The sequence below is a fragment of the Sciurus carolinensis genome, chromosome 16 (genome assembly GCF_902686445.1).
Source record: "Sciurus carolinensis chromosome 16, mSciCar1.2, whole genome shotgun sequence".
Taxonomy (NCBI): domain Eukaryota; kingdom Metazoa; phylum Chordata; class Mammalia; order Rodentia; family Sciuridae; genus Sciurus; species Sciurus carolinensis.
The window spans coordinates 45,930,602-46,002,690 of record NC_062228.1 but is presented as its reverse complement, the minus strand read 5'-3'; the positions used below and the strand labels follow the sequence as shown (position 1 = coordinate 46,002,690).

At 44.9% G+C, this 72,089-nt stretch overlaps 1 protein-coding gene and 1 long non-coding RNA gene across 2 annotated transcripts; one reads left to right on the top strand and one right to left on the bottom strand.

The window, feature by feature from the left end:
- The first annotated feature begins 18,713 nt into the window (after positions 1 to 18,713).
- LOC124966438 (uncharacterized) lies at positions 18,714 to 26,194 on the top strand. The gene is made up of 4 exons (XR_007105341.1): positions 18,714 to 18,912; positions 22,140 to 22,205; positions 24,146 to 24,241; positions 25,883 to 26,194. It is a non-coding gene; the product is annotated as an uncharacterized LOC124966438 (long non-coding RNA).
- Positions 26,195 to 36,555: 10,361 nt separating this feature from the next.
- On the bottom strand, positions 36,556 to 69,269 carry LOC124966086 (zinc finger protein 567-like). The gene is given in 4 exon segments (XM_047527176.1): positions 36,556 to 37,363; positions 37,365 to 37,534; positions 68,307 to 68,438; positions 69,201 to 69,269. Coding segments are annotated over 4 exon segments (1,179 nt in total).
- Positions 69,270 to 72,089: the final 2,820 nt, after the last annotated feature.

Sequence of the window (72,089 nt, the reverse complement as noted above, 5' to 3'; positions counted from 1 at the left end):
GGAGAATGGCCCTGGAAGTGTCCCACGGGATTCTTTCTTTTTTTTTTTTTTCAGGAAGATTCTTACTAAGTTGCCCAGGCTAGCAGCAAACTTGCAATCCTCCTGCCTCAGCCTCCACAATCACTGGGAGTATAGGCCTCTGCTTTATTTTTTTTTGGCCTGTTTTTCTTTCATTCTTTAATTTTACTAACTTGCATCTGGAGCCTGAATTTTTCTTACATGACCTGTAACTACTGCTTTAGTAGAGTTGCAGTTTTTTATTTATTTTTATTTATTTTTTTCTTCAGTTGTAGATGAACAGAATGGCTTTTTAAAAAAAAAAAAATTTAGGTGGTGCTAAGGATGGAACCCAGTGCCTCACACATGTGAGGCAAGTGCTCTGCCACTGAGCTACAGCCGCAGCCCAAGTTGCAGCTTTTTTGATTTGTTTTTGTTGTTTGTTTGTTTCTGTGCTGTTGGGTATCTGTGCCTAACCTAGAGCCTCCTACAGGCCAGGCAAAGTCTCTACCACAGCTCTGGTGGGAAAGCTGCAGGTTTGTTAATAGGCATCTGCTCATTATTGCTACATGTTCATTGTGAACTGTAGGTTATGGTGTTGAGCATGTTCAAGGTCATGACCCCTGCTTTCTTTTGTTTATTTGCCTTGTATATATTCCTCCCCAGGTAAATTTTATTAGAGTTTATCCCACGTGCAGGGAAGTCTGTCCACGATAATGCAATCAAGCAACCAGTGCCATCAGAGTTGTATGACTTAAGTGAAGGACCACAGGGGAGCAACCGTGTAAGTACCCAGGTCCAGCCATACCTGCAACCTAGAAGCTCCTGTGGAACTTTTGTTCAACCAGCAGCTCCCCCACAGTAACCACCCTACATGAGTTTTGTTTCTTTGAACTGCTGTGTAGATGGAATCAGGCAGGGTGTGTACCATGTTGTGCTGGTTCTTTTGTGCAACATCATGTTTGTGAGAGCTATCCACATTGTGTATGTAGAAAGTTCATTTGGCCAGATGTAGGGACATATGCCTGTATTCCCAGTGGCTTAGAAGGCTGAGATAGGAGGACCTCAAGTTCAAAGTCAGCCTGCAAAATGGCAAGGCCCTAAGCAAATCAGTGAGACTCTGTCTCTAAAAAAATACAAAAGAGGCCTGGAAATATGGCTCAGTGGTTGAGTGCTCCTGAGTTCAATCCCCTGTACCAGAAAAAAGAGAAGAAAGACAGAAAAAGAAAAAAGAAAAAAAGAAAGCAAAGGAAAAAGAAAAATAAAGAAAGTTGATTTGTATTAAATAGTGTTCCAGTGCATGAATATACCACTTGATTGTGTCCAGTCCTTCTGTGTGCTCTCATGAGTAGTGATGCTTCGAGCCTTCTTGCCCTTGTCCCTTTGTGTTCATATGGGTGCGTTTCTCTTGGGTTTATTCCCAGGAGAGCAGCTGGTGGGTCACCCAGTATGTGAGTCCACAGAAGCAGTTACTGTGGGTTTTCTGCAATGGCTGAGGCAGTTTTGAAACTCAGCACACGTTTCTGCAAGTTCCAGTTGCTCCACCTTCTTCTTAATACATGGTTTTGTCAGACTGTAAGAAGTGGTGGGTATGTAGTGGTAAGGCCATGTGGTTTTCCTGACTGATGACCAGTGAAGTTGAGTGTCTTTGTTTTGATGTCTAAATGACCATTTAGACATCTTTGATATTTTTAGCCTGGTTTTTTTTTTTCTTTTGAGCTTGTCTGTCTTTTTATTGTTGGTTTTTAGGAGTTCTTTCTGTAATCTGAATGTGAGTCCTTTGTCAACTATGTGTATGCAGATACTCCTAGTCCCTGGCTTATACTTGCACTCTCTTCTTGCAAACAAATCACCTTTAAAAATCTCAATTATTGTTTATACTTTTCCCCCTATGGTTTTTACTCTTGACGTATATGTGTCTTTATGTTAGAAGAGTTACCTCACTATTTGGGATACTGAATTTAGCAGTGCAGAAACTTACTGGCAACTGAATTTCCTTTTTCATGAAGGTGATTGGGTGTTTTTACCTTGATTCTTCATGGATTTTAGTCTGAGGTTTATTAGGCAGTCTTTTGGTCCTGATGATTGGGATGATTTCTTCCTACAATATGTTGTCTTTTCATTATCATTATTTATGTTTTATTGCTAGGACTCATTCTTAGATGTTAAAAACAGTTTTAGATATTTTATCTGAAGTTGGATTTCAGCTTTAGGGACTCTGCTTTTTGTGTATTGGATCACCTCTCACTTTCCTTTTTTCTTCCAATAATTTCCATCAGTTTTTTCCAGTTTGTTCTATTCACTATGTTCCATATTCTCTTTTTCCACACTATAATTTCTGTAGTATTAGTTGTATTTTGTGCTTTTTGTAGTTGATTCTTCTTTCTAAAGTGGTTTTGCTCATTTTTCTTTCATTTTTGAACTCTACTAACTCTCATCTCTAGTGTTGTCATCACTTTGTCCCTTTTCCTGCAATCATGTACTTGTGCAGGGGGTCTGACTTTAGAGCACTGAACAAATTGCAAATTATTTTTTATTCCTATTGGAATCGTGTGACAATATTCCTCTTCTCTGGTGTTTTTCAGTGAGTCTTCTTTGTACATATGGGAATTTGGCACAGTTTTCAAAACTTGAAGTAGCTTCAGACACAGTGTTTCTTATTTATTTATTTATTTAGTATTTATTTATTTGGCATATAGAAGAGTTTCTTGGAATAATGTCACTGGTAGTTTCCTGTGAAATTGGCTTTGCCTGGGCAAAGGTACATTTTTTTTTGCTTTTCTGCTCAAATTGTGAAGATCATTTTTTGTAACTCGGTCCCTTTGAATTGCCAGGCCTCTGCATTTAGAACCTAAGCAGGTTCAGGAGAACTGCTCTCAGCTGTGAGTCACCCAGTGTCTCTCTGCTGCAATTGATGAATACAGCCAAGCTCTCTGCTTATTTTATAGGTCAGTGCTACCTAGATACCAGGACCAGTCCAAGTATATCTTATAAGAAAAGGGTGCAAAAATCCTCCTATGTAAAACATTTTAAAGAATCAACACCAAACCAAACCAAACCAAACAAAACAAAACAAACCTCCAAAAACTTAGGATCAGGGCTGGGTATATATAGGTCAGTTTATAGAGTGCTTGCCTCTCATGCACAAGGTCATGGGTTCAATCCCCATCGCTAAAGGAAAAAAAAAAAAAAAGGATCAAATGCAGTAACACTCCTGCCTAGAAGATCAATATATATATCAGTTGTACATTTGTAAACTTGCATTAAACAATTTCAAATTGAAATGAAGAGGGCAGTTCCATTCATCAAAAAGAAGAAAGTACTTAAGAATCAAATTTAAAAAATAAATTATACTCTGAAAATTACAAAATACTTACTCAGTCAAAAACTTGTACATGAAATTCATAGCAACATCTTTTACAGTAGCTAAATTGTGGAACCTGCCATCACTGGAGAATGGGTAAACAAGGTGGCCTGTCTACATGCAGAATATTATTCATCCTTAGGAAGGAATGAACACATGGATGAACCTTAAAAACATTCTGAGAAATGAAAGAAGCCAGTCGTGAGTCTTCATATGAATGATCCCATACATATGAAAATCACAATAGGATAATTTATAGAGACCAGAGAACGACATCCCCAGTTCTTTTTTGAATTTGACTTAGAGACAGGGTCTCACTGAGTTGCTTAAGGTCTTGATAATTTTCTGCGGCTGGCTTTGAACTCGACATCCTACTGCCTCAGCCTCCCACACTGCTGGGATCACAGGCGTGCACCAGCATGCAGCCCTGGATCACTCTTTATTTAAATCTGGAGACATGCAATGTGTGGAGGGTGGGGAGCAGCGAAAAGTACACATTATTCAATTGACTTGAATGGTCACATATATTAATAAACACACCAATAACCATCGAATTGTTCACTTTCATTTTTTTTTTTATCGCCTTGAATGACCCACATGTTTCCATGCCTCCTTTTACTACTATCTCTTTTCATATCCTTCTTTTTCATATAAATGGCAGCTCTTCAGGGCAATGAACATTTCTTGTTTTCTTTGTAACATCACCATGACATCCATACAGGTTTTTTCTCAAGTCATTTCTGCTTCCCAGATAGAGGTGTATTTCAGTCCTCAGCTTGTGCCCAGTGCCGCACTTTCTTGCAAAGTAGAAGTCCTCTTTTGACACTGAAATCTGGGTCGTTGGCCCAATTCATGCCACTTGCTTTACATGAAAATTTCACTGACCCTTGAAATTGGGTATAATCTCTTTCCTCTTACACCAATTTTGTTATATCTCCAAGCTCCATAGTCTATTTTCTTGTGACTTTTCATGGTCCCTGGTCCCTGTTTTATACATCTTGTTTTCTTGTGATGTTACAAAGAAAACAAGAAATGTTCATTGCCCTGAAGAGCTGCCATTTATATGAAAAGGAAGGATATGAAAAGAGATAGTAGTAAAAGGAGGCATGGAAACATGTGGGTCTTTTTTCTCCCACTTTATATTCCTTAAATACACAGAGATTTGTTTATTATTATCATTATCATCATCATCATCATCATCATGAACATTAACTCATGATAATGTTCAAAGTAGTGGTTTTCCCTGTGACATTTCTGTGCACATATATATTGTGTTTTAATTGTATACACCCTCCACTCAACCTTCTCTTGCCTTCTGTTTGGTCCCCTAAGCTAATAGTCCCTCTTGCACTTTCAGGTGTTTTTTTTTTTTCCCTTTTAGTCACCATACATGAAAGAAAACATGCTACATTTGGTTTCTTCACTGACTTACTTTGCTAACATGATTACCTTCAGTTCCGTTAATTTTCCTGCAATTAACATTGTGTATATATACATAATTTCTTCACTAATTCATGTGTTGACAGACATGTAGGCTGATTCTGTAACTTGGCTACAGTGAATATCACCACAATAAAGATAGATATGCAGGTATCTCTTTTGTATGCTGACTTTCTTTCCTTTAGTTTTATACCTGATTTTGCTGGTCCATGATCATGGGAGTTCTGTCCATCTTTTAATACCTTTCTTTTTTTTCTTCAGTGTTTTTATCCTTCAATGTATTCTTTAGTTGTAGGTGGACACAGTTGCTTTTTTAAATTTATTTTTATGTGATGCTGAGCCTAGTGCCTCACACATGCTAGGCAAGCACTCTACCACTGAGCTACAACCCCAGCCCACTTTGAAAATGATTTTAAGAATTACTCAAATCATTTGCATTCATTGGAAAGCAAAAATGATAACCAGAATTTCAGATTTTCTTTTCTTTTGAAGCGCACACATGGGTATTTGATCCAATTAAATGCAAAGCTGAGTCTCTTAGTGATTTAAGTGTAAGGAAGAATGTAAATAGAAACCCGAAAATGTGAAATGGTTGAACAGTGGGGATCAAAACCAACTAAACTTTAACCCAAAATGTGGTCTAAAATGGCAAAAATGATTGTTTGCCAATGTCTCATCTCTTAGATTTATTTCTAGAATCATACAGAACTGTGTCCTTCACATTTCTACTTCCCTATCAGAGAATCACAAAGTTAACATGTCCAAAACACTTCTTGATTTCACACCTCTTCCCAAATGCTTCTAAATGAGAAAACCAAGTACTCAGTAGCTCAGGCCAAAATTCTATTGGGTCATCATTGATAGTTACTTTTTTCTCATCCCCTACATTAGCAAGTCCTCTTTTACCCCAAAATGTATGTCAAACCTGTCCATTTTGCTTTATCCTGTGTCCCTGCTGTTTCTAGTGTAAAGACTGTCATTCCTATCTTTGATTACTACATAGCCCACCTGGTTTACTTGATTTCACTCATGCTCTACCCAATCTACTTTCCACAATTTGAAATTTGTGGTGTTAGACCCATCAGTAGGTTTCCGTGATACAGAAACATAGATCCCAAATCTTTTGCCTCTGTGGCCTGTAAACCTTATATGATTTGGGAAATGCCTTCTCTGGGTCCTAAATCCAAACCCATTTCCCCTTCACTGACTGAGCTCCAGTCACACTAGGTTCCTGTTCATGACACAGTCCACGTCTACCTTATTTCAAGGTCTTTAGGGTTACAACCCCTTCTGGTTACTCTTCCACCCTGCCGGTTCCTTACCCTCCAAGCTCTAATGTTACTCTCATCCCTTCCCTAGCAATTATGCCTCAGGGATTCCCCCCAACCCCAGTTACTGTTTATCAACTCTTTATCTTTTGTATTATTTATCACAATAAGAAATCACCTCATTCTTCCTCTTTTAGTTCTTTAGCCCTGTTTCTCTGACTGGAATGTAAACCTAGGCAATAGTCTATCAACTTACTGTTCATAAGCACCTTTAAAGGGGAGCAAAGCCAGGCAGTAGGAAACTTCAACTTCCAACTGTTAGTACCATCATCTCTGTGCCTCAGGAGTTTTCCAGAGCTGTGAAATAACTGCTGTGCCTATGAAGGACCAGCAGGTCACAGTGAAGAGGAATTATATGCACTGCCTGTTGGTATATAAATAACCTATGAGAGAGAGAGGAATAATTCTGAGACACGTGTTAGTCCAGAAAATCTTACCAGTGAGAATTATGGGGAAAAACCCTGCAAGGTAAGATTGAAGCTAGGATGAATGGGTTTGCATGTTACTCAGTGGTTTAATAGAAGACCTAGAAAGTAGAGTTTCTTTATTTAAAACACTGCAATAAAAACCTAAGTTTCTAAAGCCTTTACTATTGAAATTAAAATGAGGAAACCAGGAAACTAATACCTAAAGTCAGTCTCTCTAGTTGAATTCTCTCCACAAAGATGCTGCTTGTATCATTATTTAATGACAGGATAATTACAAATGTACGACCAACTAATCAGTTGGTAAACAATGCTAGAAATGAGAAATTAGATCTTGCAGACTATTACCAGTGCATGCTAAAACAGCAAATTAAAACTGTTTTATTATATTGCAATTTCATTTTTAATAAGTTAAATAATTTTTTTATAGTAAGCAGTTAGTAGTTTTCAGATGTATTTTCTTTCCTTTTATTTGTCATTGCTATTGTTTTTATTTGACACTATTTTGGTTTACATTTATTTATTTTTGTGATCTTTCATCTTTTTTTATTGTAAACAAATGCGATACATGTTGTTTCTTTTTTGTACATGGAGTCAAGGCATGCCATTTGTGTAATCAGAAATTTACATAGGGCAATGTTGTTTGATTCATTCTGTTATTTTTTTCTTCACCCCACCCCTCCCACCCCTCTTTTCCCTCTATACAGTTCTTCCTTCTTCCATTCTTGCCCCCCTCCTTAACCCTAACCCTAAACCTAACCCTAACCCTAACGCTAACCCCTCCCACCCCCCATTATATGTCATCATCCGATTATCAGCGAGATCACTTGTCCTTTAGTTTTTTGAGATTGGCTTATCTCACTTAGCACGATATTCTCCAATTTCATCCATTTTCCTGTAAATGCCATAATTTTATTATTCTTTATACCCGAGTAATATTACATTGTACATATATGCCACAGTTTCTTTATCCATTCATCAATTGAAGGACATCTAGGTTGGTTCCACAATCTGGCAATGGTGAATTGAGCAGCTATGAACATTGATGTGGCTGTATCTCTGTAGTATGCTGATTTTAAGTCCTTTGGGTATAGGCCAAGGAGTGGGATAGCTGGGTCAAATGGTGGTTCCATTCCAAGCTTTCAGATGTTTTTTTCTAATTAGGAAAAAAAATCTCAGTGTCTGGAAATGGAAATAACTGTTACATTTTTAAAAAATATAATGTAAATCCACCTTTTTTGTTAAAGCTATGGCAAGCTAACCCTACCACGTAAGCACATGTATTGCCACTGTCGGGAAGTACACCAATATTTTATGATTCTTTGTAGTTCTGAAATAACGTGAATATTTAGATGTGGAATCAAAATCTCCCCAGTCATCACCTATTTCATCCCATTCTTCCTCATCCACGCATGCAAGCACCCATCATGAATTTGTCCAACTTTTGCTACTTTTTATACATTTACATACATACCCGCATTCCTAACTTAGTATACAACATTAATGTTGTTTTTTATTCAAACTAAATACATCATTATATTATGTGCATCATCTTCTCCTTGATTTATTTTTGTTCAAGATCATGGTTTTAAGACCTTCCTCTATTAATGTAGATGTAATTCATTGCAGCAAATTGTTGCAGCATAGAAGAAATTTTATTCACCCTTAATGACAGCATTTCCTTAATGACAGGCATTTCTGGCTTCAAGAAATCATACTGCAGCCAGTCTGGGTGGAGCCGACGAGTAATCCTAGTGGCTCGGGTGGGCTGAGGCAGGAGGACTGTGAGTTCAAAGCCATCTTCAGCAAAAGTGAGGTGCTAAGCAACTCAGTGAGACCCCGTCTCTAAGTAAAATTCAAAGTAGGGCTGGGAATGTGTCTCAGTGGTGGAGTGCCCCTGAGTTCAATCCCTGGTCCCAACGCCCCACCCCCTCCAAACATGTCGCTCTCGCCAGCAAGAACGACCCGGAGACGTGATGGGTGGCAAGCTTCTTTATTAACTGCAGATTCTTCTTCTTTTTCTTAGGGAAGTTACTGTCACTTATATAGGTTATATCAACTAATCAGAATATTCATGATATGTGGGGAGAACATAGACGTATATGGGTATAACTTGGAGCACTTAAGAATCATGCAAGAATCATGCAGAGGCCCTGACCAATTACTGAGACTTCCTCAAAGTGATGTTAGTTGTTTGCGCACAGAATAGCAGTTTCCAACCACACTGGCAGCTTGCCAGGCGCCATCTTGGCCAGGCCCCACCTAGGGCCAGGGGCCCGTACGCAACCCTGACAGTTCCCCCTTTTTTCTTTTAAAAGAAAGGCTCGGGACCAAGCCTGTCTTAGGCGGAGTGGTCAACCACCGTCCTTACCCGTCATCGGATAACTGCAGAGCATGCTACAGCTCCTGTCTTAGGTTGGTACGGCGTTACCTACTACCTTACCCGTCTGGTCAATGGTCCAGCCTCGCGAGCCACACTTGTGGGGAGCTGCCGGCCTCTAGGGCAGCCATGGCCTGATGGAAGATGATACGATCTCGCTTGACTCTGGCGCACACGCATGATAGCGCGTGAGAGGAAGATAACAGTAATGATCATAAGCATGCATAATGCTCCCATACCAGCCCACTGCTTAACAAAATTGAAAGAGGAGGATAACCAATTTAGCACTTCAGACATTGGAGCTACATCAACTCTAGTAGCATTAAGGCTAACAATTTGAGATCTAAGAATAGCTGTAAGATTATCAAATTCGTAAGACCAGTTGGAACGTAGCTGAACAGACAAGATTCTAGACAAATTTGCTGCATAGCTGAAGTTATGATAAGCTATGGGTGTAACACAAAGTCCTCTTAGGTGATAAATGCATCCTACGCTTAACAGTTCCTGCAAAATGTCCATTTGTTCCTGGAGTAAGTCCACCCTCTGGTTCACCAAGAGAATTCCCGCTTTCATGTGTTGATCTACTGTCTGTTGAGTAGATAAGGCTGCTGCCGTTTGTTCAACGACGCTGTTAACCGCTTGAGCCGTTTGAACAGATGCCGATAAAGCAACAGCTGCCGCAGTGGCTGCGGCTGCTGATGCAACTACGACGGCAACAATTGCTGCGGTGATTCCAAAATCTCTCTTGTTTCTAGACAGCAATACTGGCAATTCATCATCTGTAACAGAGACTGGGACTGGTAGGAAGGTAGGAACACACATTAAGTCTGCCAGCAGGAACCTAGAAGCATTTTAACATTGAGAGATAGCACAAATCTGAAGTACAATTGAGAGAAGCAGTTGTTTTGTTACATAGTTGAATTGTTCCTCCCAAGAGACTAAAAAGAGGTTGTAAGTTAGTCTATTCCGTGGAAACACACAAACTGAGCCGCAGCTCCAGTAAAGCACTGGGTTACCCTTATTACCCAGAGTTAAAAAACCCCAAACAAAGAGACAAAGAGAAAGTTTATCTTTAGGGGACCTGAAGGTCTCCTCTATTCCCCCTTTTTGTTTATCATGGATAGAATCTTATATCCATTTGTCCATCCTGCCTCGGTTATCAGTTTGCTTAATCATTTGGTACTGTTGAGTAAGGACCATAGTTTGGATTGTTTAAAGGGAATAATACAGACTTCTCCCGGCAGGGAGAAAGGGGCCATGGCTGATATTTCAAAAGTCCCGAGAAGTGAGCGCACCCTACAAGGCAGATGGCTTCATGGCTTCATTTCCTCGAATTGACCCGATTCCCTATTTCTACACTAACTACCTGTCCTTAATTCTGGCTTCATTCCCCGCTTTAGCTATAGGAACTCCCAACTGCTTTAAGGAAAAGGGGGCGTCGGTCGTTCTGGCTGCTTCGAAGCTGAAAGGGGGCAGTGAGGGGCAAGCAGTTTGGAGTTCCTTTTTTTAAAAATCGGGTCAATCGAGGGGTCCAAGGTAGAAGTCTGGTTGGGGAGGAGCAGGTTGTAAAGTCATCTGGGGGTGGGTGCTTCTATGATAGAAGAACAAAAAGACATGAGTACTGAAATGAAATTAGTACAAAGTAAATGTTGCAGCATCTGGAACATGCCACTGAGTATCATGAAAATGACAGAAGTCAATCTTTTACCAGGAGGTGGAAGAACTGAGAAATTGTTCCCATAACTAGACCTAGCAAAGGCTGGAAAGGACAAGGCCTTTATTTGGGAACTTTAACATTGTCCAGGTTATCAGGAATGTAAACACAACATTTAACTCTTAATGTCATAGATATCCCAAAAAATATAGTTAAGCTACTTTATGTCATCTGATTTTTGTAAAATATCCCTTTATTGGTATAACCTGTGTTTAGTAGAGAGCTCTATACTTCTGTTACTTAGGGCTAGGTAATCATACGAGCAAACATAGACCAAGTCTACCTGTATAGCTTAGGAAGGTCTGTAGGCCTTAAACTGACTAAAAACTTCTGACTCTGGCAGTTTCTCTTGATAGTTATCAGGCACATATGCTGAAGAATCTTTCTTTCATTTGTAGCTTCCAGTCTTTATTCTAGTGGACTAACACAAGTGTACATCTTAAGTTACATTTAACTGTTATTTCTCTTAAATGCCCAAGAATGGTTATATTTTGGTTTTAACTGTTTTGCTGGGTGTCTACGATCAAGCTGGTCAAACTGACCTGGTTCCTGTCTTGTTAAAGAGTCAGCTGAGTTCCCACAGGGGCCACTTGTAGAGAACTGAAGAGCAGTTTCTTAGCTCCTCCAGTACCATTGGTTAGGCAGGGTCTCCTTGATGAGGTGACTTTCTTAGGAAGCATTAAGGGATGTCTCCCTTTTTTTATGACCCTCCTCTGCAGTAGATGCACTGAGTGATTCTCATCCTCTAGTCTCAACAATCTCCTTGATCAGGAGGTTGTGTGACCCAGAGTTGAAGCACTCCTTAGAGAAGTCCTCTTATTCCCTGGGTTCAGGCTGACTGAGGGCAAAAGATCCAAATACTGGCCTATCTTGCCTTCTGTATTTAATTCCAATCTCTAAGTTTGATCTTAATCATCCAGCAAGCCAGTTTCACCAGTCATAAAGTGAGAGTACTGGGCTTTAACTTTAATGTTCATAACTTTACAGTTATTTACCCTTTTATCTAACTGGAGTCTGCATTAGTTCTGGAAGTTACCACTATCTGTTCTATAGGTGATGGCTTATTATCATAAGTTACCTAGGTTGTGTGTTTTTGAAGCAACTACTTTTGTAAAACATTACCAGGTAACAATTTTACAAAATGAAATTAGCAAGAGTAAAAATATATTCTGCTTGTATAATAGCTATCTTGAATTTTGACTGAGAACCACATTATATTTCCTATTTGAGATCATAGTAATTTTACAACAAAAACCAATCTTTTGATTATAACTTTAAATAAGCTGAAGTCTGACTTATTTTGGAGTCACTCTAACATGTAGTAAGGTGAGAGGCAGAGCCTTATCTCAGGTAAGGCGTGACTCTTTATAGATCTTAAGTGTTCTAATTCTGATGTTGATCTTTGCTTCTTCCTTAAATATCATTAAGTAGTTTACATATACTGTTTCCTGAGTCTATACAAACTTTATAATTAACACAATTTAGCATTGTATCTAAAACATGAATCAAAGAAAGGCTGAGAGAGCTTTTAACTTTCCTTTTGTGTGTCAAAGTGGCAAAATATTTTCATGTTTCACAAAATTAACCTTTAAACAAGTCAGGCTCTAATGTTTAGAAATACATTTACATTTGAAATTTTTTATCTCAATGTAAAATATAACCAATTTTACATATATCCTATTGATAACAGGTCCTCTAATAGAACACTAAATGATAGAAATTAATCCCCAATGAAATTTACTCTTTATAAGCTTAAAATTACCATTACAGACAAATTTATCTGGAGAATAGCAGCTTAATAAATTTCCTGCTTTAAAACTTGTATACCTGAAAAATATGAACACATTTAATATACAACTAGAAACCATTTCACAATTACCTTGACACTTTTTTTCTTACCAAATTTAGTTTTTAAAGAAAAATTTAGACTCTGTAACACAGTACAATACTTTAACAGTTGTTTAACCATAATTGTATACACCCCAATTTTTAAGACTAATTGTTCTAAAGAATAAAACTTAAGAGACACAAAGTTAAGAGTAAATTAGTGTTTCTAAGAAATCCTTGCCATGTTACCATGTCATTTTACCATATAGATTAAACTTTGGCTTATATTAGAACATTAGTATTTTACCTTAGGAAAAACCTTAAATAGCTTTAGCTGTTTTACATACATACAACCAACTTAGTTATATACAGACTTGTTGAAACTTGCCCTTTACTTACACACAGACTTTCTTACCCAGAAACATTTTCTTTTCTTTTTTATTAAGTACATTTTAAACCCAGAACCTTTTATTTTGTCTTTTCTATCTGTTGACCCCTTTTTGTTTATCTTCTGAAACAACTCTTATGAAATTTTTGAATTTAGATAAATCACTCTATTTTAATAAGATTAAATATTTTGTTGTTTATAGTACTCTTAATTGAAACACAGGTGAAACTTTTGGGACCCTTTATATATAGAATTCCACTTGTTAGGACATAACTTCTAATAACCTTGTTTTTAGTTTAGTGATGACACAAAGCAAGTTTAAACCCTTTTTATTTACCAACCTATGAAAACACCAATAATGTTTAAGTATGATACCCCATGGAATTTGAGGGGTTAAGAGTACTTGATGTTATTTAACAATTAGCATTTTAACTTTGTAAATTAACCAGACGTCTCTACAAACACATTTGAGTAATCCCATACATGTTAACTCCAATTTATTTATTTTATAAAAACCAAGATATCAGACAAGTGTCCTGAACAGGATCCGTTGCCTCTTTCCTGCTGAAGAAAAGTCCTAGAAGCAATTGATATTAGACATTGTTTAACATTAACATTTCATTAGTTTGACCACCTGGAGACTTGCAAGTTATTTTCAAAGATATTTTACTTTTATTAGTTTACCCAATTTAAATTGAACCTTTTTAAATCACGTGAATAAAAGTATTTGGATCTATTTTTAAATTTTAATTTTAAGAGCGCTCAGTTTTGACGCAGACAAAACATGACATTAGACAGCACAACATAACACATAACACAAAATCAAAGGCCTTGTAACTTTATAGGTAAATGTTCATTGCAATGAAACAGATGTTCAAAAACTTCAGTTGAATAAAAAATAGAACTGATCAAAAAGAAAAAAATCATTAACCTAGGTATGTAGGATCAAAATTATGAGCTCAAAAATACAGCATTAAAGAAAAACAAAACAAACAAAGAATCCTAGAAAATAAGTTAGTCGCAAAGTTTTCCAGGCTCTAGTAGCGGCTGTGGCTATTTGTTGGTAAATTGCACCAGGGAAATGAGCTTGTTGTTGATTACCACTGAATGGCCCAGTACCAGTCAGCATCTCTAGATTCCATTGTGGATTACCGGCAGCGGCATTTCTGCGTGCTGTCTCCTGGTAAAAGTCTTGGTTTTGAACTTTCCATTCTATATATTGTCCTCCACTCAAAACTGCTCTTGCCAAATTGCTCCAATCATCAGGAGTAAGAAAGAGGGTAGACATAGACTCTACAATGGATACTGTAAACGCTGCTTGTGGTCCATAAGTACTAACTGCTTCCTTAAGCTGCTCTACCAACTTAAAGTCTAAAGGCTGGTAAAACCTTTGTTGATTTTGATCTTCCATAACAGGGTAAAACCCTCTTTCAATCCCATAGATTTCTTTCCATTTTTTTGTTTTACACTCTGAACAAGAACATTCCTTACTATGACTTGAGTTAAAGGGCGGAGGCCATCCATAAGGTGGCGCTGAAGGAGCACAAGTCACTTTCTGAGTTACTTCCTCATTTATTTTAAAGTGCGCCACAGGCTTTACTTCCTCTTTGTGTCCTGTCTGTGGTTTCGTTAGTACTTCCTCCTTCTTTTTCCACTGCGCCACTGCATATTTTTGTAAGCTCAACTCTTGTAAAGCCTTTTGTAATGCCTTTTCTTTGTCTTCTAGCTGTTGCCCTATGCCCTCCAATTCCCTTAATGCCTGTTGACTAATTGAACCTGTTTGAGAACACTTTGTTTTCTCACTAATTTTATTTAACTCCATTTCTGAGAGTCCCTCTTCGCTCTCATCAGAGTCTGACTGAGCGCTAACAGAGTCCTTTTGTGACTCTTCTTTCACTTTTTCTAGTACTTCCTCTCCCTGTGCTACTGCCTTCTGTAGAGCCTCCCGAGGGGAACATAAACAAGTTTTAACCAGGGACCAAACTGCTAACGTCCCTGGGAGCGTTACCGGACAGCGCTTTAGATCCTCTCCTAGATGTTCCCACTGAGGTATGTTTAATAATCCTTCCTCTAGAAACCAAGGTGAAATCTCCTCTACCTGTTTCAGAAACGCCCTAGCAGTTTTTGTCTTTAAGGGAGTGCCGTTAGCTTTAAGAATTTCTTTCAAGGGACCTTCCATTCGACATCTAGCAACCTCGTTCCCCATTTTTTGAGGAAACTTTAACTTCTCGTTCCTAGGAACTTTATCACAATCACAATATTCTCGTCTCTAGGAAACTTCCCTGTCCACTGACAGATCTAGGTGCACACTTTCACGGATCGTTGCTCACCTCACTCACCTCTCCGCGGCATGTGAAATTCCCGGGTTTCGGCACCACTTGTCGCTCTCGCCAGCAAGAACGACCCGGAGATGTGATGGGTGGCAAGCTTCTTTATTAACTGCAGATTCTTCTTCTTTTTCTTAGGGAAGTTACTGTCACTTATATAGGTTATATCAACTAATCAGAATATTCATGATATGTGGGGAGAACATAGACGTATATGGGTATAACTTGGAGCACTTAAGAATCATGCAAGAATCATGCAGAGGCCCTGACCAATTACTGAGACTTCCTCAAAGTGATGTTAGTTGTTTGCGCACAGAATAGCAGTTTCCAACCACACTGGCAGCTTGCCAGGCGCCATCTTGGCCAGGCCCCACCTAGGGCCAGGGGCCCGTACGCAACCCCGACACAAACACTCATACTGCAAAGAATATCTGGTTATATTTCTAACCATATAAATGTATAAATATATTATATACATAGATTAATCACCTTTTTAGTGCATCATAAATAAAATAAACATACAGCTACTAATCAACAAATATTTAGGGGAAACTATAATATGAAAGACAGTTTAGAACCTATGAAGATATGGATATCAGGTATGGAACAGACATCAAGAACCAAAACAAAACACTCAACAATAGCACAGACCTAAGTATTATGTCAAGGAAGCAACAGGTATTATAAAAACTCTTTTGAAAATGAATAATAAGAGATCTCTTTAAGGAAATATTTTTGGAGGCCCAGGGTCCTGCTGTTGTCTAGGCTGGTCTTGAATTCTTGGGCTCAAGCATCCTCCTACCTCAGCCTCCTCAATAGCTGAGACTACAGGGCATGCTGGTATCTGGCTGAATTTAAAAGTTAAGGCCTGGCATGGTGTGCGTGCCTGCATTATGAGCTGCCTGGGAGGCTCAGGCAGGAGGATCACAAGTTAGAGAACAACCGGGGCAATTTAGCAAAACCCTATCTGGGGGTAAAAAGGCATATATAAAAACCAATGAAAAAAAAGTGATAATAGATGAGGAAACTAGCAGATAAAATGAGGAAAGTTAACATCCAGCTGAAGAGTTCCAGAAAAAAAAAGGGGAGAAAAGCGAATGGGAGAAAATTCAGTGGACAAATATGAGATTTCAAGAGAAATACAATTCATGATTCTTCAAAATAAAGAGATCCACTGAGTACCCTGTACAAAAGTGATTAAAAAGACTCACACCAATACACACCTCTGTCACATTTAATGAAGAGGTATGAAGAGATGATCCTATATGCTTCCATGGAGAAAGAACAAGAAAATATTAAACTGTCATGGTATTTTAAGAATACAAGGCAAGCTTGAAGACAATAACAGAGAATTCTCTTAGAATTCTAATGGAACACTATTTAAAGTAAAATTCTAAATCTAGATAAATAGCCACCCAAAAGAGTTAGAATAAAGACACTTTTACAGTTGTAAATGTCCCTAAATTTTACCTCAAATTAACCTATCTTTTGCATTTGTTTTTTGTGATGTTAGGAGTTCAACCCAGGACTTGATGCATGCTAGGCAGGTGCTCTATCACCGAGTCACTTTCCCACTCCCTAAAACCTATCTTAAGGTGATAGAGGAGGATTCACACACCCCACCCCACCCCCCCAAAATCAGGGACTAAACAAAGGGGAAAAAAGCTACAGGAAACCAATGACCCAAGGAAAGATCTGAAGGAAATTCCCAAGATGATCAGGTGCTGGTTATGTATTTATCATCTTTCAATCCCTCTAAAACTCACTTTATGCTGGAATTCTGTAATGCTAGGACTCAGAGTCTACAAACATCATTTCTCAGGCTCTTATTTACTGATGAATTTAACATACTCATTTATTAACTCCATAGTGGAGAAGTCTCATAGAGGCCTTATTTTAACTAAGAAAAATTAACATCACTAGTAATGGAACACGTTGATATGTATCTCCTGAGTGTATAAAGAACATTATTTATGTGATATTTCTCCCAAAATGTATGAACTCAAGTTGAAGAATATTGTACAAAATGAATGTACTTTGAACATGCCAGAATTATGAACAGGTAAAGCCGGCAGTGGTGGCTCAGACCTGTAATCCCTGCTACTAGGGCAGCTGAGGCAGGAGGATAGCAAGTTCAAGGCAGGCCTCAGCAACTTGGCCAGACCCTAAGGAACATAATGACACTCTGTATCAAAAAAACAAAACAAAACAAAACAAAACAAAACAAAACAAAAAAACTAAAAAGGACTGGAGATGTTGCTCAGTGGTACAGAAAACAAATAATAAGGTGGTAGACTTAAACCTACATTATTTAGTAATTCAGAGAATATACAGGGAAGAGTATGTGCCTATACTTGCATTTTTTAAAATTGTGGGTGGACACAATACCTTTATTTTATTTTTTATGTGGTGCTGATGATCAAACCCAGCGCCTCATGCACACTAGGTGAGTGCACTACCACTGAGCCACAACCCTAGCCCTACTTGGACAAAAGCAGCATCTCATGACAATAACTTATTCTGAAATGTTATTTCTTGCTTTAAAAGACATGTTTCTTCTCCATTCTAATCCAGAAATACACCTATTTTTAACAGAAAAGTCAGTTCATGATGTTTACCATATCATTTTTTTTTTTTTGTTTGTTTGTGGTGGTGTTGGAGGATAAACCCACAGGTGATCTACCACGGAGCTACATCCCTTTCCCTGTTTTAAGATTTGCTTTAAGAGTAGGTCTGTGCAAAATTACCCAGCCAAGCCTCGAGTTTGGGATCCTCCTGCCTGAATCTCCCCAGTAGGTAGGCTGAGAGATAGGCACTACCGCGCCCGGCTTAATTCATAATAAAATATGTATTTTAATATAAAATTAGTTACGTTGTCTCTCTCCTCCCCCGGTCAACCTTCAAATAAAATTGATGCTTTAGAAAGGTGCCCTTTTATTATCAATTTACAAATGCCTGACATGAGGTTTAAAGATTAGAAAAGATGCAATCCCAGTGACCCACATTCACACCCAGTCACAAATGGGATCAACAACTCACTCTCTTTGGACTCTCCTCAACCCTGCCTGGGGGTTCGCTGGTACACACAAGCACCCCAAAATCTGGGCTCTTCCCCATCGCTTCGTAAGTCCATCAGGGCTTCACCCTCACCCTCTGCGCTGTGCGAAGTGAGGTCTGGGCTCGGACCTCATCCCTTCTGCAGTGTGAGGGCGAGCCAGCAACTCCAGAAGTGTCTTACAACCACTATTTTTTGGGTGTGTGTGGTGCTGGGGAATGAACCCCGGGCCTTGTGCATGCACGGCAAGCACTCTACTACTCAACTGTATTCCCAGCCCGCCAGACGTCTCTTGGGCGCAGTCAGTGACTACATGGGCCAAGCCCGGGCTGCAAGCGCAGAGGGATCATTCCCTTGGCGCTGGCTGTGTCTTCGGCCTGGGACTACATTTCCCATAGGCCCTGAGATTCGAAGTTACATGCGCCGCGAACCGGCGTTACGTCGTCCTTCGGTCGTCCTATGGCAACGCAGCTGCCTGGGGTGAGTAGCACCGGTAGTGGCGGGCGTGCTCCTACTCTGATTCGCTTGTCGCTGGGCTCTGCGGACAGCGGTAAATGGGAGCAAGCCCAGCTTTCGTCCTGAGAGGACTAGGAAGGCCTGCGCTAGGGCTCTGGACTACATTTCCCTGAGACCCCGAAGGTCGACCCCACGTGCTGCGGGATTTCAGGTTCCTCTATGGTTTGGCGGGACAGTTGGCTTAGCGGTCAGCTGCTGAACGGCATTTGGAATCCAGTGAACTTGGCCAGTTTGTACCCGATGGGAAGTAGGGAAAGGCTCGAGTGAGGAGTCTGGCTCCCGTCCTTTTGTGTTTGGAGCGAGCGGAAGAGAAAGAGAGGGAGAGATTATGATGGTTACTGTGTGTCTTCGTGGTGCGTGATTGTGACCTTGTGTGGTGATGACTCTGGGTTCCCAGAATGGGTATGTGATAGTGCTTCCTGACCGAGTTACACTGCGCATGAGAATGTGCAGAACCGGTGACTGTGGTTGGGACTCTGTAACTTTGTGTATGTTTCAACCCGGTATGTGCAGAAGTTGAAGGTCTGAGACTGGTGTGGGGCGCCTATGGCTTAACTGTTGCGACTGCGACTTGTGTGACCCCTCGGTATGTTTGTGTGAGAGAGAAACAGAGAGACGCCCTGAGTGGGATCCAAGTGGGTTGGAGTCACTAGGGTGAGTCAAGTAGATGCTATCCATTAACGAGTTGGTTACCAGGTGGTGCTTGTATAAGGCATATAATCAGGATCGTCTGTATTGAGGAAGTGGAAGGAAGTGGAGAACTAGTCAAGGGGACTAAGCCCTTCTTTTCGGTAAGAGAAAGTTACATCTATGTTAAAAATGAGGCTGGGGCTGTAGCTCAACGACAGAGCGCTTGCCTCACATATGTGAGGCACTAGGTTCGACTCTTAGCACCTCATAAAAATAAATAAAATAAAGGCATGTTGTCCATCTACAACTACAAAATTTTTGAAAAAATGGATGGGGGAACAAAAATTATAATAATTCACTACAACAAACAAGTATTAATTGTCTATCATGAATTAAAAATATAGAAAATGCAAGATTGTGACTTCAGGCAAAGGAGGCAGGAACTAATTAAAACTATGTGAATGCTCAAAGTACCTTTTTATTTATTTATTTTTTGTGGTGTTGGGGATTGAACCAAGGACCTTGTGCATGCAAAGCAAACACTCTACCAACTGAGCTGTATATCCCTAGTCCCAGAGTACTTTTGAAAATAGGGCTGTTTTCTGTTCAGTGTTAAGTTGGAGAGATGTGGTATAGCTGACTCTTGATTACTCTCCTAAACCTTGACTAGAATTATACTGATAAAAAATTGAAGGAAATAGTCTTCAGTAAATACAGAAAAATAAAATTACAGCCCTGTGGAAACTTGGGCTTACTCCTTTTCCAGACTCTTTCGATCTGTATTTTTTTAAAATAGTTTTTTTTTTCTTTTTGTATTTAGTTTTGTAAGAACCTTATTGTATTTATTGGTACATGGTGCCGAGAATTGAACCCAGTGCCTCACACGTACTAGGCAAGTGCTCTATCACTGAGCCACAACCCCAGCCCCTATCTGTATTTTTTTGTATAACATAATTGAGACCATATCATGTTGGATGTTCTTTAATTACCTACTTTTTTTCCCCCATAGTATTAGCTATTATTTGCCACTGGATTTTTGAATACGTATAATTCCAAGCTGGAATAGTTTATAATCTACATGTGGTTTGAAACAGTATGTTGAACATTGCCTAAGCAGTTCTGGTATTTGCTGTCCACCTGCTATGACTGATCATCTTATCTTTCCTCTCCTGTGACTGCGTATAGTTCATTTTCTTGTACGCTGGATTTTACATCAGTGAACTACACTACATTTCTTTTAAGAGCAAGCGGGGAAGCTCCAGAGAATGGGGAGAAAGGTGATGTGCTTGTGCACAGTGAGTAAGGGGAACTTGGAAGCGGGAAGACTTGCGTGTAAAAGTTCAGCTACTCCACGTCCAGGCCTCAGTCATCTCATGTGATTGTTCTAATAGCCTCCTTACTCATCCCCCTTGTTCCTATGTTGCACAACTATAGTTTCTTAGGGGTTCAGGGTGTAGCTCAGTGGTAGAACACTTACTTGGCATATGTGAAGCTCTGGGTTCTGTCCCCAGCACTGCAGGGGCCAGAGGGGAAGAAGTTTCTTCTTAACACAGCAGCCATGCTGATCCTTCCAAAATATGTCAGTTTATGCCACTCCTTCACTTAAAACTTTCCATGGCTTCCCTCCTCCTTCAGAATAAAAACCAATCTCTACAGTGGTCTGAGTCTCTGTTACCACTCTGCTCTGATCCAGCATTTTTTCTTAATTCTGCCTCTCTCTCTATTTGAGATTGCTGGTTCCCCTGCATGGAATTTTCTCACTCCTGCTATCTACATGGTTTAGTCCTTTGCTTCCTTCAAGGCTTTCTTCACATGATACCAAACTGGAAAAGCCTTCCCTGAGAACATCTCAACAAACGCACAGTCCCTGTCCCCCTTACCATATATTTTTTTCTCCATAGTTTTTATCACCAATTTATATATTTATATCTGTTTCCCCCATTTACACCAAAATCGAAATTATATTTCAATGATATTCCACTGTGGTCCCTAACGGACAGGAAATTTGGCTTTGTTCATTATTGTATCAGTAGCATGACGAGCTAGGCCTTGGTGTGTTAACAATGACCAAATATCAGTATTTTAACACAGAAAGTTTTCATTCCTATTATATATCGGTCACAGAGCTTTGTACTTGTCTTCCAACTGGTTGGGTAGCTAGATATTCAAGGCCTTGGAGTCTTTGTTATGGATTGGGTGACCGCTTAGATTTAGTTGTTTAAAATAGAGACCAAAGAAACCAAGAGAGGTTTAATGTTATCAACTTGGTGCATGCATCTGGACGTCTGTGTGTAGATTCTGGATGTGTATAGGCATTCAAACTTGAGGTGTTCATTTTGAATTTAGGTTGTAAGCAGAGTAATGCTGCTTTAGGAAGCTCTTGGGGTTTCAAAGGGAGAAGTATGTGGAGTGCTGTTATTATACCCACCTGTAGTCCAGATTAACATTTTGAGATTAGGATAACAATATGTCTGAATTCCTCCTGCTGAGGTTTCTAGGCCCCTCTCAGTATTGGAGCTAATCTACCCAGAATGCATTCCATCTTGCTCTTCTTAGGTTCCCACATACTTGGGGAAGGCTAGGATTTGTTATCAGTGTGTGTGTGTGTGTGTGTGTGTGTGTGTGTGTGTGTGTGTGTTGGAAGAGGGAAAAGTAGGGGTAGGCGGCATAGAAAGGATATTGGAAGGACAACACAGAGTCATTTGAGTATATCTGGGTGCTTTTTAAGTTTTCCTGTTTCCCCCACAGTTGCTTTTTGGGGATGCTGTACTTTTCCAAGAGAGGAATCCAGGGAAACACAACTCAGGTTCTGAGGTATGTGTTCACAGTCAAGTCCAGGTGAATTGATAGATCTTCCTTGAAATATAGTTTTTTCCCTTATTTGTATGAACATTTGTTTTCTTTATCTAAAAACTTTCTCACTCAGCTTGCCCATGAACCCATCTCAGATCTTCTCATTCTGTTAGGATTGTGCCCAGCAGCACAGTCTTGTCCCTTACTGTCCCACTCTTTGAAAGTGTGTTGGTATGTGCGGTGCTTTATAATGGAGCCTGAGTGTATTCCCTTCAGCGAAATGGTTCAGATCCTAGATTAGACTTGGGGTTTAAGTAGCAGGGATTGTTGAGTGGGGTAAGCAGTCCGCACAAACATGTTTATTTTTCTTAATTTTTGATTTCCCTTTTTAAGAAAGCATTTTATACTCTAAAAGAATAATAGAACATTTATGTATGTAATACTGGAATACTAAGCACTGTAGAAGTCCCTTTCGTGCCCTGCCATCCCCCTCAAAGAATAACATCCAAAGAAAGTGTTTTTTTTTTAACATTTAGAAATTTTTTTGTAGTTGTAGATGGACAGCATGCCTTCATTTTATTTATTTTTATGTGGTGCTAAGGATTGAACCCAGTGCCTCACACACACTAGGCAAGTGCTGTGCCACTGAGCTACTGCCCCAGTCCCAAAGAAAGTTTTATATTCATCATTCTGTTGCTCTTATAGTTGTTTTATGACATAGCTTTAAGAGTACATCATTAGGTTTCTATATTTGGAACTTTTAAACAGGATTAGCATATATGCATTTTTAAGCACTGTAGACTCTTAAAGTTGTAAAGGAACTCAGATTTTGTTCAATCTAAGTATCCAAGATAATGGAATAGTTATGTCTTGTATTACTAAGATGAAATACATAATCAGTTTTCAAAAGGTTTTTCAGTAACTTGCTTTGTAAAGAAAAATGCATATGATTTCATCAAATAATGAAGATCCTTAGTATTTAGTATATTTTTAAATTATGCCAAACTCCTTTTATGTGCAATAGAAGTTTTGTTTTAATTTTTGTAGCTTATGTCTTCCTTTAATAGGAAAAAAGGGAAGAAAAGAGCACATAAATATTGAAAGTCCATGATAAATCATAAATTGTATGTTGGATGTGTCCATTGTAAAATTTTTTCAGCTTTGCCGTATGTTTGAAATTTTCTATAATAAAAATGGAAAGTCATGGATGAATGGTTAACAAAAAGACAGAGTAATTTGCCACACTAGAACTTGCTGTGTGTTTTTCTGCCCTAGAAAAAAAATTTATTCATAAAAAATAAATGTTTTATTCGTTCCTAACCCTAGCCATGGGATAGAGAGTGTCCCATTGTATAAAGGAGATTTGTCTTCAGCCTCAGGATTATTCCTGAGCATGGAGGTTCTTTGTTCTAGTCATGCTCATTTTACTCTGCTTACCTCTGTATCCACTCTGCTCTTGCCCATTTGACCAATGTATCTTCTCCATCCCTCAGCGTCCTTCTCTATCTCTTTCATATTAAAAACGTTTGTTTGGATCTCATCAGTATCACATGGGTTTGTCATTTCAGGAATTGGTAATGTTCAGGGACCTGGCTGTAGACTTCTCTCAGGAAAAGTAGGAGTGCTTGGCCCCTGCTCAGAGGGATTTATGTCGAGATTTGATGATAGACAACTACAGCAACCCAGTCTTACTCACTAAGGATATCGATTCCCAAATGACTTATGAATTTCGGGTGTGTCTTTCAATTGTCTGGGTGGGTGTCTACCTTCCTAGGGAATAGTTTTGTGCTTTGTAGACAAGGAAACAGGCAGGCTGCCCATTGTGGTCCCTTTATCTTCTCCATACTTTAGACCTTCATACCCTCTTGTCTTTCCTGTAGTTGCCTGTTTCCTTGAGGACTAAGGACTAGGTTTGATTCAGAAACAGCAGGAGTATATCTTTTTTTTTTTCTTGTAAACAGGACTCTCTACTCCTAAACCTGATGTGATTTCCCTATTGGATCAAGGCAAAGAACCATGGATGGTTTCGAGGGACATTATGGAAGGATGGTGCCCAGGTAAGTAAGAATTTTGAACAGGTGGGCAGGCAGTGCCTTTAAGAATCAGCTGGTCAGGGAGGCAAAACCTCAGTGGTGTCTACGGAGGCATCTTCCTCAGTGGCCCATTCAGTGGTGTGGGGAAGCATGCTGCTCATTTGTTATTCTTCATACCTTTTGTATATATGTGTAAGTATGTATGTATGTATAGGTATATGCACACAAAAACACTCTTGTTTGAAATATTTTGTAATAAAAACTACCTTCTTGCCCAGCTTATGTGAGGCAACCCCCAGTACCATAAAAATAAAATGAGACAAAACAACTTCAGACTATTAGTGAAAGTAATATAGAAATAGGTTGGCCAGTTAGGATGCTGTGTTAGAAATTTACATACAAGAATAGGTTAGACCAGGATCAGCAAACTATGTATGGCCTATGGGCCAGTCATGTGTTATGGTAAATAAAGTTTTATAGGAACATAGCTACACTCTCACTTAAATATTGTCTGTGACTGCTTTTGGGCTACAGTGGCCAAACTGAGTAGTTGCAATGAAGCCTGTATGGTTTACAAACCTAAAATATTTTCTATTTACTATCTGGCCCTCTAAGAAAAATTTGCCAGACTGGGCATGTAGCTTGTCTAGCACATATGAGGTCCTGGGTTTGATCCCGAGCACCATAAAAAAACAAAAAACAAAAAAAAAAAAACAAAAAAAAAAAAAGAAAAAAAAGTTTGCCAATACCTATTTATTAACAGAAGAAATGATGAAAATAATTAATTCAGGATATTTTAAAAATGTTGAACCAATAGGATTGGCTATTGGATATGTTAGCCTGCAATACGATGGACAGGGTAGAGCTAGGGATCATTAGCACACAGTTTATAAAGCTGTAAGATTGGTGAGTAATTTGGTAAATAAGTGCAATACTGAGAGGAGAAGAGGCCCAAGGACTGTGTTCTGAGGTACACTTCCAGTTAGATGTACATTGGATTGATCAACAACCTTGTTTGCCCAAGAGTGTAGTTTTTTGGACACAAGACTTTTCAGCACTAAAACTAGAATACTCTCAGGCAAACCAAGGTACTTGGTCACCCCAGATGGTACCTTTTCTTTTTTTGATACTGGGGATTGAATCCAAGGACCCTTAACCCCTGAGCCACATGCCCAGTCCCATTTTAAATTTTGAGATAGGGTCTCACTAAGTTGCTTAGGTCCATGCTTAGGCTGGATTTGAACTTGCAATCCTCTTGCCTTGACCTCCGGAGTCACTGGGATTATAGGCGTGTGCCACCTTGCCCAGCCCCAGATAGTATTTAAAAGGCAACTGAGAAGGACCGGTGAGTAAGGCTGGCAAGTCAACTATCACATGCTGCTAGCAGAATGATAACTGGCCACTAGATTTAACAAAAGAGGGTTTGGGCCATATTAGAATGAATGATTTTTTTCAGTGGAGTTATGGTCGGAAGCCCGAGTGTAATGCCTTTTAAGGAAAGTGGAAGAGAGTCTGAGAAATTTTACTCTTTTGGAATCTTCCTGCTCCCCCACCAAACAATGCAGACAAACCAAATAGGAGAGCAACTAAGAGGACAAAATATAAATCCACAGAGAACTTCTATATCAAAACTATGTGACTAATTATCCCTCTTTGTCCTGTAAGAAGAATAATTGGAAATATACTGCCAGCCCAAGACCCTTTTGTTGTCTGGAACTTTGTGATGAAGTGGAAGCAGAGCAAGAGAGTATGTAACAGCTCTGAGAAGAAGATCACAAACTTACTCTCTGGAAAATTCAATAGTCCATTTCGAGGGCAACAACTGAAAGTAGAGGAATTTTGTATCTTTTTATAGGCAGGTGAGTACAGGATAAATGCCACCATGTAAAAGTATCTTAGCAGTCTGGGCTCCATAACCTCTTTTTTTGGCCGGGGGAAGGGCAGTGCTAGGGATTGAACCCCGGGTGCTGTACTATGCACTACATTCCCAGGCCACCAAAGCCTTTTTCAAAATTTAAGCTAAGTTCTCACAGGGGCACAGTGGTACATGCCTGAAATCCCAGAGGCATGGGAGGATGAGACAGCAGGACCTCAAGTTCCAGACCAGCTTCAGCAATTTAGTGAGACCCTAAGCAACTTAGTGAGACTGCCTCAAAATAAAAATATAAAAGAAGGACTGAGGATGTAGCTCAGTGGCTAAGTCCCCCTGGGTTCACTCCCCAGTACCAAAAAAATAAAATTTTATTTTAGATAAGGTCTCAAGTCTGGCCTTGAACTTGTGATCTTTCTGCTTCAGTCTCCTAAGTCACTGGGGTTGCATGCATATGCCACTGTGCTTGATTTGGGCCCCATAAACTCTTGAAATTAAACTATAGTTGCCTTTCAGAACACCTACCAAGAGGATACACTTCTGGGAGTAGAATCCAGATTGAACACGACACGAACAACAGGGGCAAAAAGAAGAAGAACTAGATAAACGTTCAGGAGGGGAAGTAGAAGAATCGCCACTCTTTAGGATATGTTAGAGACTATACTTAGGTTTACTTCATAGAAAGTCACAGAGAGGGAGCTCTAATGCCATGAAGCTACGGAAGCTATCCTGGCCTAACCCATCCTTCTAAAAGTAGCACAATGCTCCATTTCAATAAAAATTGAGTAAGAGAATTAAGATAGATTACAACCTGGGGGTCTGGTGATGCATGCCTGTAATCCCAGTGGCTCAGGAGACTGAGGCAAGAGGATCGCAAATTCAAAGCCAGCCTCAGCAATTTAGGAAGGCCCTAAGCAACTTAGTGAGCCCTTACCTTAAAATTAAAAAAGGCTTAGGGATATAGCTCAGTAGTAAAGCACCTCTGTGTTTAATCCCCAGTATCCCTCCTGCCACGCTGTTTTTTTTAAAATGGATTACAAAAATGTATTTAGTTACCATATGACCCAGCAGTATCATTTCTGGATGTATATCTTAAAGAATTGGAAAACTGTGTCTCAAAGAAATATCCATACATTAATAGAATTATTCACAGTAACTAAAAGGTGGAAGCAACCCAAATGTTTAGCAATGGATGAACAGATAAACAAAATGTTGTAGATACATATAATAGAATATTAGCCTTAAAAAAGAATAAAATTCTAATTCATGCTACAACAGGGATGAAGCTTAAGGATACAATGTTAAACAAAAGAAGACAGTCTCAAAAGACAAATAGGTATGATCTCACTTAGATGAGCATTATCTGGAATAGTTAAGCTCATAGAAACTGCAGACAGAATGATACCAGAGGCTGGTTGGAGGTGGAAATGGAAAGTTGTTCAATGAATACAGAGTTTCAGTTTTGCCAAATGAAAGAGTTGTGGAAATTGCACAACAACGTGAATGTACTTAACACCATTGCATCATACTTTTAAAAAATGATTTAAGACGGTAAATTTTGTGACATTTGAAAAAAGAAAAAAGAAAGCTGGGGCAGAAAAAGCCGTTAATGCAAATGAAGACAGGAAAGTGGACCTCAATCCAAACATATCAATAATTACAATAAATGCAAATGGTGTAAACATACCAAATCAAAGATTTTCCAAATGGATAAATATACAAGATCAAATTATATGCTGTCTATAAGAAACCCACCTCAAATATTGGTCAATTAAAAGTACAAGAATAGAAAGAGGTATAGCATGCAGACACTATAAAAAAGATGGGCAAAGTTGTTATATTAACATCAAACATATTTCAAAGAAAGATGATCACCATGATAAAGTCGGACATTACACACCCTGAAGAGTCAGTTCATTGAAAAGACATAGCATTCCTACACCTTTATGTACCTAATAACAGTTTCAAGGCCAGGAAACAAAAGTGACAGAAAGGAAAGGAGAAACAGATAAACCCCACCATGTTAACTGAAGACTTCAACATGCTTCTCTCAGTAATTGAAAAATCAGCAAGTAAATGGAAGAACTGAGCAACACCATTATGTGACTGAATGTAATTGACACTTACAGTACAATTTGCCCAACAATATTAGAGTCCTAACTCTTCTCAAGTGTATATTGAATGTTCTTCAAAGTATCATGAAGCAAATCTTTAATATGTAAGGACCTGGGGCTCGGGTTATAGCTAAGTTGGTAGAGTGCCTGCCTTGCATGCACAAGGCCCTGGGTTCAATCTCCAGCACCACAAAAAAAAAAAAAAAAAAAAAAAAAAAAAAAATGTGAAGAACTGAAATAATACATTGTATGTTCTCTGACCATAATGGTATTAAATTAGAAATCAGTTAACAGAAGGATAAGGTTAAACCCTCCAATCATATAGACAGTAAACAATACATTTCTGAGTAATGCATGAGTCGTATATTACTTCCTTCGAGGAAGAAGATTTGACAGTAAAAGACTTGGATACTTCATCAGAGAATGACAAATAAACACAAAAAAAATGTGTTCAGCATCATTAGCTATTAGAGAAATATAAGTTAAAACCATGATAAAATGCCATTAAAAATAACAAGTAACTCTAGAATGGCTAAAATAAAATACTGCCAGTACCAAGTGATGACAAGGATATCGAGCTACTGGAATGCACACATTGCAAAATAGTACAACCACTTTGGCAGAGTTTGGAAATTTCTTTTGAACTTAAATATTGTATAACCCAGGGAAATGAAAAACATTCTCAGAACAACCTGTACATGGACATCTGTAGCAGTTCTGTTCATGATTGCCCCAAACTGAAAACAACCCAGATGTCCTTGAACAAGTGCATGGCACATCCATTCAATGGGATGTCATTCATCATTAAAAAGGAATAAGCCATCAACACCTGCACACAAGCAAGCCATAGCCACAGATGGATCTCAAGAGCATTATACTGAAGGGGAATAAATCTCTGAAGATTATATACTATATGATTCCACTTATATTACAATCTAGAAATGAAAAAAATTATAGTAATGGAGAAAAGATCAGTTGTTTACCAGAGGTTAGGAACAAGGAAAGAGAGTGACTGTAAAGGGATGACATGAAGCAGTTTATTGGTTGATGGAACTATTCTGAGTAATGGTGGTTACATGAATCTCTACATGTATCAAAATTCATACCATGACACTGGAAAGCTTTGTGTGTGTGTGTGTGTGTGTGTGTGTGTGTGTGGTATTGGGGATTGAACCAAGGGCAGTCTACAGTGAGCTACATCCTTTGCCTCTATTTTTTTTTTTTTTTTTTTTTAATTTTGAGACAAAGTCTCACTCAAGTTTCTCAGGCTGGGAACTGAAGATATAGCTCAGTTGGTAGAGTGCTTTCCTTGCAAGCACAAGGCCCTGGGTTCAATCCCCAGTACCGCCAGAAAAAAAAAAAAAAAGTTTCTCGAGCTAACCTTGAACTTGGGTCTTTCTGCCACAGGCTTCCATTGGCTGTGATTACTTGCATGTCCCAACGTACCTGGCAGATTCCTGTTAATTTTAAAAAATTAAAGCAATAGAAAAATATCATGGTTGAACTTTGTACAAAAGTATAAGGTTAAAGAGAATGAAGAACAAAATGACATTCCTATAGGTAATGAACAGCACATAGCAAGTCATAATGTTTCAAAGTAGCTCAAGACCAGGCACAGGGGCAAATAGGAAGAAAAGACCAAGAGGACAACAGGTATTAGCAAATATATTAGGGTAGAGAAGATTATTAGATAAAAAATTCTGAACTTGACTAAATATGAAAAGATACATTCCAAAATAGAGAATGAGTAAGATACATAAGATTGTGTGTATATAATTATATATATATTATATATAAATTGTATATATATTTATATAAATTTTATATATCTATAAAAGATATGGGCTGGGATTGTGGCTCAGTGGTAGAGCAATTGCCTAGCATGTGTGAGGCACTGGGTTCGACTGTGAGCACCACATATAAATAAATGAATAAAATGAAGGTCTATCAACAGCTAAAAAAATTAAAAGATATGTATGTGTGCACATTCAAGTGTTTATGTGTTCTTAAATATAAATGAGAAAACTGAGGCCAAACACTGATTATTGTCAAAATATACTGACTGCTATGTATCTGTAACAAATGATGTTGTATTTTTTTTAAGCCTCAAAAATTAAACTGTGGGTGATAGAAAGGAAGAGACTTTCCTTTGGCTATATTTTGTAGATTTGAGATGAACTATGTAAATATCTTATGCAATTACAAAACAAAATTAAATTTAGGAAAATCCCTAAAATCAAAATAGAAATGCAGTGATTCAATCTAAATATGTATCCATTGGTTATATATCCTTAAATTTGTAAGAAGCCACAAATAAAAACCTTACACTATTTTATCATATTAAGTGGTAGCAGTGCTATATTGTTCTGAGAATGTTATGTGTTCCTGGGGGATAAAAAGAAATGAGCAATTTAGTTGGAATCTTTTGGTACCTGAGGCTCAGTACATACAGACAAAGGAAATACAGATCAATAACATTTTAAGTAAAAATTCTGTAGTCCTTAATATGAATTGGAAGTATATTATTTTGAACTCAAGCTCTATTTTATCTTTCACTATATATTATACAGGTTAAGAGATTTAGAGATATTATTTAGTCTTATGTATAGACCTCATCTATATCCTAATTTAGACAAACAGAAAAATACACATATATAATTATGCATTTGGGGAAACAGGAAGACCAATTGGTATTTGATTTTAAGTAGTCTGTGAATTTTTTTTTTTTTTTTTTTTTGCGGTGCTGGGGATTGAACCCAGGGCCCTGTGCTTGTAAGGCAAGCACTTTACCAACTGAGCTATCTCCCCAGCCCCGTCTGTGAATATTTAGATATGATTATTATTATACTTTTGCAAAAAGTTCTTGTCTTAGAGATTCATGCTGAAATATTTACAGATGAAATATGATGCCTGGAATTTGCTTCAGTATAATCTGTGGAGTTGGCTATGATGAGTGGATGGATAAGATTGTCCTCAACTGGGTGCGGTGGCGCAAGCCTATAATGCCAGCAGCTCTGGAGACTGAGGCAGGATGCTCGAGAGTTCAAAGCCAGCCTCAGCAAAAGCAAGGCACTAGACAACTCGGTAAGACCTTGTCTTTAAATAAAATACAAAATAGGGCTGGGGATGTGGCTCAGTTGTCAAGTGCTTGTGAGTTCAATCCCCGATTACCCCCCCACACAAAAAAAATAAAGATTGTCCTTAAGTTGATAATTGTTGAAGCTCAGTGAGTGTTACATTAGTTTTTCCTCCTTTCTTTTGTGTAGTGAACAATTTTAAATCTGAAAAAAAAAAACCTAGGAACTCAGTGAGGCAACGTGTGAATGGTGAGGAGAGATAACTGGTGTTAACTTTACATAGCCCCTCTAATCTGTAATAATGCTCTGTGGGGAACGGGCATGTAGTTTTCTAGGAAGTCCACATATAGTGGTCTTAGAAAGGAGGGAAAAGGAGACTTTGAGAATGGGCATGAGAAACTACAGAAGGAAGACTGAATAATACTACACATTCATGAAAAGGCACCTCACTACAGTGGTTTTAATGAGGGTGAAAAGATAATTATGACTTTATATAAGTGGCAGTGATAGAGGTATATGGATGGATGGTTAGGTATATATATCATATTTTCATTTGCATCATTTAGTAATTTAGCTTTAGTTTAATCTACGATTAGTTTTGATTTTTTTTTAGTCTGCAAGAGATGAAGTAAAGAGCACGTATCTTGTGAGTGATATGGGAGAAATTAAACAGGAACACATGGTCAGAACTATTCTGTAATTGTGAGCAGAAATGATTACAATAAATTTATATATTTCATTTTATTTTATGGTACTGGTGATTGAAACCGGGTGTGCTTAACCACTGAGTCATACCCCCAGCCCTTTTTTTTGGGGGGGGGGGCAGGGTACCTGAAATTGAACTCAAGGGCACTCAACCACTGAGCCACATCCTCAGCCCTATTTTGTACTTTATTTAGAGACAGGGTCTCACTGAGTTACTTAGTGCATCGCTGTTGCTGAGGCTGGCTTTGAACTTGAGATCCTCCTGCCTCAGTCTACGGAACTGCTGGGATTACAGGCATGCACCACTGTACTTGATCTTTTTTAAAGTTTGAGACAGTGTCTCACTGAGTTGCTTAGGTCCTTGCTTAGTTGCTGAGGCTGGCTTTGAACTTGCGATTGTTCTTTATAAGCAAGGTGTTAGTAATTCTGTGTCTAGTGAAACAACCATTTTCCCTCTTTTTTTTTTTTTTTTTTTTTTGAGTGGGGACGGGAATTAAACCCAGGGACTCATGAATGCTAGGCAAGCACTTTATGACTGATCTACATCCCCAGCTGTAGCCGTTGATCTTGCTCTTTAAGATAAATAAAAGGTTACATATCAATAAATTAATGATTGTATGATTTTCATTTGTATTATTTTTTTGAACCCAGAGGTGATTCACCACTAAGCTACATTTCCAGCCCTTTTAATTTTATTTTGAGACAGTAGTTTCACTGAATTGCTGAGGGTCTTGCTGAGTTGCTGAGGCTGGCATTGAACTTGTGATTCTCATGCCTTAGCCTCTCAAGTTGCGGGGACTGCAGGGATTGCAGTTGTGTGCCACTATTCCTGGAGATTGTGTGATTTTTAAATCCAGAAAATTGCAATAAGAGAGAAGATACTTAGATTAGATAGAGAATAAAGTGATGAACTTAGTTAGGGCTGTCTAGCCTAGACTTTCTAAGGAAATAACTTTTTATCTGAGACATGATGCGAAACCAGCCAGGCAAAGAACTCGGTTTAGAGAATTTCTAGCAAATTGAACAGTTGATGGAAAACTTTGGAAAGGTAAAAGACTTGGCTTATTTCAGATGTTTGAAGAATACTATTTGGTCTATAATGAACAGTGGGGAAAGCAAGTCAAGAAATGTTGGATAAGATTTTGACTGAGATATGCTGAAAGGAAAGGTTATGGACAATATCATGAATTATGGTAGTGTTTGGATTTTATTCTAAGTGCACAGAGTACCTAAATAGTCTGGCTATTGCACACAGCCTCTGCCAGCAAAACCTTACTTGAGTCCAGCTGTCCCTATGTATCTAGATATAGGACTATACTGATGACTTTCTTAGGTTAGGAGACTCACTAGATACTGACATAGGACAGATTACTTATCACTGCACTTATTTCTGCAGTAGTCTTTGAGAACCTCAACTTTTATTGTTGAGTCCACCCTTGGGTGGCTTCTCACCACTCCTTATAGCAGCAGATAGGGTGAACTGTTTATCCATTGTCCCCTCACTCATCCTTCCTTACTGAGCGATCCAATTTTAATTGAGATGTCCATGTTCCCGACTAGAGTATATTTCCTTACCTCTCTTGAAGCTACTCAAGTATACGTACATGACAGTCTGGCCAGTGAGAGGGAAACCAACATGCTATGTGCAACTTCCAGAAAGGTCCCTCAAAGTGAACACTTTGCCCTGATCACCACCTGCTGCCTTTGTGAAATAAGGAAACGAAAGCCTGAACTCCACCTTGGGCCATGAGGTGACCTTGGGAACACAAGCCTCACAATAAGTGTGGCAAATAGGAGTGGAGGCCCTGATGCTCAGCAAGAAAAAGCCCACCTTCAGAATTCTTATGTGCAGGAAGAACATGCCCTTGTATTTTAAGCAATGCACGTCAGGGGGTTTGTGTGTCTGTAGCCATTCCTAACCTTGTGTGTCCTGACCCTGTGCCTGGCCCTCTGGCAAACTCTGTATGGGCATCACTGCAGATTCCCTGAGTGTATTCCATGGAGTCTGGACTCTTAGCCAATTTTGCAAGTGAGACCTCAACACAGGAAGTCCCCTGCCTAAGGTGATTCAGATAAGGCAGTGTTCCAACCGCTAAGTCAGTGATTCTCAGTTGTGGCTGCACGTTAGAATTTCCCAGAGAGTCATACTAAGACTAGTTATTTGGAAGTGTGGTGAACATAATAATATATACCCAGTCTCAGAGAAGATTCCCTTACCTTAAGATACTTAGAAAGGGGAAAAAGAGACTTTGCAGTGAAGTCTCGCAGACACCCCCTTAACCTAGAGCTCCACATGAACACCAGTCATGGGTTACATAGGATCCTGCAAGTACACAGCCCTCCTGTGGTGTTCCTGCCAAAGATGCAAGGCCTCACCTACCTATGAGGAAACACTGGAAAAATAGATGGAAGAAGTAGAATAGTACTCAACTGGGATCCTCATATGTATATGGAAAGAGATAGTTCACACAGATGAAGAAAATACTGTCTTTTCAACAAAAAAGCCCTTGGTGGACTGAAGAGTAGAACATTGTTAGACCATCCTCTCCACTTGCTACTCACCTAGGAAACCAAGGCAGGCTTACATCCCTGCTTGAGTGCAGAATTCTTTTGTTAGTCACCACTGTTAGCATATAACAGTATTTATTAACCTGCAAGTAAATTTACTTTAGACCTAATCCCTAGGTCCTCATGTGTCTGAACAGACGTTCTGTAACCTTATCTAACCTGTTCCAGTTATTTTACTCTAAAGTTTATCCTGAATATAGTCTAAAAACCAACCAAACAAAAAGCAAAGAAACTAAGCATAAATATAATTATTCAAGGCTAAATTTCACAAAGTTCACAAAGATAAGGCATGATATATTTTACTTTTATGCCCCTTTCAAATTTAAAATTTTTTTTTTATCATGTCCTTTCCCTCATCATCCGATACTTTTTTTGCTCTGAAAGTATCTTCAAGTTCAGGACTGACAAGTATGATTACATGTACTGTCAACTGGCAACTGCTCTCCCTTTCTGCAGGCCAGTGGGGGCTGCTTAATGTTTTCAGTGTCAGATGCTTGAACCATGAACTGTTTTCCTGGTTCCTCCTATGTTCAATGAGTAAAAAGGCTTTTAAAATTTTCTGAATTTTATTAGACTTCATACATACAGTAAATGCTAGTTATAAGTACTCCTTCCCAAGAAGGATCTAACATGGTTCAGATTGCTATTGAGCTTCATATGTTCATGGATAAGATGCTGTAAAAGTTACTATCTTAGTAGATTTCTGATTCTCAAATATAAAAATCTTTCCAGTGATTGATCTTGGATTTTTCAGAGAACGACATTTCCTTTGAGATAGGTTAAGGTGTATTATAAGGTATATTATATGAAAAATATTTTATATATATTTTAAGGTATATATCATATACCTTAAAATATATATAAATATATACATAATAAGGTATATTATAAGGTATATTATATGAAAAATATTTTTCATAATTCTCTCTACTGTGATTACTAAATTCTCAAATTCTACTCACCTGTTTCTCTTCTAACATCCCTTTCTCCTGTGTGAATTCTTTGATGTTAAAAGTGTCCCTAAAATCGACATCTATAGTATTCACCTGTAATTTGAATTGTTCTGTTTTGTGTAGGACTTGAGCAACAAAAGGCCTTTCTACATTTACTGCATTCACACAGACAAAACAGCCTCTCGCTATTATTAAATTATAAGGTTTTTATTTTTATTTTTTTAGCAAAAATTCTCTATTTGAATGACTGCTAAAAACTTTTCTACATTGACTGTTGAAAACGGTCTCAAATGTTTAGCAATATCTCCCATAACTGAAAAGACTTAAGATATTCTCCTGGACAAAAATAATTCCAGTGTTGAATATACACCAAAAACATAACAAGAATAATTATGGCATTAATTTTATTATAACACAAAATTATAAAAATACAAATATCCATCAATAGGATAAATAGCAGTATATTCTTAAAATGGAATAGTATAGAAAATGAATATATACTACTGCCACATGGAATACTATACCAATCTTAAAATGTTCAGTAAAGCAAAGCAGAACATGAATTCATGGTGTCTAAATAAAAAATATATAAATAAAATTTGAACGCATGCATAAACTAGTTTAATGAGGTTATAGGCCAGGGAAGTGGTAATTTTTTTTTTTTTTTTTGTAGAAGTGATAATCTTTGGGGCAGTAAAAACTACTTTTTATTATATAGACTAAAAAATTCATATTTTTAAACATTTTAATGGAGATCAATGCTGATACCATTTTGTAATTTACTTCTTCATGTATTGTATTTTTAAATAAAGCCTTTGAGTCAGCAGGTAGTTACAGTTACAAACTAAAAATGAGTGTCAGAGTTGACAACCCAATAACAATGATCACACCCATTTCTTTTGCTAGTAAACAGTAGATTTGTTGTGTGGAAATTTAAAGACTGTTATTACATTTGTGATTAAAATTACATCAACATGTTTAAGCATGCTTTTCTTTTTAAAACTAAAGGTTTATGTTAACTTGGGAAGACTTCATAAAGAAACCACTTTATTTATTGCATTTCCATGTTTTCTCCCTTATGCGTTCTCTGATGGACAATGAGGCTTCTCCTGTAACTGAAGGACTTACCACACTCATTACAAATATAAGGTTTCTCCCCTGTGTGAGTTCTTTGATGTACAGTAAGATTTGTCTTCTGGCGGAAGTACTTTCCACATTCATTACATTTATATGGTTTTTCTCCCATGTGAGTTCTTTGATGATGAATGAGATAAGACTTCCTGCTAAAGGCTTTCCTGCATTGAGGACATTCATAGGATTTCTGACCTGTGTGTATTCTCTGATGTACAGTCAGAGTTGCTTTCTGGCGAAAGGACTTCCCACATTCATTACAGATATAGGGTTTATTTCCTGTATGAATTCTCTGGTGTAGATTGAGATTTGTCTTCTGACTAAATGATTTCCCACATTCATTACATTCATATGGTTTTTCTCCTGTGTGAGTTGTGTGATGATCAATGAGGTATGATTTCATTCTAAAAGCTTTCCCACAGTGAGGACATTCATAAGATTTCTCCCCTGTATGTGTTCTTTGATGCGCTACAAGGGTTGTCTTCTGGCGGAAAGACTTTCCACATTCATTACAAATATAAGGTTTCTCCTCATTGTGAGTTTTCTCGTGAAGAGCAAGGGTAGTCTTCTGGGAGAAGGATTTACCACATTCATTACAAATATAGGGCTTCTCCCCTGTATGAGTTCTCTGATGTACAGTAAGGTTTGCCTTCTGGTGAAAGGACTTTCCACATTCTTTACAAATATAAGGTTTCTCCCCTGTATGAATTCTCTGATGTAGAGAGAGTTACCTTCTGGCAGAAGGATGTTCCACAGTCGTTACACTTATACGGTTTCTCTCCTGTGTGAGTTCTCTGATGACAAATGAGGTGTGACTTCAATCTGAAGGCATTTCTACATTGTGGACATTCATGTGACTTCTCTCCTGTATGTGTTCTCTGATGATCAGTGAGTGCTGTCTTTAGGCGGAAGGACTTACCACACTCATTAGAAACAAAGGGTTTCTCTCCTGTGTGAGTTCTCTGATGATCAATAAGATAGGACTTCCTTCTGAATGCATTCCCACACTGATGGCCACACTGATAGGGTTTTTCCTCTGTGCGAATTCCCTGATGCAGAATCAAAACTGACTTTCTGCAGAAGGATTTCCCACATTGAGCGCATGTATGCTTTTTTTCAATATTGGCTGCTCTTCTCTTTTTATTATGCACAGGTGGGGTTTCCCCTTTGTACACTATTGTGTGTGATTAAGCCTCCCTTTTTAAGGAATGATTTCTCACACTCATTGTATCCAAATGACTGTGCTGGAGTTACCATCTTCTGAAACTGCATAAGCACATCATTATGATGGAAGGTCCTATCACTTTGATTATGGGATTTGATTTCAGCAGGGACTGTTTCTTGCTTATTATTAAGGAGGGATTTTTCATATCCATTGTACTCATTAAGTCTCTTTCTTGCAGGACTTAGATTACTGATAGTTAATCCTGAAACATTTTCCAAAATCTTCCCATGAGTGTCATATTCAGGAGGTAAATTCTTTGAATCAGCAGAGTTTTTGACTAGATCAAATGTTTTCTCATATATGCCATTCTTCTTTTTGATAACTCTTTTGTGGTTAATGCACACAACTGATCTAGAATACTTATCTTGGTGTTCCTTGAATTTCATTAACAAGTCTTCAGCTTTCCAGTTTTCTTCTAAAAAAAAAAAAGAAAAACTTGTGACTCTTTACAGATTTGCTAGGGAAAGGGTCTACTGAATTCTAACATGAGGATATGAGACTGTAGAAAAGGCCCAGGACAAATTATTCCCTGTCTGGGGAAGAGATATAGAACCTAAATAAAATCTCTGCTTCAGCCTGCTTCAGCTGGCTGTGGTGGCACCCACTTGCAGTCCCAGAGGCTCAGGAGGCTGAGGCAGGAGGATGGCAAGTTCAGAGCCAGCCTCAGCAACTCAGTGAGGTCCTAAGCAACTCAGTGAGACCCTATCTCTAAATAAAATACAAAAGTAGGGCTGGGTATGTGGCTCAGTGGTAGAGAGCCCCTGGGTTCAATTCCCAGTCCAAAAACAACAACAAATCTGCTTCAATGTGGTAAAGAGTGAAAAAAAGAAATGAGCAATGTACACTATTAATACCTTTTACATCCTGCAGAACTTCATAGACAAAGTAAAATAGAGAATGGTGGAAAAAGGGATTGATAGAAAAATAGATTCACAGACGATGAAGTAAGTGTATAAAGGGCATTATACTTTAAGCAAAATGGATAAGAAAGTATTTGTAGAAATATTTGTTCAGGGAAAATATTAAGAGAAGGATTATTTTTGCAGGACACAGATCACCTATACTTTAATATAGGCAATTAATGAAATAACTACTGAATACCTAACATGTTATGTAATTCAGCAAAGATTAAACAGAAGGTCTTTTATTTGGAAGGAAAGAATCCTTAAGCATAAATCATATACAATCAGACTTCAAATTATATGATTGTATTCAGGAATTGTGTGTGTGTGTTCTAATGAGTAGGCAGCACAGGAATTCAGATAAGAGAAAGGTAGATCTGATGTGAAGTAATGAAGGAATAGTTCATGGAAAAGGAATATAGCATATGGAAGGGAATACATAACATCAATAAAAGTACCTATGTGATGACAAATTCTCCATTTATGGAAATACCTCAGAGCCTAAATCAATAGGAAACAGTTTTGTGTGTGTGTGTGTGTGTCCTTGCTAGGGTTTGAACGCAGGGGCACTCAATCCCTGAGCCACATTTACAGCCCTTTTTATTTTTCATTTTGAGGCAGCGTCTAAGGGCCTCACTAAGTTCCTTAGGGCCTCACTAAGTTGCTGAGGCTGGCTTTGAACTTGTAATCCTTCTGCCTCAGCCTCCTGAGCTGCTGGGATTACAGACAGCACCAGTGTGCCTGGCTGGAAACTGATTTTTTATCCATGCACTTTATAAAGATTAGTAAGAATTCTAGCTGGGGACATAGCTCAGCTGGTAGAGTGCTTGCTGCATGCACAAGGCCCTTGGTTCAATCCCTTGCACCACAAAAAGAATTAAAATAAAATTCTGCATGAGAAAAGTTGAAAAGACTAGATGAAGTCTTATCGAGGTAGTCAAAGAAGAGAACTTTCTATTTCAATAAGTAATGGCATATCTTGTTAGGAAAGTAATAATATAAATTGAATGAACTGGGACAAAAGTTATAACAAAGGCAAAATGTACTTAAAAGTAATGAAGAGATGACACATGAATTTTCATTTTGCATATCAGTGAGAAATGAAGAGTATAACAGAATGTTACTATATTTCACAGGCTGATAAACAACTGTGAACAGATCCAGAAGAAATGATGACAGAGAGAAGACTCAGGCTGATAACATAGCAAGAATAAAATAACTAAGAAAGAAAAGAATTTAAGAGCTGAGAAGTTGATAATTGTCATTTCTGACATGCTGTAACAAAACAGGTGAGAGGAGAGACTACAGTACTTTGGAGGGACTGGAGTGGAGGTGGGAGAACATGCGAGTAGGTGATGCCAGAGCCAGCTACAGAAAATGAACAGCTGAAGTTCTGCGAATGGAGGAGTTGGCATGATTTAAAGGCAGATCCCTTGAAGATATGTTAGAGATTGAAAACTAAGAGTACAGCGAAACAGTGTATATTTATTCTTTTAAACGTGTGACTTATGTGTTAGGCACTGTTAGGAAGTATGGACACACTGTTGAAGAAAAGAGACTAAGTTCTAAATAATCACTCAAGAAATCAGGATAAGAATGAGTTAGTGTTGTTTACCCAAACCAAGGATTGATTGTAGGAATTATGATCAGCCACATAAAATGAACCACAGAGATTTAATGGAGAACAACTGTAACTAAGGAAAGTCTAAGCAGAAGCCAAGTGAGTTTTAAAGTTAACAGATTTGTAGTGAGAATGGGAAGTAAAGCTTAGTGCAGGAAACAACCCTGAGGTATTATGAAGGAAAAAAACAACAGTAAAGTAAGACTACTTGCTGAGAATTTTCTCTTCTTAAAGGATAGATTTACTTATTTATTTAGGTACTGGGGATTGAACCTAGGGGTCCTTAATCAGTGAGCCACATGTCCAGCCCTTTTTATTTTAAGACAGGGTCTTGCTAAGTTGTGAGACTGGCCTTGAACTTGCAATCCTCTTGCCTCAGCATCCCAAACTCACTGGGATTACAGGTGTGCACCACCACACCCCTCTTAAAAAACAGATTTAAGAATGCCTGAAAGAGATCTATCACAATGGAAAGGACTGAAAATGCTAGAGAGACAGAAATGAAAAAAGCAAAAAGAAAAAACTCACAGCATACTTTAAGGAGTAATATCAAACAAACTAGAAAAAAACTATTATGAAAGAATGATAGAAGTTTGTTTTTTGGTTTTGGTTGTTTTGTTGGTTTTTTAAAAAATATATTTCTAGTCTTTAGGGTTTTATATGTATATATATTTAGCTGTAGGTGGACACAATACCTTTATTTTATTTTTATGTGATGCTGAGGCTCAAACCCAGGGTCTTAGGCGCGAAGTAGGTGAGTGCGCTATCACTGAACCACAACCCGAGCCCCGTTGATTGTTTTTTTCTGAGGTGAGTCTTACTATGTTGCCTGGGCCAGCCTCAAACTCCTGGGCTCAAGAGGTTCTCCTGCCTCAGGCTCCCACACAGCTGGGATCATATGCTGTGCCCACATGCTGTGCCCAGCTCAGAAATCTGGTTTTAAGTTTTATGGACACAAAGGTCATTTTGAAAGCTAGGAGTCTTTAAAAAGATACTCCTAAGACATTCCAAAAGTACACCCAACACCTGATTCCTTTAAAATTTACTTTCCACTTTTCATCCGCTTATAACAATGACTTACCTAAGCAGGCATGTCCTGCAAATGAGTTCCAGGGCTCTTCTCCTTGTTCTAATTTGAGGATCACATCAGGTTTGGTCATGTCACATCCTGATAAGGGAAAAGAAGATTTATGTTGGTTGGGCTTCAATGCCTGTGAAAGATAAAGATGTATGTTCAATATTGCAAATTAAGGTTCTCATTCATGAGAACCTTGCAACAGGCAAGGGAGACACCATCATCCTTTCAATGAACCAAATTCATCACCTCTTTCCCTTGAAATTCAAGACTATACACTTTCGTACTTTGAGATGAAATATATGCTTCTAAACGTTTCAAAGAGAGTTTTTCTTACCCACGGAGATGAGGTGGCAATAGTTTTCTAACATCACATCCATGTATAGAGTCTTCTGAGCAGAATTTAGGTGCTGCCACTCCTGACTGAAGTCCACAGTCACATCTTTGAATGACACTGATTCCTATAATGCATTGAAATTGTGATCACAACAGATTAACGAAATATTGAGGCCTACTCGGTCCTGCTTTTTTGTGTTATTCACAGGAAAACTTGTTAAGAAAGATATCATTTTTCCTGTTTTGTGATTTTCCTTATAGGGAAACAAAACCCTCTGAACTTCTAAATGCCTTGTAAAAACCTTGTAAAAACAATTACTATCAAGTCAGTTTATATCCAAAACTTGTATTGGTTTATTAGGAGACCAAAACAAAGAAAACATTGTTGCTGCTCAAGAGAAATTAGAGCCTCAGACCAAGAAAGTAACTGAACTGTAACAAACTATAAATGCACATACTCATATGGATTTATGAATATGTCAAAATGAACCTATTATGTTAAAGTATAATGTACTAACAAAATCCTTAAAAAAAAAAAGTATTTGTGAACACAAATCTCCAATGTGTTCCAAGTACAGCATAGAAGTATATCACAAAGGTAGAACTAATTTCTCAGTTTTCACTAAGGTAAATTTTTTCACCTTAAAAATGAATGTTTTGGGCTGGGGTTGTGGCTCAGTGGTAGAGTGCTTGCCTAACTCACATGAGGCACTGGGTTTGATCCCTAGCACCACATAAAAAACTAAGTTAGCAAAATAAAGGTATTGTGTCCATGTACAAATAAAATTTTTTTTTTAAATGAATGTTTTGGGAGTGGAGTTATGGCTCAGTGGTACAGCACTTGCCTTGCATGTGTTGAGGCACTGTGTTTGATTCTCAGCACCACATATAAATTAATAAAAAAAAAGGTCCATTGACAACTTAAAAATTTGTTTTTAAATGAATGTTTTATGCAGGAAGAAAATGGTTCTAAGGTGCATAGTGGGATTTTCAATATCCAACGATGAAAGAGTAAACTGCTCAGGAAAACACTTTCTCAGACAGTAGTTATAAAATCTGGACAAAATATGTAATAAACAACTAAAACAAAGTACTGGAAATTAATTTTATGACTCTTTTGGGAATGCCTAAGACCTGTAGCTCTCCAGGCAGAGAAACATCACTTCCCCAGTCATGACAGAACAGAATTCAGGGCTGGTCAGTGAGCTGGAAACTTAATTCTGAAAGTGAGAGAACTATACAAAGGATGAGACTCAATAACTGAGTGTAAACTCTGCTAAATCCCCTGATTAACAGTTATATTATGTATGTGTTGGAGACATCACAGAGTGCTTAGCAAAAAGCAGACAGAAAAACAAAAGCAAAAACAAAAGAATCTTGAAAATCAGAAGTGTACCTAGTGACATTTTAAGATTTCTGCTTTTGTGACTGGTGGTATTCCACAACCTGCTCACAAATCAAGCAAAAGAAACTGAAGCTTTATTGGATTGAGCTGGGCTTAGGGTTAACAAAGCAAGAGGAAGTATTAGGGATATGGAAAACAGAATCACAAAGATCTGGAGGTCTATTTCAAAGTAATCCCACAAAGATAGAAATGGCATGACTGCTTCAAGTGGTGCTTGGTGACCCTTTTCTACTATTTTGGCATGAAAACAGCCACAGACAATATTGTGTTTCCTTTCCCTCCCTCCCCATCCCCCTTCTTCCCTTTCCTTCCTTTCCTTCTTCCCTTCCTTCCTTCCTTCCTTCCTTCCTTCCTTCCTTCTTCCCCTCCCTCCCTCCCTCCCTTCCTTTCTTTTACTGGGGATTAAACCCAGGAATTTTCTACTGAATTATATACCTAGCCCTTTTTATTTACTTATTTATTTTTTAATTTTGAGACAGGGTTTTGCTAAGTTGTTGAGGCTGACCTTGAACTTGGAATCCTTTAGTTTCAGCCCGCAGAATAGCTGAGATTACAGGCATGTGCCACTACACTCCATTTTGAAAATATTTTTGTTTCAGTAAAACTTACTTATGGATGCTGAAATTAGAATTTTATGGAATTTTCATATGTTGGGAATATTTTTCTTTTGAATTTTTCCAAACATTTTAAACATAAAAACTATTCTTAAGGTCTGGGCATGCAGCTCAGTGATAAGAGTGCTTGCTAATCATGTGTGACCTTGGTTCAATACCCAGTGCAGCCAAACAAAACAAAACAAACAAAAAACAAGAAATCTAAAAAATATCTTAGCTCATACTCTACAAAAACAGGAAACTGGGGCTGGGGTTGTGGCTCAGTGACAGAGCACTTGACTGACATGTATGAGGCCCTGGGTTCAATTCTCAAATACCACATATAAATAAGTAAATTAAATAAAGGTCCATGGACAACTCAAAAAATATACATTTAAAAAAAAACGGGAAGCTGTTTGAATTTCATTTATCACATACATGGCATATAGACCAAAGATGGGGGGGGATCAGTAAATAAAACTGACATGTTGCAAAATAGGTGCATTTTATCTTAAATAACTTAATATTAACCTTAAGTAAACCTTGATAAGTTAAAGACTGCATACTTTAATGTTCAAGTAACCATTAAAAATGAAGATATAGCTGGGTGTGGTGGAGCACACCTGTAATCCCAGCAGCTCGGGAGGCTGAGGCAGGAGGATCGAGAGTTCAAAGCCAGCCTCAGCAAAAGTGAGGTCCTAAGCAACTCAGTGAGACTTTTTCTCCAAATGCAATACAAAATAGGGCTGGGGATGTGGCTCAGTGGTCGAGTGACCCTGAGTTTAATCCATAGTACCCCTGCCAAAATGCAGATAGAACTAAAATGTCAACAAAGGAATTAAAATTAATTACAGCAATGGACTTAACACAAAATACAACAGGATATAGGAATAGATCACCAGAAGCTGGTTAGAAGGAACTACATACACATTACTAAGTGAAAGAAGCCAATCTGGAAAGGCTACCTACTGGATGATTCCAATGATATGACATTCCAGAAAAGGCAAAATTTTAGAGTGGTTGCCAGGGGTCAGAGGAAAAAGGATAAATATTTTTTTATTTTTTACCTTTTCTGCAGTGCTGGGGATTGAACCCAGGCCTCATACATACCAGCTACACCCCCAGCCCAAGGTGAATATTTTATTTCAGAAAATTAACATATATTTTAACTAAACATTACAATGAACTTCCTAAATCCTCAAAAGGCATTTGACTATATTGTATACTAACTCTAAAATACAACAGTAATAATGAAAATAAATAGGAATCAATGTATAATTCCTTAATGATTGATACAGTGTGCACACACAAAGTCAATTTTCTTCCAAAGTTCAATGTTAAGGAAACTTAAGCCTCATATTTTTTCTTTCCACTCTTTTTTATTGGTGCATTACAGTTGCACAGAATGATGGGGTTTGTTGTTGTATATTCATACATGCACACAATATAACCATATAATTTGGCCAATATAACTCCCCAGCACTCCCGGCCACCTGCCATTCCTTTCCTCCATTGATCTCCCTTTGATTTTCATGAGATCCCAACCACCCACTATCTTTTCCTCTTTCCTCCCTAGCTTCCACATGAGCGAAAACATACAACGCTTGACCTTCTGAGTTTGTCTTATTTCATTTAACATAATAATCTTTAGTTCCATCCATTTTCCTAAAAAATGACATAATTTCATTTTTCCTTATGACCAAATAAAACTCCACTGTGTATATATACTAATTTTCTTTATCCATTCATTCACTGACAGACACCCAGACTGGTTCCATAGTTTGACTACTGAGAACTCTGCTGGTATAAACAGGTGTGTGCATGTATCACTATAGTATGGTGACTTTCATTCTTTAGGATAAATACTAAGGAGTGGTAGAGCTGGGTCATATGGTGGTTCCATGCCTAGTCTTTTGGAGATCCAAAAGACTATGATTTCCATGCTGGTTGTACTAATTTCCAATCCCATCAACAGTGTAAAAGAATGAATATTTTAAATACCAAAGATGCAAACAGACTAAACGTAAAAGGATGAAAAAAGATATAATACACAAATACATATATGGGAAAAGATGAAATGATTATGGGGAAAGATGAAATGATTATGGTAATCAAAAGACAAAACAGATGTTGAGTTGAAGAATATTAGATACAAGGGGCATTTCATAATAATAAAAGAGTAAACATATCAGGAAAATAAAATCACAAATGTGTATGCATAGAGTTGAAAAATTTGACAAAATTTCAACAAGAATTTTTTTTTTTTTTTTTTGTTACTGGGGATTGAACGCAGAGGTGCTTAACCACTAAGCCACATCCCCTCTCCTTTAAAAAAAATTTTTTTTTTAGTTGTCAATGGATCTTTTATTTTATTTATATGTGATGCTTAGTATCGAACCCAGGGCCTCACACATGCCAGGCAAGCGCTCTACCACTGAGCCACAACTCCAGCCTCATATCATCTAAAGCATTGGTTGGTATTCATGTCAGTATGTGATACTTTCTGATGCTTTTAGTCAGAGTTATGGTGGGACACAGAATTCAGAGAGATCTGAGATCTTGCCAGGAAATCAGAGAGACATTAATATAAACAAAAGGTGCCAATTGTTAGCTGTTCCACAGCTGAAGGATCTACACTTTGTGCACGAAAATAGCAGCTAGGGAGCACACCCACGAAGCATTCTTTCCATTCAAACTGATGGAATTAACTGAAAGTAGCTTACACAGAAGACAAGGAAAATGAACAGCCCACAAAAACCCCAACTTTCTCCATGTTATAAATCCAGAGGGAGTCACTGCAGCCTGCAGCAGCCTCTCAGTGACCTCACAAAGGACTGTGAGTGTGTAACGCTCTGGGCTGCCATCCTAGTGCCTTGTGTTACAGGAAGGTCACAGGATGTGGTGACTGAGCCTGAGGAGTGTGGAGAGCCTGAAAGCACTCGGCTTCGGTCACACTTCCTAACACATTTCCTCCCATCCCTCAGGCTGCCAGCTCAGCTTTCTCGTTCCCTGATGACCAGATCCCTGGAGTGCCCTTTTGCACCTTTTCCATCGAAAAAGCAGATTTCCTCCCTCACATGTATGTGTGCTTCAGCACTTGCTGATGCTCAGGAATGCGGCCGTGGATTCCTCTCGGGAGTGGGAGAGCCTGGAACGGGGACAGAGGGATTCGTATAGCCGTGGTGCTAAAGAGCTAGAGCCACCTTATCTCCCTGGGTGAGAGTCACAATTTGAACCTAGAAATTCCTGCTTGCTGTTATTATTTTTTTGGATTGTCTTTAAATATCTAGAGGTATTTCTTTTTAAAACAATCTTTAAGTCATAGATGGACACATAATTTTAGTTACTTTAACAAGTAACTTGTTAACAAGTAACTTGTCAAAGGCTGGGATGGGGACCCCCCACCTCAGTGGGGCGACATATGGCCGAGGAATTCGCATCCCCAGGAGTCCTGTCTCCAACTCTCTGTTCCTAGATTCATCACTTCAACTGCCCCTGAGCTGCACTCTCTGGGAAGCCATTTCTCACCAGCTTTTAGGTGACTTTAAAATTGTCACCGAAATTTTCTTTCTGTTCAAAGGCTGGAACTCAACAAAAGCCTTTCAGTTACTTTAACAAGGCCTGCTAAAGAATGCTCTGGATAGAGGGATCAAAGAACTTACAGACAATGGAGAGGGATAGCAGGGTCTTCTAAGCAGGAAGGACCCTGCGTTTCTCAGCTCCTCTTGAATGAGAAAATTCAGAGATTTTTAAAAAACTATTATTTATTGAGTGCTTTCCAAGTACTGGACGTTACTCTAAGCCTTATATGTACAAGTTTAGATCACATAAAACTTGTAAAGCAAAACACCACAGGTCGACGTAATCTCGTAGCGTCAAACCGAGACATCTCTTCATTTCCTGCAAATCCATGAGATAGTTGGTAATGTCCCCATTTTACAGAGGAAAAAAACGAAGTTGAAGAGTTTGAGTGATTGTGCCTCGGCCATGTAGAGAGAGAGGCAGGAAAGGATTCAGATCCAAGTCACTCTGGCTTCACAATTTGTGCGTGAAGTTGCCGTGATGTGGTGCTCGTATTAAGCAAGTTGATTTTTGAGAGGGGCTCAGGATGATTCCTGACACCCAGTGACAGTTATATAAACAAGGTTATGTGAAAATGACCTAGAAAAACTCGTCATTCTGTCGCTGACTATGCACTCTATCCTGCTCATTTATTCAACATAAATTCTCCGTGTTGGACGACATTGAGGATTTTCCAGTAAGTCTGCCCACGTCCCGTGTCTCCATAAACCACCCAGGGACCTAGAAGCCCTCTGAGCATCCTCCAAAGCTCACAGTCCATGGCTTCCTGTGCAAGGAACCGCCCTCAAGGCTGGTCAGCTCTGGGTCTATGTAAGATGTGGACACCTTCACACTGCAGGACTACAGAAAGGTGAAGATGGAAAGTTCCAGGAGAACCCACGGTCCCATGTGCTGTCAGGACAGAGCCAGCTGGTGGCCTCGGTGCACCCAGAAGGCCCTGGGTCTTGGCTGGTGTGTCGTGCAGTGGGCACTGGCCCTGGGCCACCCCCTTTCCTTCCTGCTCTTCCAGCCCAGCTCTTGTCTGGCTCCGAGTTTCCAAGTTGGCTGGCTGGGTCACTCACTCATTCTTCCCACGGTGACTCCAGAGGCTTCTCCTTGCCACCAGGGGCCCCTGCCCACGTGCCACCACCTTGGGGACACCATCCTGCTGCTGGCGTTGTCTTGTGGCAATGGCACGGCCCAGGTGTATCACGCCATCTCTCTGTATCTGCTTCTACTTTGCTGCACCACCGCATGTCCATCCGTACTCTCTCTCTCTCTCTTACCAGGGGCCTCAAGATTCTTGCTCCCCACTCTGTCCCCATGGCATAGAAAAGCCCCAAAGTAGGAGCTCAGTGCTTGTTTGCTGACAGAAAAGTGCAAAGTGTGCTTGTCCATCTCTCAGAGGATCTGAGAAGGGGTGGAGTGAACAGAGCCCCTTCCTGATGCCACGCGATGGCCTTTTGTGAGTCACTAACTGGAAAGAGGCCCAGAGAAGGCAGAGACGAGACAGGACCTTATGTCTCAAAGAGAGCACAGTTCCGTGAGGATGGCCCGGGAGACTCGTAGCACCTCCCCCGCCACCTGTCCCCAGCAGGGGAGCCCACCACCTGGCAGCCTTCTGTCACCATACATCTGGCACACTCTACTGTGCTGCTGGGCACAGGTGACACCCTTGAATCATAGCTAGTGCAGAGAGGAATCAAATTTAATTGGTTGATGTTTAAATTATATAAATTTAAGTATCCCCATGAGACTAGGGGCCACCATGTTGGACCGTGTGGCCATGACCAGCCTGTTAAGCCAAATCAGAACCAGGGCACAGTGGTCCAAAACCCAGACCTGAAGCCAGGCCACCGGGCTCCAGTTCCAAATGTGCATCTGAGTGGGATTCCCTGGTTGCCCTGTGCCTCGGTTTCCTCATCTGCTGAATGGAGGCATGGCAGTCCTCAGCCAATGGAGTCGGGGAGGACATACCTAGCTGGTATATACAGAGCACATAGGAGGGCACACTGGACATGGCAGATGTGAGTTCCATTCTGAATTGAGTTGTAGGGACAGTGACAATGGCTTCCCTGTTGATTTTTCATGAAGTTTCTAACCTGTGAGTCCAGGCATCTGGGCATGAGGGAGTGTCAGTGGAGAAGGCCCCATGGGGTTTGTGACCACAGACCAGCCGCCAGTGTGGGATCCTTTTAACTGGCAGATCTGTTCCCACTGGCTCCCCAGGGGTCACCTCACCTTGGGCACCTAGAGCAGGAGAGCCTGAGCAGGGCCTGGCTGTGTGTCCACCGGTTCCCGTCCAGGGCTGGCTTGAAGCACAGGTGGGAGTGTGGGGTACTCCAGCCTCCCCCATCGTCACGGGGCTGGACTTGGCCTTGTATCTCCCAACACGTGCTGTTCACTGTCTGAGCTCCTCCCTCCACAGACCTGGAGAAGGCAGGATGGGCCTGCCACACCTCTGTCCCCCCATCCCAGATCCATCTCTCTCCTGCCTGCCCCCTACCATCAGAAAGCAAAAGCAGCCATGACCAGGCCAGCCCAGGGCAGCGTCACCTGCTCCTCACAGTGGAGTGGCAGCCCAGCTGGAGCCTCAGCCCCGCCTAACCCCCAGGGATGAGAGCCATGGGCAGCCCAGGGTTTCCTGCTTACCACGGGGTGCCCTCTCTATGCTCTGGCCAGGGTCAGGGCCACCTCAGGAGCAGGATGTGCCTCAGGGAAGGACAGAGGCTCAGGACCACCTGTGCCCCAGGCCAGCCCTGCCTCAATGCAACATGCCCCCCGCTCAGCAGCGCTCCTCAGAAGCCCGGGCCCAGAATGACTGCCGCACCTTCCTGCCTCCAGGAAAGCAGAATTTCTAACTAAGGACAGAGGAGTGGAGTCAGACACTGCTGAAAGATTTCTGTTCATTGGCAACTTTAGGGAAACAAGAGTCTTGGATGAATCCAAGAAGCTTCTCCATCCTGCATTAGAGGCTGTGCTTTGTTCCAAACCTTGCGACCTCTCTGGCTTCTGTGTTGGAGTTTCCATCCACTGGCTGGGGCAGGACGCATGGGGACACCAGTTCCCAGGAGAGTCGGTTGCAACCCGGCCCCCCTGGACAAGAGGATGCAGACGATTCTAGTGCTGAGTTCCAGAGAAGCCCTTGGCTCTGGCACAGGGTGGGAAGTAGCCTGCTGGAGCCGCCCAGCCAGGGAACAGACCAGATTCCACACTGGGGCAGTGGCCAGCTGAGCACGCCATGGAGGCAGGCAGCGGATCCTGAGTGGAGCCTCCCGGGCACAGAGGACAGCTTTCAGCAGCCTGTGTCGTCCAGTGTCCTGCACCATGTAGTTTCAGGACAGTGCTGGGCTGCCCTCCGCACCATGTTAAACTCTCCCTTTTATTAGGCTCCCTGAACTGATGATGTCATGACACAGCCCATCAGCCCTTAATGAAACCATGGCTGCAGCGTTAAGATCCCCTAAACCATGAAAGCTGGGACTTGGGGGTAGTCATCCTGAGGGACTGATGCAGGATGAGCCAGGACCCTGATGGATCCTGAGCAGTCACTGTGACTCTCGGAGGAGGACAAAGACTCAGTGGTGCTGGGCTGCAGAGGGCTTCCGGGTGTGAGGAGCAGTGAGCTGGCTGGAGCCCCAGCCCTGGGCGCCTCTGGGTGTGACGCTACCTGAGGTTCACTGCAAATGCGATTAGCTCAGATGAGGTCACGCCAGAGTGGACGGGTCCTAATTGGATATGACTGGCCCTTAGAGGAGGGTCATGGAAAGACCCAGGGGTGCACAGGGACACCAAGTGATGACTTGCACAGTGTACAGCCTGTGGTTCCCACAGCCACAGAGCAACAAGGACCATTGGCAGCCAGAACCAGCTGGGCCTCAGATGGGCACAGTTGGCCTGAGCCCCCAGAGCCAGCCCTGGCGATACCGTGTTCTCCAGTTTTGGGCCTCCAGGACCGTGAGCAGAAGCTTGGGTCGTCCTTGAACACCCAGTCTGTGGAGCTTTGCCACAGCAGCCACAGAAGCTCACCCCCAGGGTTGGGTTGGATCTCCTCGAGAGGAGCCTGGACCGGCCTCACACAGGCAGTCTGTGTCCCTCCTCTGAACCGCATCCTGTCTTCCGTGCGGTGGTGGCTGCCACTGGGACATCAAAGGCATTTTTCTGTTTTGATTTGCTCTGCGGGGACCCAGCGCGGAGCTGGCTGTGCTGGGAAAGCCCAGCATCAGGGAGATGGCTGAGCAGCGGTGTAGCCGAGGCCTCCAGGGAGACCCGGACTCTCCCAGGCTCCTCGGGTGGAGCTCGCCTTGGGTTCAGGACAGCAGTCAAGATGGCCCTCAGGGAAATGCAGTGGGGAAGCCGCTCTCTTAGCTTGTTAGAGGACGTTGTCTGCCTGCTCAGAGTGGCCCATGCAGTGAAGATGTGTGTGGCTTTACCAGCAAACACCCTGGATGCCCCCATGTGAGCCTGTGCCACCTCCCCCAGAGTCAAGCCAATGGACTGCAGCACCCTGAGATTTCAAAGTAGTTATTGTATTCCCCTGGCTAAAAGAGTATTATAACACTATTAAAAAAAATACATGTACTAAAGAAAAATTTTAATTTCCTTCATCTGACCAACCAGGGGCCCAAGATATCAGGGTCCTTGCAGCTCCTTGTTTGTGTCACGCACAGGCAACTCTGAAGCTCTAACTACATCTTATGATGCTCCTGTGCTCGTTGGAAGTGAGATAGCAGCAAGTCAGTCATCGATGCCGCTAGTGACTTCACGTAGTTGCTGGTGCACGTCTTTCGATCTTAGGAATCGGGCTTGGCCATGGTTCACTTGTGATCAATGACAAAACCTAGAGCAGAGACACAGAGGAAAACACACCTCTGCCTGGGTGGGGGAAGCTGGGTTAGCCTAGGGCGGCAAAAGTCCCTAAAACACTTTGGTTCCAGAGGGGCCTGGAGTCCTGTCGGCGGGGACGTTTCCTTTCTCCTCCATCCACACTGTCCAGCTGGGTGGACTGAGGACCGGATACATGCCAGGCTCTGCTCCAGGCAGGGAGGCAGCCATGGGCAGGCTGGGTCTCACGTGGGCACAGCGCATGGAGAACACGGCTGGGGCAGGAACGGGGGTGTCGGTCTTGCTCTCTGCAGACATGAGATGTCCAGCAACCTGGGAAACACTCCGGGTACCTGTTCCACAGAGAAGCCTGGCCCTGTGTCCAAGGGTGTGTCCCTGAGGAGGTGGGACAGGACACCCACACTCACATCCCGGGCAGCACAGCCCTGGGACACCAGGGAGTGAAGGAAGGTGCCCCTGCCCAGGGGCGGGGCCACTCCAGGTGTGCACAGGTGAACCGTGTAGGGTTTCAGTTGTTTTGTATTTTAAGAGAAACATCATAGAACCCACACAGACGCTTCAGCGCTTAGGGGACAGATGAGAAAAAGACGAGAGAGATGTCAGCTCAAGGCCAACTCGAAGAACGTCCCCTGAAGGAAGGGCGATCAGAGATGGTGGGGTGCCTGGTGACACATGAGTGGTAAGAGGGCCGAGGAGGGACACCGCGGCGAGCCCAGCGGAGCAGACAGCGTCCCAGCTCACGAGGTCCTCTGTCCTCACCCACGAGGTTGTCAAGCAAAGGCCCTAAGGACGGGGTGGGCCCCTGCCATCAGCAGCCTGTGGCGTCCCGCTGTGCAGACTGCAGCCCTCCTCAGAGCAGGCCGTGCACCAGCTCAGACACAAGAACCACAGACAGGAAGGACACCTGCAGACGTGGGTGGCCGCCCTGCTGAGCTTGGCTCTCAGGTGAACCGACAACCGTGGCTGGTGGACGTTCTCCACGCTGGGGGCCCAGGGACCAGTACGGAGGTCCCAACCTGGTGGGAGATCTGTGATGTCCATGGCGAGCCAACTGCACCCTTGGGACCAACCCCGATCTCCCGGGCATGGGGGCTGAACGCCCACTTGCTGAAGGCTCAGGCTGGCCCTGTCACCGGCCCTGTTGCCAGCCTGTCATGGTGAACAGTTCTGCTTGGTTTGCTACATCAGCCAAACTGGTATTTATGCATTTATCCCACGTCAGCTTCCAGCTCTTCCGTGACAGGACCTGTGCTCATTTCTGGGGACATAACAGAGCATGAGGGACCCACCCTTGTCCACCCAGTGCTTCCAAGGCAACATGAGCCACAGGAGACCTCAGAGTGAGGGTGGTCTTGCTCCTCTCCCACGTCCTGGTTCTCTCCTAGGACCCTGGCAGGGCAACATTCCCAGGCCAGGCCCTTAGGCCTCACTCTCCCTGGGGCCTGTTCCTGGCCCACTTCCACGTCCACCTGCTGCCTGGGGACACTGTCAGCCCCCAGCACACACTGTTGGTGTTTGCACACCCACGAGCGAACTGGGGCTTCCCTGGAACACACATGGCCTAGTCCCTGGGTTGAGCAGGTGTCCGTGGCAGATGGAGCGTTAGCCTGTGTCCAGCACAGCTTCCCACTGGGAAGGGTGGGCCTGAGAGTCCATGTGTCCTGCAAGTTCCCAGGTGATGCTGCTGGTTCCAGAATATCATTCCCGTCCCCATAAACAGAGTGATCAGATCCCCTGCCTTGTGCTGGGATGAAGGCAGGGAAGTAAGCAGGTGGGTGAGGTATTTGCATTTCTGTCAGCAAGAAAGTCGCCTGCTGACCAGTTAGCCAACTCACCTGCTGTCCAGTTAACCAACTCACCTGCTGTCCAGTTAATCAACACACCTGCTGTCCAGTTAGCCAACACACCTGCTGTCCAGTTAGCCAACATGGCCCACAGCACAGGCTTCCCCTGCAATGCTACACTCATGGGGTTTCAAGAGCTGAACCAAGAAAAGTCCTCTTTTTTGAATGACATCCTTTGCCCAAATGACCACACCGCCAGCAGGAGGGTGGTTTTGAAGGTGGTAGCGACTCCTCAACTCGAGACTTCTGACCACTCCATAGTGATCTCGTCCAGCTGGCCGAGGGGTGACCTCCTTCACACCTTCCTCCCAGGCCATTTGCCCTCCAGGTCCAGTGACGGGCTGGCCATACGTGCCAGTGGCAGGTAGTAGAATAGTACCTGGAGCAGGAGGTGCCCCTGCCCTGTGTGTGAGGCGGCCAGGGTGCCAGTGGGTGAGGTTCCTTCCCCACCCGTCCCCGGAGGCCTCCCGACACTGACCAGCCACTGCCATGCTCACTCCCTTGGTTCTGTGCTTCGTGGGCCACAGTTGTCTAAAAGTGGGTGATTTCACCCACCATCTTGAACACCTGGCTGCTCTGGAAATGCAGAAAGACGGCCCCGGGCTGCTCACGGCGACACTGGCTGCCCCTGAGCCCAGGCCTCCTGCTGCAGGCGGGCGCCCAGACACGGGTTTTCTTCTGGTGGTGTTGAAACGTGTGTGCAGAACGCATGTGAGAGGCAGGCAGGGGGGGCGGGGGCCTCCTTCAGAGGCCAGGGGTCCACCGTCTCCCTCAAGGGACCAGACCTGGAGGTGGACCCCAGGCCCAACCCCTCCCCTGTCCGGCCACCCAGAAGCGGCATGCAGCTGAGGCTCAGGAGCACCTGCTGTTCACAGACTGATCTTCCTTGCACACCACGACCCTCTGGTGGACAGCGACATTCCCTGGATGGACGGTGGAGGCAGTGGGAGGCAGGGTCCCTTTAACTGCTCTCCCACGGCGTCGTGTCTGTGTGGTTGTGTGGAGGCTCCAGGGCCGACATTGCAGCTGGCTCCCACAGAAGGGCCCGGCTTCTGTGTCCCAGCCCTGCCTAGCCCTGGTGGGCCATCTCCCCAGGCAGCACTGGCTGAACTCCACAGTGTGTCCACGCCTCCCGAGCGCTCCACGCAGAGTCAGGGGCTCCTTCCTCACAGGGCCAGGGGTCCGGTCGAGCGGCAGGGACCAGCTCCTCTGCATGGATGGCAGCAGGCCCACCAAGCTGCCCCTGCCCTCGCCCTGTCTTTGTCCCAGGAAACCAGAGCCCTGGCCTCCAGGAGGAGCAAAGCCATGCTTCCCCTGTTCACGGGGCGCCAACTGGTCCTAGCAGACAAGAGGCCACTCACTGTCCCCTGACAAGGACAAACAAACAGCTCAGGGAGGGCAGGCCTTGTGGAGGAGTGACACTGTGCCTGGACAGCCGTGGGGCTGACCCTCCTCAGCAAGCCCGAAGCTCCCACGCTCGCTCCCACAGGCCCACACCCCGAGAAGCCCTCACGCCTGTCCCCTCCTCACAGGCCCTCCCCATGGACCTCCTGGACGCCCTGCAGACGGGGCACAGGCATGCAGGACTGGGTACCCGCGTCAGCGCAGGATGGAGGCGTTGGTACTAAATGCTGTGAACCAGAAGCTTTCAACGCTTAATTTCTTGCTACACGAATCTCCCTTCCACTGTTTCAAAGGCAGCAAGAGGCCCTGGCCCACCACGTGTACCTGTGTGTCCTCACAGGCCAGGGAGGACGTGCCGAGGAGGCTCCGGGGGCCACAGCGTGAGGACCGCACTGGAGCTGCCGGCCCCGACTGCCCAGGTGGGCAGACACATCGTCATCTGGGTCCTCCCATGTCCTGTGTGTGCTGCGGTCAGCCAGGTGAGACAGCAAGCCCAGCCAGGGACCACTGGAGCCCCTTGTCCTTACTGCCGTTGTTGTCTATGATCGTCTTCCCATCTGCCCTGCCCCGTCCCTCTTCAGGGTTCACTGGGCAGCTGCCACCTTGCTTTGGGCACCCTGGCCAGGTAGCCCAGTTGGCTGGACTGAGATAGAGGACGCCGGGCCAGCATGCAGCGTGAGCACAGTGGGCAGCAGTGTGGTCCCTCAGCTGGTGGGAGAGGGAGAGGACAGCCAGGGCCACGCTCCAGCTGTGCGGTCCTCTGAGCTCTGCAGGCCGCTCGTGCAGCAGAGGTGCAGTGGTGACCGGGTCATGCCGCCTCCACCCTCGGAACCCAGAGCCTGGGATGGAAGCAGAGGCTGCGGACCTGGGAGGGCAGGGCTGGGTTAGGGGCAGGGTCAGACCCAGGGATGGCACTGGAGCAGCTGAGGACCACCTGGCCGTCTCTGCCCATTGCCAGACCAGGGCTACCTGTTCCTCTGCAAAGGCAGGTGGAGCTGCCTGTGGTGGCCGTGCTGTGCCACCATCGGGGCTCCTCGGGGCCTCCCATGCCAGGGAGACCGGTGCTGGACTCAGGAGGGAGGTTTGGGGCAGAGGGTCGCAGTCAGCACTGCTGGGAAAGCTTCGCCACCAAGCCTGTGAGCAAGGAGCGGGCAGGGGAGGCCTGCCCCCGCCCCTTCCATTTCCTGCATTTACAGCCAACGTCCGAGGAGCAGGACTGGCACGGGTCCTGCTGAGAGGGCCTCATAGCAGAGGCACTGGCCCTGGCCTCGGGAGCTTACAGAAACAGGCGGGCAGGGCTGCCTCCTCCCTCCAGGCCAGCTCCGCTCAGCCAGCCAGGACACCCAGCCTCAGGCCTCTCCAGGCCGAGGCCTCACCCCACCCGCCTCAGGTGGCCCCTGGCAAGCACAGAGAGGCTGCTCTTGAGCCCTGGTCACCCAGCAGGTGCTTGTAAGCTGTCCCTGAAATAGTGACCACCGTGGTTGTAGGAGTCTCTCTAGCTGCTCGCAGGACGCCACCCTGTTGTGAACCCCTCTGCCCAAAGCAAGGGGCTTTCTCCGAGTTCACTTTTCCCGACTTGTGCTGACCGCAGCACATTCTTTCCCCACTGGTTGAGGCCCTGGAGGAGCAGGGGGGAAGCCTGAGACGTAGCCTGGCTTGCTGCCGCCCGCTGCCCGCTGCCCTCCCTCCGGGCCCTCTGGGGAGCTGCCTCTTTCCAGGCACGGGGTGCTCACACCCCAGGCATGAGGCCCACCTGACCCAGGTGCTCAGCACAGCGGGAACAGCTGATGATGGCCAGGCCCTGTGCCCTAGAGGCCTGGAACCTCCCAGGTCCCCTTCCTGGTGTGGAGACAGGGATGGCCACCTGCGAAGATGACCAGTCCTGGTAGGACTGCTCACCCAGGCCTGATCACCTGGGGGGACTTTGATCCCAGGGAAAGCTTGGTAAGTGGGGAAGGTGCACAAGCTGCTGTGAGGGAGGCAGGGATGTCCCTGTCAGCTGGTATCCTCCAACTGAGGTACTCTGGTACCAATGATGCGACCAATGACTGTGTGGCCCTTGGCAATTCGCTTACCCTCTCTGGGCCTCTGTATTCTAATAATAAAATGAGAGATTTAGACAATCTCGGTTGTTCCCAGACCTCTTAACCCAGAGCCCTGGTCACCAAGTGCCACCAGCTTGACCCTCACACTCTAGGGGTGTGTCAATTTGGGCCTTGGGGAGCTGGGAATGTGAGGGATGTGCTGGGGAAGGGGAGGGGAGGGAGGGTGGAGCAGGGAGGGAGTGTCAGCAAGAGAGGCAGGAAGGGCAGTGGGGGCCAAGGTGGGCTGGCAGTGCCTGTCCAGTGGGGAGCCCCAGAGTGAAGGGGCCCCCAAGCCGTGGGTGGTTGCCAGCTGCCCAGGAGCATGGTTTCCAGCAGAGGCCAGGTCCTGAAGGTGCCTAGCAGGAAGCCCAGCTCCTGGTTTTCCTGGTCAGTAGGTAACTGACTGGTGGTGGCTCTGGGCAGGGCGAGGCAGCCCAGCATGGTGGGAACATTTGGTGGGCTAAAGCCCTCCCTCATGTCTGGGAAGCAGAAAGGAAGAAGAGGAGACTGGAGTCTCACATGCCCCCTGTAACGTGAAGACCCACCAGGCCTAACTCTTAAAGGTCCTACCCCCTCCCATCTCCTCTGACCTGGGACCATGCCTCTAACACGGTGCCCTTGGGGACACTTGTCCAAACCTCAGTATGAGGGACATGCTTGCAGTCAGTCTGGCTGGGAATTCTGCTGCCCTGAAACAGCCTCCTCCCCTGGCCAGGTCCATGCCTGGCCTCCCTCTGCAGTAGGGACAGCCAGACACTCTGGTAACTCATTCTGGTAATGAATAAGCCACCGTGTAGGGCTCAGGGTGACAGAGGACACTTCCGCAGGCCAGGCTGCTGTCCACTGCACCTTCACTGGGAGCAGGGCTCCTCCTTTCTTTGTGACCCGAGGGCCCACATGGAGAGACAGCTTCCAGCAGGCGTGAGCAGAGAACCTGCTTCCTCCTGTGTCCTGGCAGTGGCTCTGCCCTGGCCCTCACCCTGGCCCTCACCCTGCCCTGCGCCTGGCCTGGCCCTCGCTCAGTGGGGTCTGTGCCCTCCTGCACTCCGCACCTGGCAAGGGGGAGACCTGCTGTTACCCAAGCCCAGGGCTTCGGAGAATGAGTCATTGTCCCCCGTGTTCCTGTCACCTCCAGGTCAGCCTCGGGGGCTCCTCCCAAGTGCCAGAGAGCTCCTGAGGAGGGGCCGCCATGCAGGGCCTCTGTCTCTGCCTCTCTCGGGCCCTCCCTCCCTGTCTGTGCTGCCCGTCTCGCTCCCGTCTCTGTCTCTCTCTCTCCCCTTCCCTCTCTTCCTGCGTCGGTCTCTCAAGAACTCACACGTATTCTCACACTCATTCTCTCACACTCACAGACGCTGGGACAACAAAGGCCACTGTCTCCAACTTGCCCTGGGATTTCCCCTAATTCCCTAGAAATTTCCTGTTCATTTCCTGTCCTTGGGAAAGGGAATTTCTAAATCCTTTAGGGGTTTCTCATTAAGATCCCCACAAATGAGAGGGAGCGAACTCCAAGCCCACCCCACCTCCACATATGGGATAAAAATGTGCCCTTCCCCCTGTGCTGCTATATGTCATGGCCACAGAGCCACCCAGGGCCCCGCCAGGGCTCTTCCTCTCGGGCCAGCCTCGCCCAGCTTCCAGCGGACGCCAAATTGGCCGATGTGACCACACAGACTTCCCAGTGAAACCCAAGATGCAGGGGGTCACCTTCCATACAACACCCAGCTTTCTTCCAGGCAGCCTGCCCGTCCAGTCACCCTGCTCGGCCTGATTGTCAGAGCCCCTGGGACCTGCGGGGTGAAGCTTCTGCCAGTGCACTGGTCTTTTCTGGGGCTTCGTTGCCCCAGCAGATCCTCCATATGGCCCAACGGGGACCCATCTTTCAGCCTCCCTGTCAAGAGTTCCTGCCTCCTCCGTGAAGCACCAGTGCAGGGCTGGGAGGGCGCAGCCTGTCCCTGTGTGGCCCATGTGAAGCCTCCATTCTGTCAGGCACACATTCAGCCTCTGAACCATCCCTCATCCTTCACCCCCAGCCCCACACCACCCAAGGCGCAGCCTGAACCCAGGGAGGGAAACTGGGCCGTGCCCCCCACGCCCGGACCCAGGGCCACAACTGTCATCACAGATCACTGTGAGAAAGGAGCCCTGTGATCTGTGCAGTCGGAGGGTGCACAGGTGTGACCTGTGTCTCCCCACAGCTGTCCACTGTCCTGGCCAGGCACCCTCCACCAGACTCCACAACTCTCAAGTGGGAAGTGACCCCGAGCACCCACTGGTGATCACAGTCCTAAGGGGGCAGCTCTTCATGCAGCTCCATGGGGGGGAACAGAGGCTAGAGGGGCTAACAAAGTCCCTTGGGCTCACAGCCCCTTTGTTCTCAGGGGTCTGTGTGCGCTCCTTACATCCTGTCTCTCTGGCTCACTGACCACCTTCCCGTCTTCACACACACCCATCTACTGGCCACAGGGCCTTTGCACTCACTGCTGGGTGTGCTGCCCAGCTCATTCCCTTCAAGCAGGTCCTCAGCGAGGCCTCCCTGACCCACAGAGCAACACATAGCTGCTGCTGCTGGGCAGTATCTCCTGCCCTCACTGAGCTTTCAGGAGAACTGGGGTCTCCGCCAGGACGGAGTGGCTCTACTCACTGCTCCCAGTCTCTCCTCTACAGAGTACAGGTCTACAGAAGGTAGGACGCTCCAGGTCCTGCTCCATCCTGTATCCCCATGCCTAGGACAGAGCCTGGCACAAGGTGGAGATCAGAGAGGAGTCGATGCATGAGTGAGGGACACAGCAGAAGGCCTGTCCGTGACTGTCTCGTGCACAGAACTTTGGCCTCCCTTCCACTCACAGGGCTTGCTTTCACTTCCCTGCCCACCCCAGGACCCACATGCCCCAAGCCAGGTGACAGTGGGTCCAAGTCCTCCCCAGAGCTGATGAGCACAGGCACCCCATGGAGCTGGCCCATGAGAAATCAGATCCCCTCCTGGGGAATGTGGAGCTGGAAGCAATGAGAAGCGATCCAGCTTTCGGTGGCTAGGTGTGCACCCTGCCTTGGAAACGTCCCCCCAGATGGAGCAAATGTGCAGGGAGAGTGACAACCAGGAGGACAGGGATTAGAGAGGAATGAGGCAGAGGAATGAGGGAGGTCAGAGCAGAAGGAGAAAGAGCAAGAGAGAAGGAGAGAAGGAGGGAGAGAGAAAAGGCAGGGAAGGAGGGAGAGAGAGAAGGAAGGGAAGGAGGAGAGAGAGAGAAGGAGAGGAAAGAGTCAGAAGGGAAGGCGGGCAGAGCGAGAAGGGCCTGGACCTTTCCTGGACCTGGCTCAGCCCTTCTAGGAGCCCAGCTCCGTCCCGGGGTTCTGACAACGGCTCTGTTTGGCTTCAGCCAAGGCCGGTAAGTCTGAGCCATTGTCCCTGAGAACCTGCCTCCTCCCCAGAGCTGAGTCCACGCACCCACAAGCCTGGGCACACTGGCCTGTGGGGGAAGGAGCCAGGACATCCAGAAGTGCCACACTCTGCCGTCCACTGCTCAGAGAGCCACCTACCTGCCTGTGCCCTTGCAGATGTCTGCATGGAGCTGCAGTGTCCCCCGAGGGGCCCTTCTGCCAGGCACTGGGCTCGTGCTTGGACCTGGTGCAGAGCAGACAGGCAGCCCTCAGCCCTCACCGTGATCACATTCTTTGGAAGGAGAGTGACTTCATAGACCTGCTGGTGTGATGCAGAGCGCAGTGGGCAGTGGGGTGAAATCTGGGCAGGTGACAGAAAAGGCGAGGCTTGAACAGAAATGCCAAGGAAGCGAGGAGCGGGTGCAGTGCAGGCTGTGGGGACAGCAAGTGCAAAGGCCGCGGGCAGGGCCTGACTGTCTGAGAAGCTGAGGGCCAGCCCAGGTGGCTGCAGGGCAGAGGGCAAGGGGAAAATTCTAGAATGGAAAGAAGGGGAGAGGCGCTGCAAGGGACAGTCCTCGAGTCCTGGGTTGGCCACATGTGCAATTTATTTGGGCCTCACAGAATCTTGGGAGGCAAAGGATGAGGGACAGAGACACGCAGAGGTCGAGTCAATTACTTAAGGTCACAGAGCAACTGCATGGGAGGTCTGGGGCTGGACCGTGGGCCATGGACCCCTGCAGCTCCCCCAAGACCCCACGGTGCCTGAACAAACCCAGCAGCCTAGGCTGTAAGTCATTGCTGAGAAGCAGTGGCTGCCCTGCACGCAGGCTGCACGGGGACACAGCCAGGTCCCACAGACCACTGATGGTTCCCCTCTTCTGACCCTCACCATCTGGTGAGGTACAACTCACTGTGGTTCTGAGCAGCATGTTCCTGAGGTGGCACTGAGCACCTAGTCCACCTGCTTGCTGCCCTGGAGGGCCACATCGTGTGTGACCCTCTGCGCCCAGTGTCCCCAGCAGGCAATCCACAGAGCAAGGGCCCAGTTGGATGGTGCAGGGACAGGGGTGCTTCCCTTTGGAGGGCCGCCTGGCGGGGGCGGGTGGTGCACCACCCTGAAGCGCTGATGCCCCTGAACCCATCACCTGAGAAGAGCTGAGGGGTGGGTCTGTGCCGGGGACGCCTCACCACAATGTGTGGGCGACTGTGCCATCGTCTAACCTGAGCAGGCTGGGGTGCTCGTCCCAGGGTTCAGGAAGGTACCCTAAGGGGTCTCCTGGAGGCCCGGGGCTCTCTCCACCTATCATGGTCAGATGCTGGAACTGATGGGAGAATCTGCTGATGGCTGCCCCACCTGTGGAACAGAACCTGATGGTCCCCGCAAGTCTCTGGTCACCCCAGGCCCATCCAGTACCCCATTCAATCAACACACAGCCCTGCCTGGAAGCTCAAAGTACATGAACTAATGACAATAAACAGTTATTTGGTTACTTTTTACAGACACATTTGGACTGCAATTCAATTTTCAGGCAATTTTAGGGGCGAATGCTATTTTGAGCATTCCCAAATTCCCAAACTGCACAAGAAACATCTGCAGGGCGAACACGTGGAGTCTTAAGCCCCAGTTCTTGGACAGAAATCTGAAGCTGTCCCAAGACCCAGACTGGTGCAGACCCCCGACAAAAGTCCTGGACGGGTAGCCGGTGCCCGCAGGCTCCATCCCCAAACTCCGCAATAACGAGGGCGGATCTCGCCAGGGCCTGCAGGGCAAGGAAGTTTGAGGCCAATGTGCTTTGAGGCGGTGGGGAGAACAGAGTGTGGGCTTCTTGGGCTCTCAGGAAGACCCTTCCCGTCTCGGGGGTGTTGCTGACCACACACAGCTCTTCCCACTGCGATTTAGGTGGGCTTCCCTCCATGGCATTTGCTCCTGGCACCGCCCAACCCAGGACCATGGCTCTCAGTTCCTGCTGTAGATCTTCAGGGATTTTCATTGCTCTGGGGTGAAAATCCAACTCCCCACTGGGAATTTGCAGGAGGTCCCTCGTGTGATTCCTGCTGATGACTGAGCCTCAGCCAGTGTACCAAGCGCCCAGCTCCCTGGGCCACAGAACCCTGGCCTCCTCCAGTTCCTCCTCCTGCCCCAGGGTATTGACATGTGCCAGGAAAGCTCTTCTTGCACTTGTCCTTCCCCATTGACTTTGCCTCTTCCTCCAGCTCCAGTGTACTTGTCACCTCCACTGGGCAGTGCACCTGAGCACCAGGCCAGTCTCCCGTGGCTGGGCCTCCCCACCATGTCTCTTCTTCATGTGTGTGATGCACTCGCCATCTTATGGGGACACTGGGGCATCTTTCCCACTGGGGGTCCCCAACCCCTCACCAGGACCTGGCTCCTGGCTGGCTCCTGATGAAAAACTCAAGCATGAATGAATGCTCCCACCTCTGCTCCTGGCTGCCTGAGACTCCAGTCAGGTCTGAGGGCGGGCTGGGTGCGCAGTGTCAACCTGGGTCTCCCCACATGCTCCACCCACCTGCTCAGATTCCACCCCCATCAGCACCGTGTTGGCGTGGCAGGGCAGGAAGGCCAAGCCTTGCCAGAGCCCTCGCGGCTTGGTTGGAGCAAGACCAGGAGACAGAAGAATGGAAGGGACGTGCTTGGGGATCATGTGGACCACGGCCTTCCTGGCACACTGCCCAGGAGCAGCTGGCCCCTCCACAGGCCTGAAGGTGGTTCTGCACATTTTGCGTTTGCTTTGGTCCTTGAGGCATGTTCTGTGGCATGTTGTTCTGCTAGAGCTTATTCATGCAGGGCTGGGGATTGAGCCCAGGCCTGGTGTGTGTTAGGCCAGTGCTCACCCCCCAGTTCACCCCACCCCTGCTACAGTAAGCAAGCCCACTGCCTAGCAACCCTGGCACGGATGAGGGGCCACCACTGTCAGGGCTTCTGGGACCCACTTGGATCAGACTCACGGGGGAAAAGGTTAAAATGCAAATGTTTAGCAGGAGAACCAGAATCTCTGTGTTGGGGTCAGAGGCTCCAAAGTCCCAGGTCTTGGGCCAGGGCCACCCTGCTCCACACCAATTACCTCTCTTAGTGTCTCACTGCCAAGGATGCTGGTCTGGATGATTCTTGCAGCCCTGGAGACCTCGTGTGTACCATGGAAGATCAGCTCAGCCACACCTTACTTGTTACAAGCACAGCTTGGAACTCCTCATGTAACAGAAATCAGAACACAGAAGCCTCCCGATTCTCTAAGGAGATACTTCCTTGCAGATTAGGAAGGCACTTGGGGTCGGCAGGGTCCCGGGCTCTGCGGGCTTCCGGTTGGCTTCTGGAGCCTAACTACCCTTCTCTCAATGCCGGGAGACATGGTCTGGCACCACCATGCGCCCGTTTGTCCCAGGACCTTTCCAGAGAAGACAAACACTTTCTAAGAAGCTGACAATCCAATGGCAGTCACCCGAGCACCCAGGCAGAGGAGACGCAAGACTGAGTGGTTTGCTGGTTGTTTCTGGAGGTGACCAGGAAGACATCATCAGGTGTCACTAGCCCCAGGCCTCCACCCTCTCCCACCACCCCAGGTACAGGACAAAGGAATTGAGGTGTGAAGTAGGAGGAAGCCTGCCAGCTGGGCCCTCCACCCACTGTGCCCCACACTCCTTGGGGGTTTTGAAAAGCCCTGCCCTTTTCCTGGGGGTCCTCCAGGCCTGTGATCTGTCCCTCGGGCAGGACTGTACCAGGGACCCCAGTCCCTGGCCTGACTGAGAGCCCAGCTTACTCCACTCCAGCTCCCCCCTCAGCCCCTCCCCACCCCTTGGCACGGGTGCCCTCTCCAGTCCTGCCACCTGCTGGCCCTTCCTCCCTCAGCAAGGCTGGGCTCCACTAGGACTGGACTACGAGGGGAGTATAAATGGGGCCTGGATTTCGGGTGCCAGCGCCACGGGTTCTGACCCGCCTCTAGCTCTGCGCAGCTGCCTGACGCAGGGCACTCTTGGTGCTCTCACTGGGGCTTCAAAGATGGCGGGCAACCCATGGTGAGCGTGGTGGCCAAGCGTGAGTGAGGCATCGAGAAGCAGGGTCTTTTTCTGAAGTACTGCCGGTACTGATACCTGGGCCCCCAGAAGGGATCTAGCGCCCACCACCCTCAGATGGACCTTTGAAAACCGCCCACTTTTGGCCTCTTCAAAGATTTTCACGTGTGGCTCCTATTTCTGGCCACGTTCAGGGATGGCACAGCTCTGTCTCTGGTGGTCGGTTTGATTTCAGGGTTTCCTGCAGGGTGAGTCCTGGTGACTCACTGATGAACTAGCCTGGATTTTCTTCAGTGAGGAAATGAGAAATTTTATACAGGATTTTTCAAGCCCAGGGTGCATCTGAAGGTCTCCAGTATCAAAGATCAATCAAACGTTGCCACCGCTTTGATGGATTGGGATTGTGCACTTATTGGTCTGTTAATTTAACAAGTGTCTGTCATCCTTTGAGAAGGAGGGTGGGGGTCGACAGGATGGTACTAGAGGCAAACAGAAAACTGTCAGACAGCGTTGCTTCACTGTTGCCAAAACCCGATCAGAACAACTCAGAGGAGGGCAAGTTTATTTGAGGCTCACAGCTTAAGAGGATGTGGACAATAATAATTCTGGGAGCGTTTATCAAATTTACATCATCTTCACCATCATCACCATCACCATCTGCACCATTATCACCATCACCATCACCATCACCATCACTATCATCACCACGATTATTGCCATCACCACCATCACCATCATTACCACCATCACCATCTCCATCACCATCTCCACCATCACCATCATTACCATCACCATCACCATCATCACCACAATCATCAGCATCACCACAATCATCACCACCATCATCACCATCACCACCATTACCATCATTACCATCATCACAATTACCACCACCATCATCACCATCATCACCATCACCATCACCACCACAGTCACCATTACCACATAACCATCACCACCATCATCACCATCACGACATCTCCACCATCACCATCATCACCATCACCATCACCCCCATCATAACCACCATCACCACCATTACCATTACCACCACCTTCATCACCATCATCACCATCATCACCATCACCATCACATCACAATGAGCCCTCTGTCCTTTCGAGCTGTACTGTGTGGAAACGATTACCCATGCAGCCACGCAGCAGCTTCCATGCGGTGGAAACCAGTCAACTGCAGCTCAGTGGCTTTCAGAGCCCAGGATGGATAATATCAGTGTCAGCACAATGCACTGGGCCAACTGGCACCATGCAGTCCATGCACTTCACTCCTGTGTTGCTCATGATGACCCCGTGCAGGAAGGACTATCTGTCATGCCACTTGTCGTGAGGAGACTGAGGCATGGTGACCTTGGGTGATTTGCTGTGGATGAGCTTCAACCTCCAGAGCAGAGGGGAAGCCACGCTGTCCACCCCAAGTTAGCACCCTTGGATATGCAGCAGCCAACAGAAAACACATGGTCCCACCCCTGCAGAAGACAGCTATGTTGAGAATAGGAACAATTACGGGCACAGGTCACTCAGGGCAGCTGTGCTTGTAATCAAGTATCGGAAATTACCAAAATGTCCAGGCTTGGGAGAGCTAATTGAATGAATTATGGAACATTCCTACAATGCAGCGCTAGTCTGCTGCCCACGAATGAGAACAACCGATGTGCCATGATGATCAGGGTCCAATGGTCATGTCAAGGAAGGAAGACATAGTGCAAAACTGAATGTTCATTATGCCAGTCTTAGATATCTACCTATCGTCTATCTCTGTATCCATCCATCCATCCATCCATCCATCCACTTAATCTATCCATCCAGCAATATATCCATCTATCTATTCATCTTTCTGTCCATTCATCCATCCATCATCCATTTTTCCATTTATCTATCTGTCCATCCATCCATCCATTCATCCATCCATACATATATACATAACACATACATTTAATCTATCTATCCATCCAGCAATATATCTGTCTATGTATCCATCTTTCTGTTCATTCAGTCATCCATCATCCATCTTTCCATTTATCTAATCTGTCCATCCATCCATCCATCCATCCATCCATCCATCCATCTATCTACCTAAAATTCTCACTGCAAAAAAAAAATACAAGAAAGATAAGCAAAAAATAATTGAGAGGCTTGGCATCTACAGCCATGGGAATGGGTGGAAGGGGTTGGAGCAGACAAACTTCTGAGCACACCCTTTTCACACCTGTGGTTGTCAGAACTGTGCTAATATTTTATCAGTTTAAAATTTTGAATCCACTTGGGGAAATGTGTGTGGGACAGACTGAGCGCTTGGTCTCAGGAGCATGCTGTCATAGGTAACTTGGCCTTTGGCAGGACGGATTCTCACATCTTAGCACATGTGTCTATGGTTTGAAACATCCAGGAGAAAAGCCCTATCATGGAGCATGTGACATGGCATCTGGCTGCTGAGGATGTGGGTGCAGTGACAGAGGTGATGGACAGGAAATGCTGCAACACCCAGGCTTCAGGTGCTTGGAAACAACAGGACATTGCCGATGGTTTCCAGGTCACAGGCACTCCGGGTTGTGGCAGACGTCCCTCAGGGGAGCCAGCAGCTGAGCTACTCCCGCAGGGAAATTTTGAGAGCCCTGGATCGGGGTGGTGGAACTTGGCCACAGGCCAGGCAGAGACCTTGAGATTCTGCTGCTGTCCTCTGTTCAGCGGGACTCTGTGGGCTCCTGTGTGTGCCAGGTCCTCCCTGTGGGGCTGAGACCAGCTGGAGACAGAGACAAGCAAGTCGGCAGATAAGAGCGTGGAGTCAGATGGAGCTTCCCTTCCCACCCTGAGCAGCCTGGGCAGGCTGTGGATTCCTGAGAACAGGCTGTCTCTGGAGGCTTCGCCGATTCCTCTCTCCAGTTGGACTGGGAACACCATCTGACAGCTGCGCTGGGGCTGGTCCAGGCTCTCTGCATCTTTTCTGACAGACAATGGGGAGACTGGGCATCCGTGGTCACAGGGAAGCATATTTCGGGACTCTGCAGTGGCGTGCACTTGGGGCTCTGTGTTCCAGGGGATCAGCGGTGTTGTTTGGGTTTCTGGCTTCTTTTGGGGGCTGGTTCTCACTTCCTGGCCCTGGTCCTGCATGGTGAGATTCCCCTCCCCATGGAAAGCAGAGGGAAGAGCATCCCTCACAGCAGATGAGGGCCTGCATCCTAGTCCTCATTCCTTCTCTTCCAAACTGTGTGACCATGGGCAGGTCACTGTCCTCTCAACCCCAGATGGTAAAATGGAAATGCTAACACCCACCTGCATCCAGGGTTGGAATGGTTGTCTTTTGAGAAGCCTCAACTACTTGCTTCTCTGATAAACAGCAGCACTGGGAACTGACCTGGGTCTGTCCATCTGGAACCACCAGCCTTTCTTCTGACTCCCCAGAAATCCAGGCCAGCGGCTCAGGTGCAGAGCCCTGGATGCACGCCACCTTTGCTGGGCCAGTGGCTCCGTCTCTCCGCTTCTCAATCTGTGGAAACAGGCCAATAACAGATGCACCTCTCAGGGCTGGCGAAGGACCACACCTATCAGACCCCGAAGGTGCAGTGAATGTTGGCTGTCATGGTGGCTCCCCGTTATATGGGGCCACTGAAGTCTTGGCTCCAAGGAGCCCAGGGTCTAGCACAGGGGAGACTCCAGCTCACCCGGCAGGTTGCCACAGACACCTCCAACCACTCACAAACTCTGCACTGTCTGGAACCTTGAGGCAGGTGCCCCTTGCTGGTGGCAATTGACATGAGAGATGCAGCAGCTGTGCCATCTTGTGGGTGGCTGCTGAAGGACAGGCTTCGTTTCTTGGCAAAACCTCTGAAGTCACGGATGCAATGGGAAGTCCTGGTCACGCTTCCTGACCTCAATTCAGGAGGAGACCTTTTATGCCAGGAGAGGGTGGGGCAGCCTGGACAGTGATCCTGTGTCCTGTGTCTGGCGGAGCTCTCTCCAGGGGAGGTGCATGTGACATCCAGTGTGACAGCCAGCTTGAGTAGCCCTCCTATGGCTCCTTTAAACCTGCTTCTCATTGCAGCCATTGAGAAGGAACTGAGTCTGAGCGTGTAGGGTGGGAAGATGCTGCGAGAGGGCAGAGCCGAGCTCCGTCCCTGGCTCTGCTGTCAGGGACCTGCCCGGGGCTCTTCAGTCCTATCTGAATTGAGAGGTGGTTCTGAGGGTGCTGGTTCCTGCACCTCCTGCTCTGGGCCAGATCCTCCCAGCCAGGAACCAAGGAGCTGCTCACATCTGAGGACGAGGGACAACACAGGGGCAGCGCCCGCAAGGTGCTCGGGATGGTTGTCACCGCCGTCATCTCTATTGCTGAATGATCTGTCGCACAAGACATCAGAAACACCAGAGTGCTTTGCTTCACCTTCTGGACACTCCGTGCTCATGTTCCTGTGCTCTTTCTTCCAGCCCTGGCCACCTGCTCTTGTTTTGAGGCCTGTCTGCATCACAGAGGACAGGAAATGGGCCTCGACCCAGGTGTCCCCTCCCTGGCTCTTTTAGAAGGAACAACCACACTGTTCAAACAGGACTTGCAGGGTCAGGTGAGCTGACACAGGATGGAGGAAGAGCATGTGAGTGCTTTGCCCCGTGTCCCCTGGGGACACCTGGCACCAGCATGTCTCTGAGATGAGGGCAGAGCCTACAGCCCCCATGCAGTCCTCTTCCCTTACCCTGCTCACAGCAACCCTTCTCTAGGTGTGCCATGTGTGCCCCCAGAGCTCTGTGCACTCTGTGTGCTCAGATCCTGCCTCCTCCCTGGAAGAGGGTTCATAGAGCCTCGGTCAGCTCTCAGCAAGGTGGTGTTTTCTCATTTGCTATCCTAGGACCTGGTACTCTCTGCCCCAGGGCCTTTGCACATCCCGTGCTTGACACATGTGATACATTGTGCCCATGAGCTCTGTGCATTTGCTTCCTTTGATCTCAGGGTGTGCTTGAGTGTTAGCAATCTGGAGGGGTCTCTCAGGGTCACCACTTGCTCCAGATGTCACTCGAAGTTTTTCCTGGAACCATCACCATCTCGCTCCTTCATGGTATTTCTCTACAATTGGAGAGTCAGCACGACCAGGGCAGGGCCTGGGTCTTCTCCCCCACACATTCCCGCCAGCAGGAGACACTTCAGCAGGCGGCCGGCTGCATCTTTCTGGGCAGTGAGTGACCTAAAGATCCCATGGCTCAGGGGCTCAGAGTCCAGCCAGCTGCTGGTGGCCACACAGCCACCTGGAGGCCCTGGGTCCCTCTCACGTCCATCTACACACAGGCAGCTGTGGCTCTTCCGTCTCACCCTGCAGCTGTTTGGAGTCCCTAAAGCCTGCTAATCCCTGGCCGCGTGTCATCCCAGCAAGCTCACGGGCCTCGCCTGGAGCTCCGAGCTGGCGGGCCAGCCCCGCCTGCTGCACACTTAGCGGGAGAGGCTGATGTGCGGGAGAAGCCTGGGACACTCTCAGGAGCCCTGAGAGGTGGCAGCAGGGTCTCCAGCTCTCAGGTGGAGGGAGACGAGGGAAGCCCTCCGGCTTGTCTTCTCCCAGGAACCCCAGGCGGAGCTGGTCCCTCTGCCTCTCCAGAAGCTGCCACGACGTTACAGCCAATGCACTGGAATTCTAACCAGGACACTGTGCTGGGAACAGGGCACAGGCTCACCCGGATCTGGTCACAGTGATCCTGCTGACGTTGGAAACCCTGCGGGGGTGTCCTCAGCTGGGCTGGACCTCCTCTCCATGAAACTCTCCCCAGGTTGGGCCGCAGGCCTGGTCCCAGCAGCGGGGCGTGCATGCCAGCTGTCCTGTGTGCACGTGACCCACCCACTGCCCCGCCTCTCCCAACCTCACCTTCCCTTCCTGGGAAGTGGGCTCCCTCAGGCCCGCCACGCAACCTTCCCAAGCAAAACCTTTTGAAGGGGCCACGGCCAACAGCAGGAGGATGTCATTCTGCATGGGGACAGTCCCAGCAGAGCTGGGCTGTTGAGCTGGTGCCCAGAGAACTGAGAGCACCCCAAACCTCAGCTCTTGTTCCCTCTGGTCTCGACCCCAGGTCCTTTCCGGACACTTGCTCCCCACTCGGAAGCCACGGGCTTTGCTCGTTCCTCAAGTTTATCTGTGGCAAAGAAGGGGCAGCACAATGGGGCTGGAAACCAAGGGCAGCCCTGGAATCCGGGACAGGCCAAGTGACTTGCCATGGTCCCTGGCCGGCAGGGGGAGCTCTGGGAAAGGACGGGGCCTTGCTGTCCTCGAGGCCATCAGGGCCCTGTGCCCAGCTCACACAGAGCTGCTTCAGGGCTACGGGTCATGGAGAGGTGAGACTGGCCCTGCCTGGAGCTGTCCCTAGGAAGGGTAAGGACAGCAGCCTGATGCCCGCCCGAGGAGCCCAGGTCCCCGGGTCCCCAGGCAGAGGGACCTCAAGCTGGAGGGCAGCGTGCTGACATCTCCCTGCCCTGGGCTCAGGTCCCGCTGCTTCTGTCTCCACAACAATGACACAGATTGCTTCTCTATTGCTGCAGTTACCCTGCCAGGACCACACTGTCCCTTTCCTCTTAAAGCAACAGCCACCCACAGGACTGACCCAGGAAAGGAGTGTTTTCTGTCCCACAATTGAAACTGAACAAGGCTGGGCTGATGTCCTACAGGAGGGCGGCCACTTCCTTCACCTGACGCCGCAGGGCTGATGGATTCCTGCCGCAGCGCCGCCTCCAGTCTAGTTTGAGGAGATGTTGGCGAGGTCAAGAAACTGCCCCTGGGGACCCTCTGAGAGCTACAAGCACTTCATTCTGATTTCTTGGGGTGACCGGGACAACCATAGGGGTGCATCTTCCTCTGTTGGCGTGTCTTCCTAGCATGATGGTTTTAGACTCCCGAGCAAGGGGTCGCTGGGTCCCTGGGCACACTGGGTTCAACCGAGGGAGACTCTGCCTGGGTGGGGGCTGGGCTGACTCTGTCCCCTTGTGGTGAGTGAGCTTCTGTGAGGATGGTGCTCTTCTGTCATTCATTTTGCTGCTGCTCACGCACTCCTGGGACTTTCCCTGGAGACACAGTCACCTGCCAGAGCAGCCCTGTCCAGTCATGCCACAGGATGTGCTGGGTCTCCAGGGACGGCCTCAGTTCACAGGGAGGACACTGTGGAGGACGGGGCA